General features: G+C 38.4%; 1 protein-coding gene across 2 annotated transcripts; it reads left to right on the forward strand.

Annotated features, from left to right (window-relative positions):
• Nucleotides 1-31,143: 31,143 nt before the first annotated feature.
• On the forward strand, nt 31,144-58,971 carry Dph5 (diphthamide biosynthesis 5). Of its 2 annotated transcripts, XM_055628298.1 has the most exons (8): nt 31,144-31,257; nt 31,452-31,610; nt 35,002-35,126; nt 42,232-42,340; nt 51,699-51,819; nt 54,968-55,007; nt 56,471-56,574; nt 58,339-58,971. In XM_055628298.1, exons 2-8 carry the CDS (start codon nt 31,476-31,478, stop codon nt 58,548-58,550), a joined length of 846 nt encoding a protein of 281 aa, XP_055484273.1. In that variant the 5' UTR covers nt 31,144-31,257; nt 31,452-31,475; the 3' UTR covers nt 58,551-58,971. The 2 variants fall into 2 exon arrangements, with proteins under 2 accessions (XP_055484273.1, XP_055484274.1); XM_055628299.1 differs by having other exon boundaries at nt 31,144-31,610.
• The last annotated feature ends 1,977 nt before the right edge of the window (nt 58,972-60,948 follow it).

Here is a 60,948-nt window from a genome sequence, read left to right on the forward strand (position 1 = left end):
ACTTTCCCACCGTGAGAAGGAGCTCTCATTAACAACCGAATTGTTTTCAGGAGCTGTGGGGTAGGGAGTTTCCTTAGAAACCATTTGGTAAGAACTGTGGCTTTCTTCCTTAGAAATCTCAAGCAGTGAAAAGGCAGATTTGCTGGCATAAATCAAACCCAATTTCTAGGGTTCACTAAACCCTTTCTCCTCAAAATAATGTTTTGTGACTTGATCTTAGCTGTTAATCGTACATGCCGCAGAGCTGGTGTGAACCAGTTTTAAATGAAGTTTTGTCCCATTTCTTTTGTCATTCAGTCGAAATCACTTCCAGAGTTTGTTATACCTGATGAAGGCTGAAGTGTAACAATGAATGAAAAAGATACTCCATTTTGCTGTGTGGCAAAATCTGTAATTTCCTTTTTCCTACCGAGTTTACCCGAGCGAATCCATCTTCGTATTGTGCAGACAATGTGATCTGTGCTGGTTTCAGTTATTCTTGCTGTAAACATACTAGTTAAAGGATCTCGGAAAACAAAGACATGTCTGTGTTTAAAAAAAAAAGTATACATGTGTGTGTGTGTGTGTGTGTGTGTGTGTGTGTGTTTCAGCAAATCTGAGTAGAAATCTTATTGCTACTAAAGAGTCACACAGCTGCACATCATCCTCCAGTGTGGATACACTTTTCCACTTGCCAGTAGTGTGAACATCCATCCAGACAAATCTTATGCCCATTTTATGCTATGTAGCATCTTGTTCATTCATTGAGTAAGATTTTACTGGGCATCAATTATTTGCTGTATTCTGTGCTAGATCCAGGAGAGGAGAAGATAAACAGTCTCTCTTCCTCGTGGAGCTGATGGTCAAACATGAATTCTTGCTTCCATTCTAGTCCTCAGACAGAAACGGCACTGCGTGCTCACTCACCATCACCATTTGCTGTTCATTCAACTTTCAGCCTGCCACACCCCATGCACCTGCCACATCTTCCTGTACCTGTTTCTCAACCTGATTCCCTTGACTGTGACATCAACTTGGAAGTAGTCCCTTGCATATCTCTGTGTTGTCTGTATTTTACATGGTCCCTGGAACATAATAACTACAAAGTAGATATATGATTGGACAGCTAATAGAACAGGCTTTCTGATACTTGAATAATGTCGGTAATATACCACAGGCTTAGAAAAGTACCAGTGTTCTTTTATTAAAAATTTCTGCCAAACGCTTTTGAGAGGTGAAAGACAGAAATCCGAGAAACTGTCAAGCTGTTCTAAGAACTCTGGCAACCATAGCCCCTGTCGTGTCAACAGGCAACACTTCCTTTCCCCAAACTGAATTGTTGGTATCTTACAGAATCATCTCTACTCAAAAAAATAATTCAGGATATAAACTGTTCTCCTTACTTGGTTAAGAGGATATTGTGGCATTTTGGTTTCGGGCTACTTGACTTTTAGGAGTCTTTGCTCCCAAAGCCATTTTGGACACAAATGTGCAAAATCTCTACCGTAGCCTTAGGCCTTGCATGCTCTGTAACCTTACCTTCACCTCTCTTGCCTCCTCCCTTACTACTCCACTTTTCCCTTGCTGCTCCATATCTATTTTTATTACTATTATTTACAATTTATTCACTTTGTACCCTGGTTGTAGCTCCCTCACTCATCTCCTCCCTGTACCACCCTTACACCCTACCCCTCTTCCCTAGTTCACTGATAGGGGAAGTCCTCCTCCCCTACTATCTGACCCTAGCCTATCAGGTCTCATCAGGACTGCCTGGATCCTCTTCCTCTGTGAGTTGGCAAGGTCACCCCACCAGGGGGAAATGAAGAAAGAGCAGGCAACCAAGTTCATGTCAGAGACTGCCCCTGCTCCCCTTACTAGGGTATCCACATAGAGACTGAGCTGCCTATTGGCTACATATGAACAGGAGATCTAGGTCCTCTCCATGCACGGTCCTTGTTGATTCATCACTCTCTGCAGGGCACCATGTTCCCAGACTTGTTTGGCTTTGTTGGTCTCCTTGTGGAGCTACTGTCTCCTCTGGTCCTTCTATCCCCCAACATTTACATAAGACTCCCTTCACTCTTCCCAAAGTTTGACTGTGAGTCTCTGCATCTGCTTCAATCCCATGTTGGGTGGAGTCTTTCAGAGGACATCTGTGGTAGGCTCTTGTCCTGTTCCCTCTCTTCTACCGTTTCTGGTATCTATCCTGTTTGCCCTTGTGACTGAGAATTAAGCATCTTCCCTAGTGTCCTCCTTAGTGTTTACCTTCTCTAGGTCTGTGAATTTTAGAATGCTTATCCTATATTATATGGCTAATATCCACTTATAAATATATACCATGCTTATGGGTTACCTCACTCAGGATGATCTTTCTAGTTCCATCAATTTATCTGCAATTTCATGATTTCCTTGTTTTTAATAGCTGAGTAGTATTCCATTATGTAAATGTACCACAATTTCTTTATCCATTCTTCAGTTGAGGGACATCTAGGTTGATTCCAAATTCTGGCTATTATAAATAAAACTGCTATGAACATACTTGAGCAAATGTCCTTGCTGTATGGTTGCGCATCTTTTGGATATATGCCCAAGAGTGGTATAGCTGGGTTTTGAAATAGTGCTATTCCCAATTTTCTGAGAAAGCACCAGACTGATTTTCAAAGTGGTTATAGAAGTTTACATTCTGGTCTAACTGAATGTCTACATGTAGAAAAATGAAAATAGATCCATATTTATCACCCTTGCACTAAAGTCCAAGTGGATCAAAGACCTCAACATAAAACCAGACACACTAAACTTCTTAGAAGAAAAAGTGGGGAAGAGCCTTGAACTCATTAACACAGGAGACAATTTCCTGAGCAGAACACCAACAGCACAGGCTCTAAGATCAACAACAATCAATAATTGGGACCTCATGAAACTGAAAACCTTCTGAAAAGCAAAATGACAGCCTATGAATTTAGAAAGGATCTTCACCAACCCTATAACTGACAGAGGGCTAATATCTAGAATATATAAAGAACTCAAGAAGTTAAACAGCAACAAATCAAGTAATCCAATGTAAAAATGGGGTACATTGCTAAACAGAGAATTCTCAATAGAGGAATACTGAATGGCAGAGAAATGCCATTAAAGAAATGTTCAACCTCCTCAGTCATCAGGCAAATGCAAATCAAAACGACCCTGAGATTTCACCTGACACCCATCAGAATGGCTAAGATCAAAAACTCAGGTGACAACACATGCTGGAGAGGATGTGGTAAAAGGGGAACCCTCCTCCACTGCTGGTGGGAATGTAAACTTGCTGCTCCGTATATATACTAGCATGCTTGCCTTCCCTCAAAAATGTGTAAGAGTGTAGGAGTTCTGCCTTGGGATCTTGGTTCTTGCTACATTGTCTCCTCCTTGGGTGCTTTTTATGGTTCATTCCTTTGAATCTTTCAGGTATCTGCTCCAATATTGCCTTCTATGCCCATTTTCAGTGGTCCACACCAAGCAGCAGACTCGACATCTCCACACCGGATTGCTTTCTACCTCTGTAGTCTACTTTTTTATAACAGTCTTCTGTAAACATATTCCAACCAAGCACCATGCATGGAGATAACCTAGAACCCCTGCACAGATGTAGCCCATGGCAGCTCAGTGTCCAAGTGGTTTCCATAGTAATGGGAAGAGGGACTGCTTCTGACATGAACTGATTGGCCTGCTCTTTGATCACCTCCCCCTGAGGGGGGAGCAGCCTTATCAGGCCACAGAGAATGACAATGCAGCCACTCCTGATGTGATCTGATAGACTAAGATCAGAAGGAAGGAGAGGGGGACCTCCCCTATCAGTGGACTTGGGAAAGGGCATGTGTGAAGAAGGGGGAGGGAAGGTGGGAATGGGAGGGAAGGAGGGAGGGAGGGTTTATGGGGGGATACAAAGTGAATAAAGTGTAATTAATAAAAGTTAAAAAAACATGAGAAAAAAAGAAGTGAAGCAGACACAACAAGGACATTTACTCAACCATGTTTGTAGCAGTTTTATTCAGAATAGCCAGAACCTGGAAATAACCCAGATGTCAATCAACAGAGGAATGGATGCAGAAATTGTGGTACTTTTACACAATGGAATACTACTCAGCAATTAAAAACAAGGAAATCATGAATTTTGCAGGCAAATGGTGGGATCTAGAAAAAATCATCCTGAGTGAGATATCCCAGAAGCAGAAAGACATATATGAAATATACTCACTTATAAGTGGGTACTAGACCTATAAGATAGGACAAACATACTAAAATATGTACACCTAAAGAAGATAAACAAGAAAGAGGACCAGGGATAAGATGATCAATACTCACCTAGAAAGACAAATGGGATGGAAGTAGGAGAAAACAAGTAACAGGACAGGAGCCTACCACAGAGGGCTTCTGAAAGACTCTACTTAGCAGTGTATGAAAGCAGATGCTGAGACCCATAACTAAGCCTTTGGCAGAGTGCAGAGAATCATATGAAAGGAGAAGTTAGTATGACCTAGAGGGGACAGGAGCCCCACAAAGTCCAAATATATCTGGGCACAGGGTTCTTCTCTGAGACTGTTTTTCCAACCAAGGACCATATGGATATAACCTAGAACCCCTGCTTGGATGTAGCCCATGGTAGCTCAATATCCAAGTGGGTGTCCTAGTAAGGGGAACAAGGACTATTTCTGACATGAACTCAATGACTGGCTCATTGAGATTCTCCTCCCACCCCCTGAGGGAGGAGTAGCCTTACTAGACCACAGATAAGGACATTGCAGCCATCCTGAAGATACCTGATAAGCTAGGGTCAGATGGAAGGAGAGGAGGACCTCCCCTATCAGAGGACTCGAAAGGGGGCAGGGAGGAGATGAAGGAGGGAGGGAAGGATTGGAAGGGAAGAAGGGAGAGGGCTACAGCTGGGATACAAGTGAAGGTATAAAATTATTTAAAAATAAAAAATATTTAAAAAAAAAGAAGTGAAGCAGGCTGTCCAGTTAAAAAATGAGTTATATAAATTAAATTGTAAGATTGTTATTAAACATCCTCTTAATTTGCTTAATTTGAAGTTCAAAGATCTACTTCTAATTTGGCTCTTTGAGGTAGGAAGACACATCTTTAATACAGCTCTTTTGAGTTGAGAAAAGAAGTGCCTTTAACCCCGGATTTTGAGGCTGAAAGACACACCTTTTAATATGGGCCACTCGTTCTTCTGTACATCTATATAAAGACATGTACGAAGGAGGATTTAATTCTTGTTTGCTTGCTGTCATCATGCTAGAAAGTTCATTTCTTCACTGGCCTTATAGCCTACTTCTTTGGAATTCCAGTGTATACTGCAATTTAGCCTCATAGACTGAGCAACTTCTGGGTTCTTGAGCTTTTTATTCCTAGGCAGCCATTGTTGGATTGGCTTGCAGTGGTTGTCATGAAGCAAGCTCCTTCCCACCATAAGGCCTTGTTGCCATGATATTTCTGTCATGCCATGGCATGGGACAAGGAAGTCAGCCAACAATGGTCTGAAACTTCTGAAAATGAAGTCTTTATCTCTTACATAGCTTCTTATAGATATTTTGTCATAGCAATGAAAATCAACTTAAAAATTGATGGATTACTTGCCGGTGCCTAGGTTTTCTTATCTTTGATTTGCAACCTGGCCCTGCTGTTGATTTTTAGACAGTTTGTTGTCATTTTCATGCAATACTTGTGAATACACCTCAGATGTTTTCTGTTTCTGGTCTTCAGGGGGGTTCTGATTTTGTTTTTGATGATAGTTTTACTTTGTAAACCAGGCTAGCTTTGAACTCATGAAAATCTCCCACCTCAGCCTCCTGAGCACAAGGATTACAGGCTTGAGCCACTGTGCTAGCACAGAAAGTCAGTTCTGACATAGATTACATGTTTAACCCTGAAATGTTGAAAGTATCTAAGTAGTGAGGCAGGACACTAACGCTGCTCAACAGAGAGCAAGAACTGGAGCTCAGTAGTTGTCACTGGGTATTTGTGGAGCAGCGAAATACAAAACCTGTGACAAAAAAGGTATTCCAGACTCCATTAATTTCATATTATAATAGTAGCAAAATGTTTTCTGAGATGGTAGGAATGGACATTCTGGTGGAGAACTTCTGGTTCTATCTTTGACACACAGTAGAAGACACAGATGAAAGCATAACTAAACAAGACTCTGATTATACAGTTAGGATGAAGGAGAGTTAAAATTTAAACTTGGATCTTTCTGACTACAGTCAGTTGCTTAGGAAACCTTTAAAGGAAAGGTTGCAATATAAAGTCTATTCACAGAAATCTATTCTGTTGTAGTGGTTGCCTCATTGTCCTTTCTCTTTGGCCGATTAAGTTCCTGATGCACAAAGACCATTCATTATTTATCTTTGTGTCTTTTCACTACAATACACTCAGCAAAGAATACATTGTTGATAAATGTTGTTGACTAAATTAGGTGATTTCCACAAGCCTGCCTTGCCTTACCCATTATATTTTTGTTTTGTTTGTTTTTGTTGGACCTAGGGACACCTTCAACCCACTTAACTTAAAGCTCAGTTTAAATTTTAAAATTCTTAATTGAGGTAACAAAGATATCTTCTATTTCTGAAACCACTCAGTATTCTTTATCTTTTCACTGATATAAGTCTTACAGTTTAGAAAGGTATATTTTCACTTGTGAATCCTTTTCTGAGATGTTTACCAATGTCAGTCAATCCACCCTGATTACCTAAAACCCAGAAGCACACATTTGTATATAGATTCATTCCGTTAAACAATTCAGGATAGGAATGAACACTCAAAACAGGAAGAAGATTTTAAACTTTCTAATAGCAAGCAGACATTATTATAGCCTGTTGAAGTCAGTGTACGATGAGGCATCTGACTATCACCTGTGAAAAAGGGACTGTCATCATGAATATAAAGTTATTCCTAAAAGAACAAAACAGTTGGTGAAAATATTTTCTTTCTAATCATTTTCTATAAGAAAAATATTAATAGTTGATGGTAAAATTTTAGAAATTGAATACCTGCTATAAAATATAATAACAGCATAATTACTTTGGGGGAAACACATTGCCACAAACTGCTGGCTTCTTGGTTTTGGATTATAGAACTAAGAAAATAAGTTTCTATTGCTGATAAGCCACTCATTTGCTGATAGTTGGTTTTAGCAACCAAAACCACCTAAAACATCTGCCATGAGCATTGTTTTACCACCATAAACAAGTAGGAAACCAAAGAAAGTATGCAAAACAATAGTGTTCAGACATTGCATAAAAGGGGAGTCAGATCAGGGCTCTCTGAAAAGTGGGTCATGTGTTAGTAGTGGAATAGAATCAATTCTAAAATAACTAACCTTAAAAACAAGCCTTAAGAAGAATAGAACTTATATACTGTTAGTATTTTTTATCAATTTTATTTGGGTTCTTACACCTGTCTCCCTTTCAACCCTTATTCCTTCCAACCCTTCTACACTTGATAGGCCAGAAAGGTTAGAGGAGAAAGGGGATGTAGACTTTTTGATTCCATTGTGAACCCCAAACTGAGAACTATAAAACCCTGTTTCTTGTTTGTTGTGGTTGAGCCCTATCACACACCTTTAATCCAAGAACAGTCTGTTTATTGTAAAAAGGGGATTATGGTGTGGCTCAGCCCTACTACACACCTTCAATCCAAGAGCTTTCTGTACATAAGGTTTAATAAAGTTAATCCTAGGTCAAGAGGCAGAGCAAGAAACAGATGACAGAGATGAAAGAATAGGAAAGACTTTGAGTTGAGGGGTATTTAAGACAGTGTGTGAAAGTTGAAAGGGCTCTTAGCTTAAGTTTCAGTTCCTCAACTCCCAGGCTTTTTGGGCTTTGAGCAAGCCTTTGGCCTTAGTTTTTTTGGCCTTTTCCTTCTGGGCTGTCAGTTGAACTAGTGAGCCTTTTGGGCTTTTCCCATCCAGACCTGAGCTGAGTAGGAAGATTAGCTGGGTACTTTCTCTGCCTCTCTGAGCTAGCAGGTTTTCACCCCAGCATCTGGCTCCTGAGTCTTTATTGGTAAAATAGAATAGTTGGGATTTTCACTTTTGTTTGTAACAACAGATTTCTTTAGACTACGTCCTGCTGATTAGGATCATAGGTTCCTTGGAAAGCCCGAATTTTCGTAGTCAGTCCAGTCTTCGTAGTCAGGATTTATCTAATTTCTTCTCGTCAAACTGCAACAACAGCAAGTAGGAACAGCAGGGGGAAGTAACAGCTTTCTTCTTCAGAGCCCCAGCCACCCCCAACCAGGTCCCTCTTTGGGCTCTGGTATTTATATCTTCTAAGGGGTTCTCAGAAGTAAACTATCTGCAGATGACACAAATCATGCCCCTAATAGAGCACAAGACACATTATAGTTTGCTGCTGTGGACAGTTTGAAGCAGCCCCATATCCCATACCTGGGATTAAACACAAAAACATATTCAGATAACATAACTGGGTTTTTAAAGAAACCAAAACTCTCATGACAATGTATAAATTATTTAAATGCACAATAGAACAACTCCATCAGTCTTTAAGGAAATACAACAAAATTTAATTACATTAACTACACAGTAGTAAAATTCATAGGTGGAGTGTCCAGTCAAAAGGTATTAGATATGAAAAAAGTGAAAAAGTGCAACACATAGCAAGGAGAACAAAAAATTAGTAATGATAAACAGAACAAAAACTACATTAAGAGTAGATCTTTTATACCTGATAAACTAGGGCCAGACAGAAGGAGAGGAGGACACCCCCTCTCAGTGGACTCGGAAAGGGGCAGGGAGGAAATGAGGGAGGGAGGAGAGGATTGGGAGGGAAAGAGGGAGGGCGTGGGCTACAGCTGGGATACAAGTGAATGTATAAAATTATTTAAAAATAAAAAATATTAATTATAAAAAGTAGAACTTTTAGCAGGCTCAAAAATGTAAAGGAAAACATGAAGATTAGGGAGAGAAATTATGTGACACAAAAAAATTCAAATAGAACTTTTTATAGATATGAAAATGTAATATTAGAAATACAGGTTATATGAGATAATAACAATAAGACACTGTAAAAGAAAAATCACTGAAAATGAAATTGAAATCATCCCAATATCAACTATGCAAAATAAGGTACAAGAGAAAAAATGAACTAAAGAAAAACAGAACTTTTGTGACATTTGAACAATTTAAAAGGAATCTGATAAACATAATTGGAATTCCAGCAGGAGGAAAGACCTAAACTTTTATGAAGGGTACACATACATTTAAAGAAATAACAACTAAAATTATTTCAATATAATCTATAAGCCTATAGATCCAAGAATCAAAATAGCTCGAAGCAGAAGCAACAAACTAATCTCTACAAGGTAGGTCATAGCTAAACTTTTGAAAATCAGTGATAAGAGTTTTAAACACACAAACATATTGTCTTTAGAGGGAAGAATACAAGACAGAGGTGACAGTTGCTTTTTTATCAGGAACTATTTGGGCAAAAATGTAGTGGAAAGACACTTCAAAGTGTTAAAAGGGAAAAAAAAAATAAGTCCAGTCCCATAAATCTATTCTTTAAAAAAAAAAAAAAATTGCAGGCAAAATTCATAGCCTGTCTGATTTACACATGCCTAGGCTTTTGTTTGTTGAATGGTGATTGTGGTGGTTTGATTTAGGGCAGCCCCCCACAGGCTCGTGTGTTTAAAACTTGGTCCCTAGTTGGTGGAAGGATTAGGAGGTGTGATAGAGGAGGTGTGTTTCTAGGTTTTGAGGTTTCCACCTCTTTCTACTTCCTGTTTGTGAATCAGATGTTAAGCTCTCAGCTTCTGGTCTGGCACCATGTCTGTCTGCTTGCTGCCATGCTTCTTGCTATGATGGTGATGGACGCATTCTCTGCAAATACTTCCTCTTATATGTTTCCTTGGTCGTGGTGTCCCTTCACAGCAATGGAACAGTAATTGAGTGAGTCAATATGTAAAAATGCATGTAAGCTGCTTGGAAAAGAGCCTGAAGGACGGAATCCACAACATAGTTATTCTTGGCTCAGGGTAACTCACTGCATTGCTTTGTACAAACACTTTTCAGTTTGAAAATGTCACAAGAAGTGACCTCCATGATTCACCACAAATCTAAATATTAATGCTTATGAACCTCAATCTTATAAAATATTTGCTGTTTATCATCATAAAAACATCTTATTGTTTAAAATGTATTATTTAACAAAGCAAACAGCATTAAAGCAGTCCTTTCTCTCATTGTAAATGTTGTGTTTCTTGAATTCTAATTTTTAAATCACTATTTCAAAATTTTTATTTATTTATTTTACTGAGAGAGTATGCATGTATGCAGTGGTCCATGTGTGGAGGTCAGAGGGTGACTTTTTAAAATCAGTTCTCAAAATCTTTCTACCTTTTTTTTTTGAGGCAACTGCTGTGAATATATCTATATCTATCTACATAATACCATACTGAGTTTTTTTGATGATTCCTTTTTAATTTTTATGTGCATTGTGTTTTTTCTTGCATGGATGTCTGTGTGAGGCTGTCAGATCCCCTGGAATTGGAGTTATAGACAGCTGTGAGCTGCCATGTGGGTGCTGGGAATTGAACTAGGATCCTCTGGGGGAGCAGCCAGTGCTTTTTCCCTCTGAACTATTTTCTCAGCACCAATATCTGTTTTTTTTAAAATATATGTTCTTGGAAGCAAACTTAGGTCATTATGCCTATACAGCTGTTACCCAATGATCCATCTATCCGGCCCTTAAATATTTTTTATGTATTCTCTGTCACTTTCATAATGCTTTTAATATATTTTCACCATAATCACCCTCCTATTTCCCTCTCTTGTTCCTTTCCCAAACTCTCAAAACTTCTTTCTCCCAACATGCTCTTCCTACTTTCATGGATTTTTCTAAATGACCTGATAAATTTGATTATGGTTGCTTTCATGGTCATGGGTGTGATATCATTTATCAGAGGATGGGCATGATATCAGTAAATAAAAGACTGAAGAAAATGACTCTCCCCCACCACCACAGTAGCTATTAATCGTCAATAACTCCTAAGCTAGGGACGGAGCCTCATGAAATTCAAGCTTCATCCGTGATGGAATGGTAGTGGGACCAATCTTACGTAGGTTTTGTACTAGCAATCACAGCTATAGTTAGATCATGAGTGTAATAATGTGTTATATCTAGGAGACAGAGTTTTATAGCATTTTTTTTTCCTTATCTTCTGGCTCTTACATTCTCTCTGCTCTCTTTCAGCATTGTTCCTTGAGCTTAAGAGGAATTGGTACAAGAATCCCATTTAAGGCCAAGTTCTCAACAGTCATTTCTTCTTAGTACCGTGACCAGTTATGAGACTCCGCCTTAACGGCTCCCCAGTGCAAAATATTAAACTTCTTTGACCAAGGCTAAGAGCTATTTATAAACATAAATGTTTAGAAGGCAGTTTGACATCAAATTCTTCGCATTGTAAAAAGTTGATCAAATCTGTAAGATGAAAAGCTTGATGAGTTTCCATATAAATGTATAATGTGAATATATTTAGTTTTCATAAGTGTGTTCATCATTGCTTATGTAAAATCAAATAACTAAAACAGGGCCCACAGAAATGCAGCCATTATATTATCAGAAAACTTACATTTTCTTCCCTCTCATGAAGATTCCTATAAAGGATGACATGACACCCAATCTCACAGTGTTAAGGGTAAACAGGAAGCTGCACATTAACATCTCCAAAACTTTGAAATACACCTTACAGACACACAAATTTTAATTTCAGCTGGAATACAACTAATAAGTACTTGCATTTTCTAATGTATTTAAAAATATGTTTACACGTAAACAATATGAAATCATAGGTTTCAGGACTCTAGCCCAAGTTTCCAGTGTGTCTAAAATGACTATTTTCTTTAAGAAAACTATAAAACACAATTTAGATTCCAACATGTGGGTTACAGTCAGTTCTAATTGTGAGTATTCTTTAAGAATTTGCTTTGTGAGGGGATGAAAAGAGTACTTTTGAGTAATACATGACTGATATCTACAAAGTACAATCAGATAAAACACAGAAGCAGATAGCATTTTGAAAATTGTAGGATTAACCCAGGCATCAGTTTCTTGAACTGCAAAATAGTCTATCTTCTCAGAAGAGCAGTTGCCCGAATCCTTTCCAGCTGGATAAATACCACTGTACCTGGTAACCTTCCCTTCTGTCACTCAATTTTGACTGAAAGTATGCTTAGCTTTTATAACATATAAAGTATTTTTGCTTATGAGCCTATATTTATCTTTATATAACTTATCATTATATCTGTCTTTCTCAATGTAGCTTTTACCTCAAACTACATTCTTTTTTAAAACAATCTTTTTCTAACAAATAATCAGGAAGAAAAAAGCCATTTCTATTTTAGGGAATAACTTCTTAGAATCTAGCAGCATAGTTTTCCCCAGCTTCGTGACTCTGAAGTAACTAGGTTCTATGTTAAAGATTGTCCCCTAAAAACTCCTGCTTACCTAAAAACAATCTTATTTATTTATTTTAGATGGGTATGCCTATTTACTTTTAATTTTTTATAATTTTTTATATTAATCACAGGGTATTTACTTTGTATCCCAGACATAGGCCCCTCCCTCATCTCCTCCCTGCTCCTTTCCAAGTCCACTGATAGGGGAGGTCCCCCCGCCTTCCATCTGACCCTGGTTTATCAGGTATCTTCAGGATGGCTGCAATGTCCTTCTCTGTGGCCTAGCTAGGCTGCTCCTTCCTCGGGGTAGGGGGGTAGGTCAAAGAGCCAGCCATCGAGTTCATGTCAGAAATAGTCCTTGTTCCCCTTACTAGGACACCCACTTGGATATTGAGCTACCATGGGCTACATCCAAGCAGGGGTTCTAGGTTATATCCATACATGGTCCTTGGTTGGAGAAACAGTCTCAGAGAAGACCTCTGTGCTCAGATATATTTGGTCCTTGTGGAGCTCCTGTCCTCTCCAGGTCATACTAACTCCCCCTTTCTTTCATATGATTCCCTGCACTCTGCCGAAGGCTTGGTTTTGAGTCTCAGCATCTGCTTTGATACACTGCTATGTAGAGTCTTTCAGAGGCCCTCTGTGGTAGGCTCCTGTCCTGTTACTTGTTTTCTCCTACTTCCAATGTCCATCCCTTTTGTTTTTCTAAGTGAGGATTGATTATCTGACCCAGGGTCCTCTTTCTTGTTTATCTTCTTTAGGTGTACAGATTTTAGTATGTTTATCTTATCTTATAGGTCTATTATCCATTTATAAGTGAGTATATACCATGTGTGTCTTTCTGTTTCTGGGATACCTCACTCAGGATGATCTTTTCTAGATCCTACCATTTGTCTACAAATTTCATGGTTTCCTTGTTTTTAATTGCTGAGTAGTATTCCATTGTGTAAAAGTACCACAATTTCTGCATCCATTCCTCCATTGATGGACATCTGGGCTATTTCCAGGTTCTGGGTATTTCAAATAAAGCTGCTACAAACATGGTTGAGCAAATGCCCTTGTTGTGTACTTGAGCATCTTTTGGATATATGCCTAGGAATAGTATAGCTGGATTTTGAGGAAGCAGTATTCCTAATTGTCTGAGAAAGCGCCAGATTTATTTCCAATGTGGTTGTATAAGTTTACATTGTCACCAGCAATGGAAAAGGGTTCCCCTTCCTCCACAACTTGAGTTTTTGATCTTAGCCATTCTTATGGGTGTAAGGTGAAATCTCAGGGTCGTTTTGATTTGCATCTTTCTGATGGTTAAGGAATTCGAACATTTCTTTAAGTGTTTCTCTGCCATTCTATATTGTTCTGCAGAGAATTCTCTGTTTAGCTCCATACTCCATTTTTTTTTAATTGGATTACTTGAATTATTGCCTTTTAACTTCTTTAGTTCTTTATATATTCTGGATATCAGCCCTCTGTCAGATATAGGATTGGTGAAGATCCTTTCCCAGTCTGTAGGCTGTCATTTTGTTCTGACAACAGTGTTCTTTGCTTTACAGAAGCTTTTCAGTTTCATGATGTCCCATTTATTGATTGTTGATCTTAGAGCCTGTGCTGTTGGTGTTCTGTTCAGGAAATTGTCTCCTGTGCCATGATTTCCAGGCTCTTCCCCACTTTTTCTTGTAATTTAATGTGTCTGGTTTTATGCTGAGGTCTTTGATCCACTTGGACTTTAGTTTTGTGCAGGTGATGAATATGGATCTATTTTCATTTTTCTGCATGTAGACATCCAGTTGAATCAGCATCATTTGTTGAAGATGCTGTCTTTTTTCCACTGAATGGTTTTGGCTTCTCTGTCAAAAATCAAGTATTCGTAGGTATGTGGGTTTATTTCTGGGTCTTCTATTCGGTTCCATTGATCCACCTTTCTGCTTCTATGCCAATACCATGTGGTTTTTATTACTCTGTAATATGGCTTGAGATCACGAATGGAGATACCGCCAAATGATCTGTTGTTGTACAGGATCGTTTTGGAAATTCTGGGTGTTTTGTTTCTCCATATGAAGTTGAGAATTTTTCCTTCAAAGTCTGTAAAGAATAGTGTTGCTATTTTTATGAGAATTGCATTAAATTTTTATTTAAAACTAGAGTTCTGCATAAAACTGTTTGGATGAAATCATACTCGGCTGAAGTGGGCCCTAATAGAATAAACATCATCCCAAGAAGATGGCAATTTAGACATACAGGCAAAGACTAACAGAAACATGGTCATGTGTGGGAATAGGCAGAAACAAGTGATGGAGCTATAAGCCTTGGGTGATCAGGACTGACTGGGACTTCACAGAACACTGGAAACTAGAAGTGACACGAAAGGGAGCTTGCCAAGGCTTTTGAAGAGAGCCAAGCTGACGTGGCTTCAGGTTTCTGTCCTTGAGAACTGTGAAAAGTTCATCTTACTTAAAGGTCTTTGGTTTGTGTTCATTTGTTATTAGGAAATTAGCACACTCTCCTCATCACATAATTCAGTACTTTCATTTCTTCCTTTTGTTTTACTTAAGGAAGGCTTAGTCTTATATTTCATAAGGTCCCTGCATTGGACCTTTTTAAGTGTGCACTAATTTCATGGCCTAAATTCACTTATAAAGACACATGTGTTCAGTGAGTGCATCAAAAATAAGATCTACTAATTGCTGTCTCCAAGAAACATACTCTCTGATGAAGACACCCATAGAGTGAGAGTCAATGAATGGAAAACTACCAAGTAAACAGATGCTCAAAACAAGCTAGTGTAGCCACTCTAGTGTCTTCATGTACTTGAAAAACTCCTGAAATTTATATTGCTATTGGTTTCTAGTTTTATTGCACTATGAGCTGATATGGCACAAGAGAATTTTTAGAACACTTTATTTGATAAGGCTTAATTTTTGTCTAGAATATGGTCCATTTTAAACAAGGCAAAGGCAGAAGGAGACTGGAAAGAACTGACCCCACAAAACTGTCTTCAGATCTACATATAAGTATACACACTATGGTATGTGTGCACCTCTACGCATACCCCTCTCTCCCGCTTTCTACACACATACACACTAAATAAGCAAACAAACAAATAATAAATGCTTTAAAGAAAAAAGCAAATGACATAAAATGCTAGTAAGGATATAGGAAAAGAGGACCCTTCAACACACTGTTGGTGGAAACATAAACCATGTAGCTAATATGGAAATTGGTGCAGAGGTTTCTTGAAAGGTAAAAATAGAACTACCACTCAGGTATACACCAGAAAGACTAAGTGGATGTATCACAGACATTTATTCATCTATGCTTATTGCTGAACTATTCACAAATGAAGCCAGCCTAAGTGTCCATGAGTAGATAACAGTAGATAAAGAAATATTTCATATACTCAGTGGAATTTTATGCAATCGTGAAGAAAAGTATAATCATTCCATTTTTAAGAATATTAGTAAAACAGCTAGCCATGGTGGTTCATGCCTGTAATCCCAGCACTCAGGGAGGCAGAGGCAGGCAGATCCCTATGAGTTCAAGTCCAGCTGGTCTACAAAGCGAGTCCAGGACAGCCAAGGCTACACAGAGAAACCCTATCTCACCCCCCCCAAAGAAAGGAAATTGGAGAAACTAGAAATCTTTAGCCAAATTCAGAAAGACAAATGCTTCATTTACTTTTGTTTGTGGAACCTAGATTCAAAATTCTATTTGTGTGTGAGCCCATGAGTCATAGAATTAGAAATGTGCTCATGAGAGTATAGGAAGGTGGTTTAAGACAGAGTGAGAGAAGTTAATGAAATAAATATGATATGAATCAGGGGAATGGGGGCATAGGGAAGGTTAATAAGAGGAAAAAGTAGAACCAGGTACCCTCAATGCAATATACAGAAGAAAACCCCATATGAAGTCCATTATATTGCATGGTAAAGAAAAAATAATTTTTAAAAATAGTGAAAAGGATAAGGATATACAACAGCTTGGAGAGTTCTACAGATGTCACTAGCTGAGGTAGAAAATGAGGAGGGAAAGGAGTTAGTGTATAGAGAAGGAAACAGTCCATTAAGTTCAGTTAAGATGGGATTGAGGGTATCTGGAATGTCCTCCAAAGTCTCATATGTTGAAGGCTTCTCCCAGTGGAGGAGTGTTCAGGGGTGACAGGATCAGCTGCATATACTATTAGAAAGTAGGGTCCAGCTAGAGAAAACAAGTTTCTGGCAGTGTGCTTTTCAAGGCTACCTGTGATGATAGGTTCATTGCAGTACTGTGTTCTTCCACCTTGACATTCAGCTTTGTCTAAGTCTCAGATCAGTGAGGGCAAGGGATTACAGACTTGGGCTTCTAAAACTGTGAGCAAAAATCAGTCTTTCTCCTTTATATTAATTTCTTTAAGTATTTTTTCACAGTAATGAAAAGCTAACAAAGAAGGTATCAGGAGGAGACATCTAAAAGGAAAAATGTAATTTAGTTCAGGGAAGAAACTGGGATAAATATCCTGAATTCAAAGACATATATGAATTCTAAAGGCAGTATAAAAAAAAAAGGAATCTGTCATGATAGCTCTCTAGGGAAAGAGATCCAACAGAGTAAATATGTGTATCAGCATATATGTATGTATAGAAAGTATATGTTTTCAAAGACATTTATTCTAAGGACTGACACTAGATTATAGGGGCTGGTGTCCTGAAATACTGTATCCTGTGAGGTGACGTTGTGTGGAGGTGAAGGGGCTAGCCTGAGATTTTTTTTTTTTTTTTGCATTTCTCAGCCCTATTTCTCTTTTTTTTTTTATTATTATTTTTATTTTTAGTTACATTTTGTTAACTCTGTGTCCCAGCTGTATCCCGCTCCCTCATTCCCTCCCCAACCCCACACTCCCTCCCTGGTCTCCTCCCTGCCCCTTTCCACGTCCCCTGATAGGGGAGGACCTCCTCCCCTTTCATCTGACCCTGTTTTATCAGGTATCTTCAGGGCTGACTGCAAAGTCCTCCTCTGTGGCCTAACAGACTGCTCCTCCCCTGGGGGGGGGGGGGTCAAACAGCCTGCCCTTGAGATCCTGTTAGAAATAGTCCGTGTTCCCCTTACTTTGGAAAACTACTTGGTTACTGAGCTACCACAGGCCACATCCGAGCAGAAGTTCTAGGTTATATCCATAGATGGTCCTTGGTTGAGTGTCAGTCTCAGAAAAGACCCTGTACCCAGATATATTTGGTCCTTGTAGAGCTCCTATCCTTTCCATATCATACTAACTTCCCTTCTTTCATATGATTCCCTGCACTCTGCCGAGGGTTTGGTTATGAGTCTTAGTGTCTGCTTTGAAACACTGCTAGGTAGAGTCTTTCAGATGCTAGCCTGAGATTTTTAATGTGAGCTGATAAGCAGGCTGGAAACTCAAAAACTCAGGCAGGAGTTAATATAGTACTATGAGACATAATTTCTTCCCTAGTAAATCTCAGGTTTTGGTTATGCTACCGACCAAGTACCCAACTCAAATGGGACCAGGAAGCAAGTAGACATTTCCTCACCTAATATCTGACAAAAGAGACTTCAAACAGAGACTAGTCAGAGAAGATAAAGAGGGACACTTCATTCCAATCAAGGAAACAGTTAACTAAGAGGACATCAGTATCTTAAGCATACATATTCCAAACTCTGGTGTATGCAATTTCATTATTTTTTTCCACTACCAGATTTAGAGAAACTAACATCAATTCATTAATAGGAGGTGATTTCAAAACTCCCCTTTCTCCAGTAGATGGTTTTTTGGATCAAATACAAATAAATAAACAGACAAATAGAAAAACATAAGAATTAATTGTCATCATACATCAAATGGATTTAACAGATAGCTATAGAATATTTCACCCAAACACCAAAGAACACATATTCTACTAAGCAACACATGTGTTTCTAAAAATAGACCATATACTGGGACAGGAAACAAATGTTTACAAATTCAAAGCGATTGAAATAATTCCTTGGGTCCCATAAAGTCTCACCAACATGACTTCCTAAAAATAAGCTGAACTAGATATGCCAAAGTGAATGGGGCTTCATCTCTACAGGTAACTAAGGAATTCTGAGAGTGAGAGAAATAGTCTTCTCTAAGGAAGAGCACACAAACTGGTTATCTCAGCTCTGAAAATGTACATACAAATAGCATTGTATGGACTGATCTGATTATTCTTAGAAATATATATGGATATAGACATACATATATGCGTGTAACAGCAATTAATAAAAAAGGGCTATGAATTTGAAAGAGAGCTAGGAATATGAAAGGATTTGGAGGGAGGAAAAGGAAAGGGAAAATATTAAAGAAAAAGAACTAAACATTCATTTTAGAAATGAAGGCAAAATCAAACAATGAACTAAAGGACATAAAGGCTGTCAAGGAGTTGGAGAGCAGGTAATGTAGAAGACTCACAGAAGCCAAAGATGCAGACAGCATTCAGCAGATCAACACTGTCGAACAAATTACAAAGTGGCATAAAAGCCTAAATATATTCATGATTGCTGGCATTTTCTTTCTCATCAGCTGTGACCTGGCAAGATTTCTTTCTATGATGCTTAGGGAAAGGGGATTGATTGCAGGGGCATGACAAGTTGAGAGCCAAGGAAGTAAATCACTGCTTACAATACATTTGTAGAACAGTAACTTAAATGTTCCAAAAGCTGCTTTCCCTTCCTTCAGCTGGGACTTCCCCTCCCATCACCAAATTATTTGGGTCTTCCCCAAGGCTCAACCAACCACTCCCCAAAAGGCTAGCCTAGCAACAGGTGCAGTCACGGCTGTTGAGATGCCAAGCATTATGGAAATTAGTTTCATGTCACAGGTGAAGAATTAGGCATTGCACCAGAAATACTTGTAATATCTTTCAGAGAGAGAGAATTCATAGACTTTATTTCTTTTCTTGGGCGAAATGCTAACGTGTTCAATACTAATGACATTGCCCTCAAAATATCTATTGTAGTTTAAGCATTTTTCCACTGCCAGAAAAGAGTCAAAGTATTTGTTACATATCTAGTTTTGTTAAGTGGTCATATTGTATCTTTACCCAAATGAATACAAGCATATTTGATAAACAATACTTTTAGTGGAAGTGGCTACCTAGGATGATTTCATCGTTATAATGAAATAGAAGTTGACTTGGCTTTTAATCAAGACATATATTTGCATGTAATGAAGTTAAGAGAAAGTACTACTGGGAGTTAAATTGCTGTCAAAATACATGAATTTCATAATCACTATAACTTTGTTTGACATAGGAATTTAATGTCTTTTCAATGAAATGATAATTTCATATAAATTTCTTTAGAACTTAAAATAGGCACAGGATTTATACTGGCCTCTGTATAGCTAAAGCCTCTCCCTAAAGGATACTTCCAGGATTCAGGAGGACACTATGGGAACTTACAAATAAAAATGAAATTTATCAAAGTACATTTGTATTTTTTCCTATTAATACTAGAGTAGACTATCTTAACTTACAAGCTAATCATGATACATATAAATGTATTATTGATAGATTATTACACAATGACTACTTCTAAAAACCTCATATGTGTAAACTCTTTGGTGAAGAATAACCATTTTTAAAAATAATTTATTTGTGTGTATGTACCTGCATGCATGTATTTGCACCATTTGTGTGCGGGTGCTGATAGAGCTAGAAGAGGACATTGGATCCCCTGGAACTGGAGTTACAAACATTTGTGGGTCACCAGATGTCGGTGCTGAGAATGGAACCTGGGTCCTCTGTAGGAGCAGCAAGTGCTCTTAACCACTGAGCCATTTCTTCAGCTCTACAGAGCCTTTGATTACTGCTATTTTTTTTTTTCATTTAAAAACAAAAACTGGGGCTGGCTCTGTAGTTGGTTAAAAAGTTTGTTGAACATGTGTGAATCCTGACTTCAATGCCAAAGACTACATAAAATGGACATGGTAGCATACACCTATAACCCTATCACTTAGAGAAAGGAGGCAGCATGATCAGAAGTTTAAGGTCAAATTTAGCTACATAGCAAGTTAGAAAGATATGTGAGACCCCATTTCATAAAGCAAAACAAAATAAAACTACTTGAAAATAGAATTTTTCCAAGGCAAAACATATTAAGACAATCAGAGACAAGTGTCTCTAATAAATAACAACTGACCACTCCAACAAGTAGAAAGCTGGGATGCAGTATGAAAGGGTTTGGAGGGAGGAAAAGGAAAGGGAAAATATTAAAGAAATTGCCTAGGGAAATGTGTTTTCTCTTGTCTAGCCAAGGTACACAGAGGCCACTGTAACTATGGCAGAAGGGGGCTGGTAGCAGAATCTGGCTGTATCAGTCACATGATGCTAACTTTGAAGGCATGCAAAGTCCAAGAGTTATGAGTCTTGGAGACTTGTGCCAAGGTTTCCAGAAAGCCCCTGAAACCAGGTGATAGGAATGAAACAGGGCTGGATTTCCTGCAAAAGAGGCCACTGAGCAAAGATGTAAAGGTAAACTCTAAGTTGCAGTGGAGACTTCAGAGTACTGGAAAATGCCAAGTCGATGGGGTATCTGCTGAGAAAAGCACCAAGTGGAGCTGTTCTAAGAGAAGTTACATTTGATGCAGGCATTAGAGGTGGAGGGGCAGGCCTATTCAAGCCCTGCCTAGATGATGCTTACTAAAGGCCCAATGTTGCACATGAAGCTTCAGAGATTAGCATTTGCCTGATTGAGCTCAAGCCTTGCTTTAGCCCATTTTTTCCTTGGCATGATCCCCTTCTTTTTGAAATAGGAATGTTTGTTCTGTGAGATTGTTTATTGGAATATAGAGGCTCATAGTTAAAAGACTGACTTGAGTCTCAGAAGAGATTTTGAACTTTTCAACAATGTTAGTACTGTCAAAGACTGTGAGGACTTTCAAAGTTGAACTGAATGCATTTTGTATTATGAGATGGCCAAGAGCCCATGGGAGTAGCAATGGTTACAAGTTTAAATAGGAAATAAAACTTGAGAAAAGATTTTTAAAAATGAAGCCAGAGCCACACAGGTATCTGTGAGGGTGTGAAGTAAGAAGAATAGTATGAGTTGAAGTTGAGAAAAAAGAAGTGGTTTTGAGAGAGAAGATGTGTCTACTCTAGGGCTCGGTAGGCCACTTTTAGGAAATGTTAGGCCCAGGATGAGGCAAGATGTCAGGTTTGTTGAAATCAGTGTATCTAGATGTATAATTAAAGGCAGTTTATAGTTATGTTATTGTGCACCGTGTAAAGATTCAAATGCTGATTTCTGTGCCTTTCATATCTGGTTGCAATTCTCATTCTGGGAATCTTCTGTATAAACTTTGCTCCCCAGTTGTCCCCTGATATGTCAATAAAGCAGTTTAATAGCCAGTCACTGATCAGGGGAGAGAATAGGGTTGGACTTCCTGTAAGCCAGGGAAAAAGAAGAGAGAGAGAGAGAGAGTGAGAGAGAGAGAGAGAGAGAGAGAGAGAGAGAGAGAGAAAATAGGGATTCAGCCATGGGCAGAGGTCCAGGAGACGGGAGAGAAAGCAACTAGATCAGAGAAAACCACAAATTGCAAGCATGTCAGGGATTTTGGCAAAGAGGGAGTCAGATTAGCTCAGAGAGTAAAGAATAGAGTAATAACTTCTCAGTATTGAGCCTTAAAGCTTGTTAAATAAATAACATAGTCCATTCTCAATTATTTGGGTGCTAACTAGGTTAAAAAAGAAACTGTTACACACATTTTAAAACTACCACTAACAGCAATTTATAAAATTAAGTAATTAACTAATTAATTTATATTTTGTATATGAGAATTTTGTCTGCATGTATGTCTGTGTACCATGTGTGTTCAATGCCGCCTTAGGCCAGAAAAGAGTTTTACATCCTGTCTTTTTTCTTTTTTATAACTTTTTTATTTTTATATTAATTAGTTTTTTTGTGTCCCAGCTGTAGCCCCCTCCCTTATTCCCTCCCAATCCCACCCTCCCTCCCTCATCTCCTCCTTGCCCCTCTCTAAGTCTTATAGGGGAGGTCCTCTTCCCCTTCCATCTGACCCTAGCTTATCAGGTCTCACCAGGACTGGCTACAATGTCCTCTTCTGTGGCCTAGCTAGGATGCTCCTCCCACAGGGGGCTGGGAGGTCAAGGAGCTAGCCATAGAGTTCATGCCAGAGAGAGCCCCTGTTCCCCTTACTAGGGTAGCCACTTGGATACTGAGCTGCCACAGGCTACATCCAAGCAGGGGTTCTAGGTTATAACCATGCATGGTCCCTGGTTGAAGACTCAGTCTCAGACAAGCTCCTGTGCCCTGATATATTTGGTCCTTGTGGAGCTCCTGTCCTCTCCAGGTCTCACTAACTCTCTCTTCTTTCATATGATTCCCTGCACTCTGCCCAAAGTTTGGTTATGAGTCTCAGCATCTGCTTTGATACACTGCTATGTAGAGTCTTTCAGAGGCCCTCTATGGTAGGCTCCTATCCTGCTTCTCGTTTTCTCCTACTTCCAATGTCCATCCTATTTGTCATTCTAAGTAAGGCTTGATCTTCTTACCCTGGATCCTCCTTCTTGTTTATCTTCTTTAGGTGTACAGATTTTAGTATGTTTATGCTGTCTTATCTTATAGGTCTATTATCCACTTATAAGTGAGTATATAACATCTGTGTCTTTCTGCTTCTGGGATACTTCACTCAGGATGATCTTTTCTAGGTCCCACCATTTGTCTGCAAATTTCATGATTTCCTGGTTTTTAATTGCTGAGTAGTATTCCATTGTGTAAATGTACCACAATTTCTGTATCCATTCCTCCGTTGATGGACATCTGGGTTGTTTCCAGGTTCTGGGTATTCCAAATAAAGCTGCTATGAACATGGTTGAGCAAATGTTCATGTTGTGTACTTGAGCATCTTTTGGATATATGCCTAGGAATAGTATAGCTGGATTTTGAGGAAGCAGTATTCCTAATTGTTTGAGAAAACACCAAATTGATTTCCAAAGTGGTTATACAAGTTTACATTCCCACCAGCAGTGGAGAAGGGTTCCCCTTTCTCCACAACCTCTCCAGCATGTGATGTCACTTGAGTTTTTCATCTTAGCCATTCTGATGGGTGTAAGGTGAAATCTCAGGGTCATAGTAATAAAAACTGCATGGTATTGGCATAGAAGCAGAATAGTGGATCAATGGAACCAAATAGAAGACCCAGAAATAAACCCACACACCTATGGAAACTTGACTTTTGACAAAGAAGCCAAAACCATAGACGGCATCTTCAACAAATGGTACTGGTGCAACTGCATGTCTACATGCAGAAAAATGAAAATAGATCCATATTCATCACCTGCACAAAACCAAAGTCCAAGTGGATCAAAGACCTCAACATAAAACCAGACACATTAAATCGGTTACAAGAAAAAGTGGGGAAGACCCTGGAACTCATTAGCACAGGAGACAACTTCCTAAATAGAACACCAACAGCACAGGTTCTAAGATCAACAATCAATAAATGGGACCTCATGAAACTGAAAATCTTCTGCAAAGCAGAAGACGCTGTTGTCAGAACAAAAGACAGCCTACAGACTGGGAAAGGATCTTCACCAACCCTACATCTGACAGAGGGCTTATATCCAGAATATATAAAGAACTCAAGAAGTTAAAAAGCAACAAATCAAGTAATCCAATTGAAAAATGGGATATGGAGCTAAACAGAGAACTCCCTGTAGAGGATTGTAGAATGGCAGAAAAACATTTAAAGAAATGTTCAACGTCCTTAGCCATCAGGGAGATGCAAATCAAAACGACCCTGAGATTTCACCTTATACCCATCAGAATGGCTAAGATCAATGTACTTTCTATGCTATGATAAAACACCACGAACAAGGCAACATATAGAAGGAAGAGTTTATTGGGGACATATATTTTTCAGGGGATGGGGAACATAGCAGCAGGCAAGCAAGCACAGGCACAGAAGGCTAATTGGAAGTGGCATGAGCTTTTGAAACCGCAAAAACCTAACCCTAGTGACACAACTCCTCCAACAAGGCCACACCTCCCAATCCTTCCAAAAAATTTCCAACAACTGGAGACCAATCACTAAAATATTTGAGCCTATGGGAGATATTCTCATTTAAATCATCACATTCTACTCCCTAGTCCCCACAGGGTTGTGGCCATATCATAAAGCAAAATGCGTTTAGTTCAAATTCGAAAGCCCCAATAATCTTTCACAGTCTCAACACAGTTTAAAAGTCCAAACTCCAACATCTTTTTTTGCAGTGTAAGGCAATATCTTAGCTGTAAACCCCTGTAAAATCAAAACACAAAATACATATTTCCAACACACAATGACACAGAATATGTATTACCATTCCAAAACGGAGGGATAGTGGCACAGTGAAAAATTACTGGAACTAAACAAGACCAAATTCCAGCCTGGCAAACTTCAAATCCTATAAATCTATGTCTATATACATATCTATATACATACCACCAAAAATCTCTTGGGACTGGAGATAGAGATGGTTGTGAGCCTTGTGGGTGCTTGGAATTGAACTTGAATCCTCTTAGCCACTGAGAAATCTCTCCCTCCCTCAGTTTGTTTTTTTTTAAAGCTGTTTTTCATATCACTTAATACTTTTGATATACCATGGCAATAGTGACAGTAACATGGGTGGTATAAAAAAGATTTATCTTGAAACACTTGATTCCAATAAAAAAATAAAGCTCTCTTTTGTGTTTCTCTGTGTATTCTTTTCTTGCAAATGACTATAATTGCAAAGGTTGTTTTGATATCTAGTAGCAGGGAAACAGCATATATGTGACATTCCAAATACAAGTCTATTCTTCAACCAGATTCTGTGCATAATATTAAAGAAACAGATGATTAAGAGCCAAAATACGGACTACAGGAATGAGCTACTGAATGAACTCATTGAGCCCTTAAGGACCCATAATATAGCAAGAAGCTAAGCACTGTTGGTATCCTTGTGGACAGTATCATGTAAGCTGTGAGAGAGCAAATCCTCCAAAAAATCAGATTCTAAGATAATCAAACAAATGCTATCATGGGCCTTGTTTCACATTTGAGACAATGCAAACTAGTTTATTCCTTAGTGTTACAATGATAAAATAGTTACCCTCCCGCCTCAAATAAAACTTCTTTAAAAGAAAGAACAGAGTAAGACAGATGGTTCAATGTTTAGGGGTGATTATGATCCTTTCAGAGAACCCAAGTTCAGTATCCAGTATCGGCATGGTGGCTCCCAATACACATATGGTACTTCCCACCTGTCTGTCAGGGGATCTTGATGCCGTGTTCTTGCCTGATGGGCAGTGTCAACACACAGTGCCCATACATACATACGAAAACACTTATACACGTAAAAACAAAACAAATGTTTAAAATAAAAATGTGACAACAGCAATACAATCATGGATTTTGAGTGAAAGGAAAGCTACTTCCCTACAAAATTATGGCCACTTTATATGTATTTAAACATAAACAGACACTCCTCTGTATGCCTGATTACTATTACTTTTTAAGCACAGATTTTGCAAAGAACTACCAGCTATTAAAATGGCTTAGAGACACACGGGGGCGGGGGGAGAGCTAAGTCTCTGGAAGCCACTTAACAACATAGGGCATTAGGTGCCTCCTTCTACCTGGTTACTCTCGACCTATTGAGCCAAGCTCACTGACAACAAAATTTTCCTTATGTTTCACAGAAAATAATGAAAATAATTCTAGATTTGCTCTTTTGTTTTATCTACATGCATACTCTATATGGCTGTTATAATAAATACATAAGGTCAGTGAATAAACAAAAAGTGATTTTTCCCCTAAGTAAATCAAAGCACAAAAGAGTAACTGCAAGTCTGTTTTTTTTTTTAACTTTTGTAAATGTAGTACCCTCTAGAGCAGTGTTATCTTTAATTACCACTCATTTGTTAGAAAATAGTGACTATAAATCAATTCAAGGTCTCTAGACTCTCCGAATATTAATGCAGATTTCCTCTAACAAAGGCAATCTGTGGGAGCATGTAGGTTAAAAGGCCAGCGTCAGGATAAAATAATATTCTCTATTCACAATAAGGTCAGATGGAGTTTAGTCAGTCCCCTGATGCTTTCTTTTCAACAGACAAACAAGCTCAAATAGGAAAACTGAAGGATGGCTTCTTTCAGATGTGCGGTAATTACATTTTGTCCATGATGTAATGAAGCATCTCAGCTATGTTAGTTCTTTAAAATAACAGTAGCGTGTGATGTTGATGACAGTGGGATGGAAAGGCCATGAGGAATAACTTGCTGTGACAATGCACATCTGAAGCACTCATTTTGTGAGTATTGCCAGAAGACACAAGGAAGGTGTCTTCTCAGTGAGGAGACTAAAACTGAGTTACTGACAAAGGTTATAAAAATTTTCAATAATCTCTCAAAAAATAGACTAACACACCCCTAGGAAGTATGTGCCATTTTTCTACCTGAAGGAAGTAACATGAAATAGAAAACTTCTTAGGCTTCATTTCTCTTTGTCATTCTTTAAGTTAAAAAAGGAACCCCATCTTTCTTTAGTCTTGGAAATATAATTCTGTATAACGATTACACTCTTTCTGCTGTCCAAGACTTGCAATTTGCTCTATTGATGAAATTTGTCTGCATTCTAACTGTTGTTGTTATTGCTAAAATTGTACAACAGATGCTAAAAACAAGTCGCCGATTTAATGGAAAATATTCAAAGCTCAGCTTGTATTAGAAGAAGAAATGACAGCCGCTTGGAAATGTATCAAAAAAACAAGATCGGCTGATGTCCAGCTAGATGCTGAAATGTTTTATGAAGCAAACACAGTGACCTCTTAACAGCTGTGAATCTAGATAAGTGTGGGGCTTACTGTAAAATTGTTTCAATTTTCCTACCTTTATTGGGTTCCCTAATATGTTGTTAGGGACAGGGGAGAAACAACCATATTTGAAAACTGTTTTAAAACAGTGAGGGAGAAGCAGCCAACCCCAAAGGAATGGCTCTGCTAAAACAAAGTAGGCAAGTTTTGCTACTTATATTGTTAAGCTAAAGAGACAAAAGATTGTCACAACTTTTCTTCTTTTTGACCCCCAGGAAAGAAAAAACAATAACCCTCCTATTGAGAGACAGAGCAGGTAGAAAAGTGGGCTTTAATATAAATTTTATGCCAATTTTAAGTTTTTCTGGGAAATTTTTGAGTAGAAACTAAAATTTTTTCTTTATCTAAAAATGTTTAACTTTTGGCTGTACAGGACACTTTCATTTTTCCCCCCTACAGTTTAGAGTACCCAACTATTCTTTTTGGCAATATCCACTTACTACAAATTAACAAGAAGGTAGCCAAATCTAAAAAGTTATGAAAAATGAGCAATACATTGAAAACTTTGCTGACCTCTTCCACAGTGTTTGTATAAAGTATGTATGATACATGTCATAAGCTTTTCAACACAGCTCTCTGAAGATGTATGAACAAGATATGCTCATGTCTGAAGTTCTATCAGTGACTTTCTTGTAGTCACTCAGAACATATCACACATCTGCATTGCATAAGTCAGGAAGTGTACTTCAAAGAAACTGCTTGGCTACTAATGGATCCATAATGATTTATAAACAAGACTTACTGTAAACCTTCTATTGCTATGCACAATGCTAAGCCCATGAAGAGGACATGAGTAAGACAGTCACTGACTTCAAGAAATTACTTTCATGAAGAATAGGGAAAAGCAATTTTATTTATCTTTTCATTGAAAATTCATACAATATATTCTGATTATGGTTTCCTGTCTCTCATCTCCTCTCAGATTTCCCTCACCACACTATCCAACTCCATGCTTTCTCTTTTTGTTTAGAAAGCAAACAGGCAAATAAAATAGACTTTTTTTTTTTTAAAGTGAAAAAGTGTCCAAAACATGAACACTCTCAGATTCAGGGTATCCGTGGTAGCTCATGCCAGTAATTGCAACGGTAAGGGAGGCAGAGGCAGGTAGATCTCTGTGAGATCAAGTTCAGCCTGGCCAGTGTACAAAGAAAGTCCAGGACAGCCAAGGAGGCCTACACAGAGAAACCCTGTCTCAAAAACAAACAAACAAAAGAAAACATGCAGACACACACAGACATAAAAACAAAATCCATAAAACACAAAACTGGAAACTGTAAGATTCTAATCAAAAAGAATAATAAGACAAAAACAAAACAACAACACCCAAGCAAACCAATATGAGACACTTACTTAGAAACACACCATTGACTTTGTTTTGTGCTGGCTATCTACTGCCGGGCATGGGACCTATACAAGCAGACAATTTCGAAGAGATTGAACTTATATGATAATAGCCAAGACTCGTTTGCTTACAGGCTTAGAGACCTCTGGAAGATGACCTGGATGTAAAGCATGAGAAGTGATAATCTAGGCTGATGATGGAAGACAGGATTCTAGCAGAGGGTAAGGTGAACATGTCTTGCATTGATTGGACACAGAACTATGGGGGGGGGTCATACCAATGAAGAAAAGCTTATGGTATATAGCATGTACAGAGGCTAGGGAGGCAGGCACTGAACATACTATAGATGACCTTGGGGGTACCTAAAAGGATGTGTGCTTTCTCTTGGTTTCCCAAAGCTTTTTTAGAAAGGAGATGCCATTTTTTATGTTGTATCTTTACCACGACTCTCTGGTTCCTGTAAGGATAAATTTGAAGAGGAAAAGATGGATGGCTAACAGAGAAATGGAACTAGGACCTGAGCGAACACGGTTTCTGAGAAGTAGAGATGTCACTGCATGCGGAACTGACTAATATCTGGCTTGGATGAATGTCAACCCCTTCCCAAACCAAAGTATATAATACAGAGAAAAATGTCAAAAAGGGAGGGAAGACGAGGAATTCAGCTTTGGATATTCTGAACTAGATATGTTTCTGAATTATCTGGGGTTGATTCCCAGTATTCACATGGTGGCTTATAACCATCTGTAACTCCAGTTCCAGGTATTCTGACTCCCTCTTCTGACCTTCATGGGCACCAGGAACACACATAGTACATAGGCATATATGCAGGATAAACATTCATACACATAACATAATCTAAAAAAAATTCAAAAGCATTTCCCTGGTGTTTAATTACATTTAGAAATATTTTAAAATGCTTATGTGCTATTACCACATCTTATTGGTTGCCATTCAAAAATCTTTTGTACATTTTTTCAAGTAGAGCTGTTTTATTGCATTTAAGAATTCATTACATTTTAATTGCTCTTTAGTTTTTGTTAGTGGTGTGTGTGTGTGTTGGGTGTTGGGTTGGATAGGAGCTTGTGGAGGTTTGTGTAACTTCTGTAGTTGTTTTCCTCCCACCTTTAATTAGGTTCCAGGGATCAAGCTCAGGTTGTCAGACTTGTGTGACAAGTTCCTTTACTAGCTGAGCCATCTTATTGTTACTGTCCCTGCTTTTTGCATTTTTTGAGTGTTTTCTGTTTTTTTTTCTTCACAACTCCTTTATTAGATTTCTGGTTTGCAAACATTTCCTCTCATTGTGTGACTTCAGTTTTTTGAAGAGTTTTTATTAAAGTACAACTTTTTTTAAAAAAGATTTCTTTGCAACATGTCTTTGATATCAGACCTAAGAAATCTTTGCCTAGATAGGTCACAGATCTTGTGTGTGTGTTTTCTTTTGTCATAATTTTAGGACTTTCCACTTACTCCATGATCTATTTTTAGGTGTGTCTGCTTTAATATGGTACGAAGAATAAATCAATGTAGTAGGAACAGAGAGAATGAGCTGTGATATGCAAAGGTCAGACAGAGCCCTTGGAGGAAAATGGCTAGGTTTAAGGAAGCAGGGCTACACAAGAAAGCACATTGCATCGAAGCCACCAGGAAAAGCCTGAATGGCCAGCACAGAGTACCAAGACAATCAATGAAATTGTCTTTCCAACCTGAGGTCACCAGTGAATTTAGGAAGAGCGTCTTCAGTCCAAACCTTCCCCTCAGAAGAACTGCGTGTAATCAATCTCTTTATAAGAATCTCCGCAACAATCGCTGAGAGGTTTGAAGCACTTTCCTTTTTTTCTCTTATGCACCCATCCCCTCCCCACTCCCGCCATAGCATTCATTACCTTTTTTTTTTTTTTTTTTTTTTTAAATCCTTTGGTTAACATACTAAGTAATGGGCTCCGTTATGACATTTTTCATCCGTATATGTCATCACATTTGTACTTAGTCATCCCCTGGGCACTCTTAAAAGGTCATTCTCGACTGAGGGTGGCTTAGGCAGATCCCTGGGGGCATTCCAGCATCAGATCCGGGGACAGACCCCCAGAAGGAGCCCCTGCCCTCCCCCGTGGGAACGCGCAACCACACTCTGCAGCAGGGCTTGCCAACCTGTCCCCACACCGGGGTGACCGCCGGTTAAACTACGGCAGATCGATTCCAATCTGAGCAGACCTCTAATCGGTTAAGGGAGTCCCTCAGCTCGGGCGTCCACAGGGTGTTTGGGAGCTACCGCCCTTAGTCCGGACGCCCGAGGGGATACGTGAGCCCCGGCTGGCCGCGAGCGTGGGCACGCTGGGCCCTTTCCGGGCGCACAGCTGGACGCGTTCCTGACCCTTGACCCCTAGCGTCCACAGGTCAGTCCGGGTCTTGGCGGGAGGCAGCTCCTGGAGCTGCCTGCCACTCCTCTCCGCCGGTCGTAAAATGCTGTAAAGAGCGCTGCGCTTTACGGCGCCGTAGGTGAGGCCCGGAAGATACTTTCCTGCCGGGCACATGGTTTTGGGTCTGCAATTACAGAAAGGCTGCAGTGAGACTTTGAGGGGCGTTAGCGAAGCACCTACGAGTCTCTAAGCGGGTAATTGGATCAGACTTGACTTAAAAGCAGTCGTTCCAGCCGTTTCAAAGCGTAGGCAGGATGTAAGAGTCTCAGGCGTCACGCGCGGTGCCGCGGCTCTGGAGCAAATTTGTGTTTTTTTGTTTTTCATCTCCATCCCTAGACTTTAGTTCCCGGTGTTACCTGACCTTTTTTTCGTTCACTTCGCTCTGCAGTCTCCCCCCTCCCTGGAGTTCGAAATGCTTTACTTGATCGGCTTGGGCCTGGGAGATGCCAAGGACATCACAGTGAAGGGCCTGGAAGTTGTGAGACGCTGCAGTCGAGTGTATTTGGAAGCCTACACGTCAGTCCTCACTGTAGGGAAGGAAGCCCTGGTACGTGACAAAAGTCCCAGGCCTCTGGGGGAATATAAGTAGCATCTGATTCGCGTACAGTAGACTGCACAAATCTAAGCGCCTGCCTTTTTTGATCCTTTAAAACACACTCCCTGTTCATTAAGGTCTCCCTCATACCCAGTGACTTGGGAAATGAAACAGTGGTTTGTCTTACTTTACAAGTCTAATTTTGTGCCTTTCTTTAGTAAATTTTAAAAAATGAAAAGGAAAGTTATTTTACACTCTTGGGAATAGTTATCAAAATCCGTTATTTCATGAGCTAGCCAAGAAATCCTTTCTGACTTGAGTGCTAATGAGGTGCTGACACAGCTTTAATGAGTTGGTTATACATTCAGCAAGCAATCTGAAGGCTTCCTCCTTTGAAGTATTTCCATAGGGAACAGCGATCTCCTTTTTGTCTGCAACATATCCAAAGAGATCTTACTTATAATCTCCCAGGAAGGCTGTCATTCCCACATGTATATATAGAGTGAGCCTGAGACTGAGTATCCAGAGAATTTATTAGTGTATTATATACCTTGAGCAGGCTTTCATTAAGGAAAAATAAGTAAATAATAAATATGAGCAGAAGGGTTAGTTCCTGCAAGTTTCAAGTGGAAGGTATTTGAGATAAAGGACCAATGGGTGTGTTATGGGAAGAGGGGAAGAGTTTTTGAAATTGCTAAGTCTTTTGAATAAATGTGGGCGCCAGAATTTCTGGTCATTTCTTTCGATTCACTATTCAGAGAGTTCTGACAGTTTCAGAGTTACTTTAAAATCTTGAACACTAAGCTAAGGCTTGTTCTTGAATCGGCCATGCATTAGAATGAAAATAGTGTATAATGGCCAGTCTTGACTTGCTGGCCAAACTTGTTAGTTTTTACTCTTATTTCAAGATGATAAAATTTGTCTCTGATCAGTGATCAAAAAGCATAATGAGTTTTAACCATCTGAGAGAATAGATAACAGATTGCCAGGTTAATAGAATGAAGTGTTGCACAGTGGCTTAGAGCAGAATTGGGACATAGCTTGTCTTGCTTTGTGCCATGTTCTTGGATAATTCCTTTGTTCTTAATTTCTTACTGTATAAATTGAGGTCAGAAATGTCTGTTTCTTAAGCTTATAGAACAGTGACAAAAGTTTTTAGACATTTTAGTTGTTAGTAGATACATTTCCAAACTTCTGAATGTCAGTTTCTTCATTTGTCAATTAGAAGGTAGATAGTGTTTATTAAAGTATATGTGAAAATGCTTTGTGAATACTAATTTTCAAGAGCTTTTTCTCCTCCAAGACGTATAGGTAGTTACTATAGCATGAATATTGGGGGTTTGGGCTGACCTTACTTGTGAGTGTATTATGTGTAATTTTTTTAAAGGGACTTAGAATATCTGTTATTTCATAGTAATGAATGTTGATATTTACAGGACATTTATTTTGCTTAGTTTTGTTTATTTTCCTTACAGTGCTGGGAGTTGAACCCAGGGTCTCTCATATAGTCTACAAGCTCTCTACCACAGAGCTACAGTACCCACTATTACTATTCACATTTTGTAGGCACATAGATGTTTCAAAACTTGTTGTTTTCAAACGGTCAAATGGGAGTAGTGTTAATATAATCTCCAAAGGAAATACAGAGACAGCAAATATGGGAAAGATACAAGTTTTGGTATATGCAACTTCATCTTCCTGTAGGCAATTTCTGTTGATATATTAAATCTTGTGTGCTTATTGGTTGAATGCATGTGTGCATTATATAAAGATATATATTAAATAAAGATATATATAAAGATAAAGCATATTCTTTATTACAAGTGGTTCGTGGTCTCTCTGCATTATACATAAGGAAATGTAATGAAAGACTTAAGTAGTAATTTATAAAAGTAGCAGGAGGAAGAAACTATAATATGCCTCTAAATAACTGGAGAGGTTTCATCTAAACCAGCACTCTGGGAACCCATAATCTAAACCAGTCCCTGGAACCCACATGGTAAAAGGAGAGAACCAACTCCCTCCAGCTGCCCTTTGACCTCCACTCGTAGGAGACAGGATTACATTGGTGGCACGTGACTTCTTGGTCATTTTCAGGAAACGTAGTTTAGTAAAGACCAATTTTTTTTGCCTTGGTGTCCAGTTACCATGTGTGTTGTGTTATATATGTGGGTGTAATCGTCCTGTGACGATTCTGGTTTCTACAATTAAATTTAAACATATAAAGATTAATGATTAAGAAAAAGGCACACAGTAAAACTGAAAATAAAGAATACATTTTTAAAAATCTATATTAGTGTTATTAGGAACTTATAAAATATTTGTCTAGGGTGAGGTTGTTGTCCCATTTGATTAATGGATTTTATAAAAGTGTTAAAAATAACTACCACATTTGGAATTGTAGTGTATATACATATATATATCTTTGGATGCTTGTTTGTTCATGTACTTCCTTGTTTGACCAATATTGGGTCCCACTGCTCTTCTACTGTAGCAATCCTATAACTTTTAATAACTCAGACTTCTCTGTATGAAGGAATGTTTATTTATTTATGCATCTTCTTCCATATTTGAATTGGATAGAAATTCAGTTATAAGATTCAGCTATATAAACTTGCATATTATCATTAACCAGTATCATGTGACCACTAGTTCACTGACTCACCCCTAAAAGAAATTAATTGACAGGCTGGGCATGGTAGCGCACACCTTTAATCCCAGTACTCAGGAAGGCCGAGTCAGGGACATCGCTGTGAGTTTGAAGCCAGCCTGGTCTACAAATCAAGTCCAGGACAGCTGGACTACACAGAGTACTTCTCGAAACCTGCCCCCCCCCCCCATAAAAAATTAATTGACAAAGCAGCTTGGATGAAAACTTCCTGTGTATTTAAAATCATTTTTTTAAAATTATATAGGACGATTCACTTTTTTGTGAATAGCTAAATCGTAATTTTCTGTCATTTCTTATTGACGTTACCTTTTATTTTAGCCAGCATACCAAAACTGTGCCCACCGAAATTGGGTGAAACATCTGTAGCACCATGCATCATTTTTGTTAATGTATTCCATATTTTCATGTTTCTGGAATAGGGCTCATGAATACATATTCTCTGTTCATCCTTTGGTGTTCTGCCTGGTCTATTAGACAGAAATTTAAAGGCCTCAGATGTTAAGAGGTCTGCTTTCTCTAGGGATATGATGATAGCCCCAAAGACGGAGTTTAATTGCATCATGATGTTGAGTCTGGGCTCACTGATGAGTTGTAGTGAATGATCTGTGTTTGGATGGTTGCCAAGATTTACACCTAGTTCTAGACAAAGATTGTTCTGTGGTGTTTGTGTGTGTTAAAGACTCAATTGCTGTTTCTTATTTTGATATTTTAATATCCTATTTAAATCTGTAGGAAGAGTTTTATGGGAGAAAATTAATTCTTGCTGACAGAGAAGAAGTGGAACAAGAAGCAGACAATATTTTTAAGGATGCTGATGTCAGTGATGTCGCATTCCTTGTGGTTGGTGACCCATTTGGGTAAGTCAGAAGACACATTGTTTTATTTATTTATCAGTAATGATTGTTCTGTATAACAGTTTCCTTGCCGGGTCCTGATAAGTTTATCAGAGTTCTGCCTAAAACTTTGTATTTAAGTTTTTCTGTTAGAAGATTAATGAAGAGAATCTACATAATAAAGATGTCATTATAAGTATTACTATCTTAACAAGTGTCAAGTCTAACATTTATTTCTCTGATACTTTTGTTTTGTTATATAAGGTGTCAGATAACTTTAGTATATCATTATTAAGTATATTATCAAAAGTCAGATCTGCCATTTACTTGATAATTATAAGCATCTTTGGCTTTCTTTGTTCTAGGCTCCCCCGCCCCTTCTTTTTTAATAATCTAATATTTGGCAATAATGCTGTCACTTACTTGCCTTGAATTTATCATTTATCAAACCTTTGATTTCAATGTCCCAACCCCATTGGGAACACTGCTCTTCCTCATTACCAAGAAGATGGGTTTCTACTTGTCTAGTCAAGCATCATCAATCTCTAGTGTCAAGCCAAACACAAGAGTTCTTTGTCTACAGCTGGTGACCCAAGATTTATGTCACAGATTTGAGGAACATAAGGACAATTAAATCACTCTGGGTCCACCATCAAGGATATTTCTCAAAACAATGGAGTTACATGTATATGCGTCTGTCATAAAGAAAATAATTTATGTCAGTATGCAGGGCTAGAGAGTCTGTATCATTATTTTATTTGATTGCAAATTATATTGGGTAATCATATACTATAAAATATTTAAATTGTTTTAGCCCTAGTCTGACATTGTGTTCTGTAAAATTAAGGCTTTCTCAAATTTCATGGTAGCTTTCTTTTTCTTCTTTACAATAGGATAGTAAAATGAAATAAGGAAAATAAAAAAAAAATCTTATCCAGCAAATGTCTTCTTTTATATAGAATTTTCCCACTAACACACTGACTCCTTCTATCTAAAATCTATATTTTCTATAGAGAAACCTCACCTAACATAGTGTCTTACAGTCACCTGAGGCGCTGCCTCAGTCATTGGCAGTGTCCATTTGACAATAAAATTGCTGCTCAAAGTGAGGCCTCTCATCTGGTATGAGTCCACAGACTTGTTAGTCCATATGAAATAAGGAGAGAAATTGAGAGCAAGTGTTAAAAACTAGTATAGCCAATTAAAACGTAAAATTTGTTGTTTACCGAAAGTAATAAGAAAAATTGGAGTTTAAAGTTTATATTGTCTCATTCCATATTTTATTTTCAAATAGTTAATTTTTTTATATTTTAGAAAACTCATGAGTTTGTAATGGAAAAAAAAGTTTCACTGAGAGCAGTGACACATACCTGTAATCTCAGCACTTAGGGAGGCGGAGGCAGGCGGATCTCAGGACAGCAAAGGCTACACAGAGAAACCCTGTCTCAAAAACAAACAAACAAACAAACATAAAAAAAAAATAACAAAAAGTTTTCACTATACTTTGAGGAACACTACAATTGACTTGTTTATTTATTTGCCAGATTTTTCATATCTTTTCATTTCTTTTTACTTTTAATTAATACCATTGTTTTAATCAGGTTAATATATTTTGTTCTTTTTGCATGGTCTGCATACAGACTCATATAGACTTTTAACTTATTTCCCATGCTGTGGTCAAATTTGTATGTGTAAAACCATAACAATTTGGAAACCTCAACTGAGACCTCTAGAAGCCCCATTACTAGCCAAATTTAAAATTTCCCAACTTGCTCTTCAAGTATGTGGTCCACCATTCTTGCATTGAGACCACACTCAGGCTAGCCAACTCATGCCATCATTCTTTTTCATTCCCTCACCTTAGCTCAAGCTTTTCCCTTCACTTACCTCTGCAGCTTATGGCTCTCCATGCCGCAGTCCTTTGTCACTCCTCCTGAAGCTGTAGCTCCACTTGACAGATTATTGTTGACAGCTCTGTTAGTTATGTACCTGTGACTAAAGTCCACAGCAGGAAAGATTTATTATGGTTCATGGTTTCAGGGGGTTCAAACTGGGGTTGCCTGCCCCTGTGCATTTGCATAGAACATGGCAGAGATAGCAGGTGGTAGAGAAGTTTCTTTGTCCCATGCCAGACAGGAAGCTACAGAAGAGATAGATATAGGAAGGGGCCAGAGACAATACCCCCAAGGAACTGCCCCCTAGCAGTGTGCCTTCAGGTAGGTCCTACTTTCTGAAGAATTTCGAACCTCCCAGAAAGCACCAACTGGGAACAAGCCACAGTCTATTATGTTTTTCAGGGAAAACTTTATACTTACTCACTGCATTACCTTTCACATAGTTTCTTACAATATTTTTAAAAACTGTGTTCCTCTACTATTCCTGTGGATTTGTATAGTGTCCTTCATGTCTCTAGCCCTCTAATTTCATTTATAATACTTGGCATGCAGTTGCTCCTAATTAAATGTTAATTGAAGAACTTTGGGATAGAGCGTGTTTTGAACTGGCAGTTGTCCATTTATCCAGATTCCTTTCATACTCCTCTTGGGCTGTGAACTCATGCTTACTGAGTTGGCAAGATATGGACTTACAGTTAAATGGGAGGGGTAAACAGTAATCACAAAAAAAGAAAAAAATTTAAATTTGGGGTAGTCTATGAAGTGGTGGGGAGAGAAGTAGAGAGACTTACTTAAGCAAAGGCAAATGGAAAAGTGTTTACTTGAAGGTTATACTTGATTGAGTCAAGTGGAATTAGGAGGTAGATTATTCCAGGCAGAGCAGACAGAAAGACGGGTTAAGGCACTGAAGGTCACAGTGACTGGAGCATGATGGGATGGAGGGTATCAGAAGCTGTTACAGAGTTAGGCAGGAGCCATCCATCTTTTCGTCTTTGAAGGAATAAAAAATCTTATTTGAAATATAGTGGCAAAGTTTTGGAGAATTTTTAAGCAAGAGAAATCATAATTCTTACCATTATTAAAAAACCAGTTCTCTTAGTGTGAGTGTGTTTTGAGGAGACTGGGGTGTTTCTAATGGCAGAAAGAAAAGGAAGTATAGAGCATGTTTAGAGGGAAGACACCACATGGATCTGGTAGATATGGAACAAGAAGGAAGGAACTCTGGCATAAGGACTGGTTCTAGAAGCAGGAGAGCAGATCATTCTGATCGGGAAGTATATGGGTGGTATTTAAAGCCAGAGGAAAGGGTAGGATCCCTCCAGAAGAGAAGACAGCCTAGGAATAAAGAACGCCTAAGGAAAGTGAGCATTTCATGCCCTGTGGCCAGAGGAAAGGAGGAACAAGAGAGTGTCATGACAGAATCTGGAAAAGACTGAAGTATGCAAATAGAAGAATGTCTGTGAATAGGTGTTGAGTTGGATCTGGATAAGGTTCTGAAGAGGAGACTTTAGGGTGGGTGGTGAAAAGGAAGAGCGAGAAAGTGGCTTGATAGAGTTGGCTTCCCTGATACGCTTCAGTGACTTTGTGTCTTCATTTGTGATCTCTACTTGCTCTGTCTGCTTTTGTCACTCTTACCAGCACTGAAGTTGTACAGTGGTGTACTTGTCAAGTGTTTTTGTAGGATTGCAGTGTTAGAGTCTTTGCTTAACTACTTGGGTTTTGTTTGTTTGTTATTTTAGTTTGTTTTGAGACAATCTCCTGTAACCCAGGCTACCATTTAGTGTCCAAAATTAGCCTTGAACTCCGCCTGGTCCTCCTGCCTTCACCCTCCAGGTGACAGATTCTTTGGGACCATTTCACTCTATTTTCTTTTTCTTTTGGAACTCTTAGAATAATTATTCTCCATATCTTCGTGACCGATCATCTACAATCTTGTGTTAGATACAAGTTTAAGCAATGTTTATTATATTGCAGCTGCTTTCGGTTTCCTGCTGGGTTCCTGCTGGGATGCCGTTGGAAATGGATGATGAGAAAGATGTTTTAAAGTCTAATTAATTGATTCATTTTGTTTGGTTTTGAGTTTTTATTTTCTATTTTAAAATGAGATCTCATTATGCTGCCCAGGCTAGCCTTGAACTCTTGGGGTCAAGTGATCCTCCTGCCTCAGCTTCCTAAACAACTAACTGAAACTGTAGGCACATACACTAAAATTTTGTCTCATTAGTCAGGCTACAATGAAGAAGTTCAGTGATTTGATGAAGTCAGGAGAAACAGGAAGTGCAACAAGATACATTTTTATTACAATACGTATGATAAAAATTCTTTTGTTTAATTTTAAGCATTTTTCTGTTTATTTTAATAAAATGTGAAAAGATGATTGGCATGATGGCTTAGATGGTAAAATGTTTGCTATGTCAGCCTGGTGCGCAGTTAGAGCTCCAGGACTAACATAGCGTGGAAGGACAGAACTACACAGTTGAGCTTTTATCTCCACGTTTATGTCATGGCGTGTACACACACACACAGTATCATGTGTACAAAATTTAATAATTAAAATTTAAAACTATGAAAAGAAATTAAGATGTGTAGTCTTTTATTCTTTTTTTTAGTAATTTTTCAAACTGTGGTAAAATAATACGTAACATAAAATTCACCTTAACACACCGATGACTGGATTTAAGGACATTCACAGTATTGTACTCCGTCACTATTCATCTCTGTCTCTCACAGTCTTACAGCCTTTAAGGAGATAAGTAAAAGTCACAAATTCCCACTTCCCTTAAATCCAGGTCGTTGAAAGGGAAGTAGAAAATTACCACAGGGAGATTTTGCTGATTCTAAGTAGTACTACATCTGAAATTGGCTCAGCCACGTGGGAGATAAGAGTATCAGACAATGTGTCACTTACTGTCTGTAGGAGTTACCATTAAAGACCCTTTCTAATGAGGGTTCTGTTTCACTATTTATTTTGTATTTTAATATATACTGTAGTTATATAAATATATGTACTGAACTTGTACTTTTTATTTTCATGCAGTATACCTTTTTCTTAATGGAATATGTGCAGATGTACCTTTATTTACCTGTCTTCTCAGTGTGCTAATGTAGGCCATTTGATGATTTTTCATTCCATGTAAGGCATCTGACCTTTGGCACCCAATAACTGTCCAGGACATGGCGTCAGTAGCAGTAATCTGTTCGGTTCTCTAACACAAATGAAGCTGTTCGTTTTTCCAACATGCATAAACCTTGTTATACAGTGTATACTGATGCACAGTTCCTTTTCTACTTTTCTACACTTTGCATTGTCTCTTTGTGGTAAATTTTCTCAAATGGGTTTTAAATAAAAGTAAGGATATGTAGATACAGACTTTCTAGCATATAAGCAACTTTCAAATGAGTTCTCAACTTAGGATGTTTCTGATAGCTCTTGAAGTTATAATTCTCTCCTTGCACTTTGAAACAGTACATTTCTAGATTGCCAGCCCCACCCCCACCCTAGTCATGGCAGTACTGCTCCAGTTGCCTTCATGGACTTGAGTATTTCCATCAATTAAGTCATTTTGTATCCTTTCTTTTGAAATTGCCTTAAAAATTTTTTTCAAATAACAAGTGTGCTGTAAAGGCAAAATTTCTTCACCATTTCTGTTTATGTAACTCAGTTCCTACATTGGAAAATAGTGTGTGTGTATGTGTGTGTTGTTTTGCCTGATTATTTCAAATGAGTTTGTGATGATGATAAAGTTTTTCTTTCATCTATTTAAGTAACTCACACATGAAGCAATTTAAATTAAAAAATAAACACCCTCATCAAATAACTAATTTATTTTTCCTTGTACTTAAATGTTAGGTAGTAAAATTCTGTTCAAGGTAGTATTAAAAACATTCTTTACATCTAGCATTCTTGTTATTTTTTTAACACTTACTCTAAACCAAATTGCTGATATTTTTTATACTGGTTTTATTTTATGTGTGTGATTAAAAACAGGCTTCCCTGGTGGGCATGTTTTAATCTGTAGCTGACTGCCTCATGGGGTGTAAGCCCTTGATCTTCCTACTTGGTATGCATTGACCAGTTGACAGATTCTGCTTATTTCTAAGTAGTTTCTCAAACATGCTAATGTTGCTTTCCCCAGTAGGGCTTAGCATTTTATCAAGATGAAAAAACCTTTAGTAATGCCATTCTAAATTGATGTGAGATTACATGTCACAGTATTCAATTTGTATTTACATATATTCCCTTTAACCATAGCCTACCTAGTTATAATCACATATTTCAAAAAAGAAAGTTAACAGTCAGAACATGCACAGAGATAAACACAGACACATTATATATATAATATATATATTAGACTATATATAAACAGCTATAAATAAAAAGACTGCACACAGACGTAAACTCCAAATGGAATTTATTGGGCAGAGTTTTAATACATTGAAGGACAAAGACCAATAGCCTATGAAAATGTCCTGTGTTTAATCTTCAGTTTTAAGATATGAAAACAAATCCAAATAGGACAGAAGAATTTGGCTTAGTTGTACTAAAGTATAGAACTCTAAGAAGAAAACTCAGTCATTTAAAGTGCCCCACATATGTGTGGAAGTTAAAACATTAATGTATAAAAATAGATATTAGAAAAATTGTTACCAGAGCCTAGCAAGAATCCTAGGAAAGGGGCTAGAGGGAAGATGGTTACTGGGTGTAGGAGAAAACTGAGATAGGAGTAATTCTAATGATGTATAACATAGCAGAAACTATGGTTGATGACAGTTGAGTATTTTGAAATAAATAGTAGAGAAGATTCTGAGTATTCTGAACACAAGGAAATGATAACTATCTGAGGTGATAACTCACTTTGATCATTACTCATATATATAAACACTGAAATGTCAATTGTATTCATTAATAATGGTCAGCTAAAATTTCTTAAAACTAACCTAAAGAAGCCCTGAGACAAGAATCAAACTGCTGAGTTTATATTCTCCAAGTGTCTTTAGCAGATATCAGGACACAGCACGTCCCTTTCTTCAGTCACTGTCACTGTTGTAGTTGGACTGTATCTTGTGAAGGATGTGGGTAGACGTACATTGCATCCCTAAAAAGCCCAAATAAAAGACCTCTGCAGGTGCCTAGTAGAATTTGAGGAAGAACAGTTGAGTCTTTGACTTGAATTCATGAGCCAGTATAGAAGATTCGTGCCATTCACTTAATTCAACCTGTTTTCTCACTACAGGGCTACAACACACAGTGATCTTATTCTGAGAGCAACAAAGTTGGGAATCCCATATCAAGTTATTCATAATGCCTCCATAATGAATGCTGTAGGCTGCTGTGGTTTACAGGTAATGCTACTAAGGAAGTGTTAGATGGTACTTAGCATAGCAAAAATGTTCAGTTTTCCTGTAAAGCTACAAGCTGATTTTGTTGTTCATTAACTGTAAAATGTAACTTTTGAGACTGTACTTTTCAATATATGCTAAGCTTTTTATAATGTTTTCCTATAATTTTTTTTTCTTGCAAACTTCTTTTAACCCTTTCTTTCAGCAGGCCACAAAAATTTAGCTACAGAATTATTTTAACTTTATATTGATCTTGTACATACATGAAAAAGAAAGAATAAACAAATTACATTAAGTATTCCTAAATGTTTTTTATATTCTTCCGGTGACCTCATCAGTATAGCTGAGCCTGAGTTTCCCACACAGCATCCCTTTCTCTTTCACTGAGATCATGTGATACTGCATTTCCTAAATGAATACAGCATAAGCCAGTGATGAAGGCATTAAGGCCACCGTGCTGGTGTGGAAAGTTAGTTACTTTTAACTCCGACAGTTGTGGCTCAGAGAGCTTGAAAGAATCCTTTATTGATGTTTCCAAGATTTACTCTTAAGCTATTGGTACCCACTTTCCAAGTATGAGATTTGTTCTGTTATCCACACATGCATAATTCATGGCAGCTGTGATTCCTGCAAGGGCTACAGTGCTTTCTAAGACAATGCTTATGAATACATATTCCAAATCTCTGTATATGTCTTAATAGGAAAAATATGTGCATCTTAGAATCCATGAGATAAGACCTTCCTTGATAGATCTTGCTGAAATCCATCACCTATGGATAAATATTCTTTTATTATTATTATTATTACTGGCTTTTGGTTTTTTGAGACAAGGTTTCTCTGTGTAGTCTTGGCTGTCCTGGATTTGCTTTATAGACCAGGCTGGCCTCAGAGGGATCCTTCTGCCTCTGCTTTCCTGAGTGCTGAGAATATAGGCATGTGCCATGGCGCACGGCTGGATAGATAAAATTCAAAAGATACATTTGGTACTATGAGATAGTTTAGTGAGTAAAGGAGCTTGCCTCCAAGCTTGACAGCCTGAGTTAGAACTCTGGGACCCATGGGGTGGAAGGGGAGCTGAGTCTTGCAAGTTGTCTTTTGATCCCCATGTGTATGCTGTGGCACACTCCCTCTCAAAGACATTTAAAAAAGAGATGTTAAAACCAGCATTTGTTAAATAGGAAGAATAGCTTACTTTTATTGACTAATATTTAATTTGTTTGTGAAGAAAAAGAAGTGTACACAGATCCTTTTTTGGTACTTAACCCCTTGCTCTTAGTTATTGTATGTGCATTGGCATAGGAGTTTGCATCCCTTTTGCCTAAAATGTGTACTACAACTCTTGCCATTTGTCTTTAGAGTTGAAAACATTTCTGTATTGGAGCAGGGTGAAAGCTGTTTACAGAATTCTAAAATGTTAATGTTACAAAGAGCATGGGACAGAGAAAATGACGCCAAAAATGTTCCTGAGTTGGTAACAGAGAGAGAATTTCAAACAAACAAACACAACCAAAAACCCTCCTTGGATAGTCATACCTTGAAAGATTTAATGGTTATTAAAAGAAAAAAAAGAAAATAGCATGATAAGAAAGATGTAGAAATATTAAACTAATGGAATATACATTTTTTTATGTTGGTTTTAATTGTAGGACTTGTGAAGAAAGTAGCCCCTTTTGTATCATGTTTTCCCAAAAGTATTGTTTTTTCTTTATTTTCTTAAGCATTAAAAAACAAAACCTCCATCAGGCTCAGCATCTGCTTTGACAGTCTATATATGGCAGTTCAGTGTCCAAGTGGGTTACATAGTAATGGGAAGAGGGACTGCCTCTGACATAATCTGATTGGCCTGCTCTTTGATCACTTCCCCCTGGGGGGGAGCAGCCTTACCAGGCCACAGTAGAGGACAATGCAGCCACTTTTGATGAGAACTGATAGACTAAGATCAGAAAGAAGGAGAGGAGGACCTCCCCTATCAGTGGACTTGGGGAGTGGCATGCATGCAGAAAGGGGAGGGAGGGTGGGATTGGCAGGGGAGGAGGGAGGGGCTTATGGGGGGATACAAAATGAATAAAGTGTAATTAATAAAAAATAAATAAAAGATTTAAAAAAAAAAAAAAAAAAACAAAACAAAACCTCCCACATATATCTATTGTGGAGACTAAGAACCAAATTTTCTGGTCCTGTCTTTCTGATCTTCTGAATTGCTTCAAGAGGTACTTGTCCTCTATCTAAAACGGGAGAGGTCTATTTGGGAAGGTCTATTTGCTGTGAGAATTGATAATTTTCATATAAGCCCCCAAGACTGTATTTTGTTTAATATATTGTTGTTTTTTAATTTTAATTTTCATGACTGTGTATGGGCCTTTTCTGGACAGTTGTAACCACATCCCCATCTTCATTTCATATCTAATTTGTATGTGAAATGACCATGTCTGTGCCCAACAGGACATGCCTTGCTCTTCCCTCTAATCCACGATAAGCGTCTATGGAGATAGACCTCTGTGCCATCCAGAATAGTCACATTCCAGGAAAATAAGGAAATTAATTAATTAATTAATTAATTAATTAATTGTTCTCTAATTAAAGGCATGCTAAGAAATGACAATAGTCCTTTTCATGAGCACTAATTCTAAGACCCCTAAAGATGCTAGATCTGCAGATTCTCAAGTTCTGTCTATAAAATATTTTAGTACTTGCATACAACCTGCATGAAGACTCTCATATACTTTAATTCATCTCCAGAATATCTAGTGTAGTACAAGTACTGTGTAAATAGCTATGTTGGATTGTTCAGGGATGGACAAGAAAAGAAGCACGTAGTAATTACAGAAACAATTCTCACTCCTAAATATTTCTGTTCCATGGTTAGTCAAATTTATTGAATTAGAAGTATAGACAATGGAGGGTCAACCATGTACGCATGGCACATTAAGTAAATAAATGCATATATACTATGCGTAATGAAAGATCTTCAGTTGAATTCCTTTCCTTTGTGGACTTTTTCTCTTTAGTATTTAAGCTATTATTTGGACAGGCATTTGTGGAAGACACTGTAACCTGAACAAGTGATTCTCAGAGACAGTGTTCATCAGACCTGCCTAGAGGGCTTGTGACTGTGCAGCCTTACCGTCAGACTTTGTGAGAACAGTAGGGAGTCTGGGAATTTACATTTCCTTATTTATTTTAAAATTAAAATATAATTATGTTATCTCCTCTCTCCAATACCTGTCCTATACCCCCTCATTTTAATTTGTGTGTGTGTGTGTGTGTGTGTGTGTATGTGTGTGCGCACCTGTGCCCGCATGCAGATGCCACATAGGCCAGAAGAGGATATTGGTCACCTGGAGCTCTGGTTACAGGTGCTTGTAAACCACCTGACCTGGTTGCTGGGAACTGAACCCAAGCCCTGTGGAAGACCAGTATACACTCTGAACTGCAGAGCCATCTCTGGAGCTCCAAGAGAATTTGCATTTTTATAAGCACTCAAGTGCTCCTGCAGCTCTAGGTACACGGGCAAGCCGAGAGAACCACCAACACAAAACAGCCAGTAATAGTCTCAGTAAGTGAGTGTCCTTCATTATCTCTCTTTAGCTTGGCAGGACTGACTGAAAGAGCAGATGCTAGTTACCAGAAATGCACTGCCAGATGGAGAGTGTTAGCAGGCTCCTCCTCATGTTCTCTTGCTTAAGTTTGCAAAGGGAAGTAGGCCTCACTCCTGGAAGGTAGCCTGCCATCTCTGGATGCTTTGTCATAATTTAAAAAAACAGGCATCAAGTTGTTAAAACACAAGGGTCTGCCTTGAGTACTATGGAAGACCTGGGTACAAGCTTTTCATCAACTCTACCTCAAAGCATGGCAGCTTCTGTGTCCTAATGCAAGAGTGGAGACAGTTTTTTACACTGTCAGTTTGTTGCCCTGCTGAAGCTGGTCTGTTTTTGTTGTTTTCTGAAGGAGCTTGCAAAGACATTTCTGAATTAGTCGACTGCTGTGACTACTGAGTGTCTCCTTGACTAGGTAGTTTATCGGACAGCTGGAGATTCCTGTTGATCAGTGTTACTGGTGGCCAGTAGCTGCAGAACTTAACACTTTTATATATTTATACAAACACATATCCATACCCACTGATGAACATTCTGTTTATGTGTGTGTGTATGATTTCATGTCTTGGTGAAACTTTCCATTGTAGAGGCTTGCAAGTTAGACATCTTTAGAACAGACATGCTTCAATCACTCAATAAGTACTACACATCTACTTAATGCTTGCTTGCTAAGCGCCTTTGGATGCAGTGATAAACTTGTCTTCGAGGAGTTTGTAGATGGTTGCATAATTTTTCTCATCCTTATGAAATACTTCCACTTTCTCTGCCTGTTGCTTAAGTGGCCCTGACTATTGCCATGTGTTCTTTTGTTTATATAGTACATGTCTGCTCTAGAAAAATGTATATTACTTTTAAAAAAGTAATAACCAGTTTCCTTTTTTCATTCCACAACACTCTGATAGTCAGCCTTACTGATTCAAAGCATTATGTAGATTCATTGTGGTCTAAGACCCAGTGTAGTAATTGATGAAAATACAGCGAAGAGACACAGAACTGGGAATGAGGAGAGCAGACCTCTGCATGGCTATCACCACAGAACCCACCTAAGCTCTGTGTCATTAGTTGACAACTCATTACCATATTTATTAAGCATTTTCCCTTCCTTTCCATTAAATCTGTCTTTAATTTTTATTTAGTTTGATTGTTTCTATTTTTTATTTTTATCTACCTTCAATGTCTTAATTTGCTTTATAATTTTTGTGTGTGGGTGCATGTTTGCCAGAGTAAATGCATATAGGCAGGTCATGGGACAGCTTGTACAAGAGGTTTTCTTCTTCCATGTGCATCTCAGAGGTCAAAGTCAGGTCATTAGTAGGCAGGTGTTTTTATCATCTTGCTGGCTCTTGTTTTGATTTCCTGAGACACAACTTGGTTATGTAGCCCAGGATTTGAACTCACCATCTCTCTCTACTGTAGTCTCCCAAGAGTTGATATTATATGTGTAACACCACTTCTATGCTACCCATTATTTTAGAGCACTGATTTATCATTCTTCCTACTCAGTATTTGTTTTCAAAATTGTGGGTCTCACAGTGCCATTCCTCTACTCAGACAGCTCAGCAAATGCCTCTCCTATACAGAATTCTTGTGTTCATGTTTTTACCATTAGCTCTTTGGTTTACTCATCTTCACACCTTCTATTGCATTTATCATAGCACTGTAACAATCTGTTTGCAACAGGTATTTCCTGAGTTAAATTACTTACTTCCACCTTCCAACTCTGTTATTGTCTTTGTTGTAATATGCTTTAAAATATTTCTTTTTCTTTAGTCCATACATGAATTTCCACTCACATATGAAAACAGGTTTCTGTAGTTCTTTTGTGACATGCCATAGTTGGCATGTGTCCCTCATGTGTAGCCGTATTCATAATCTTAGTATCACCAAAAGTCGATGTAATCTCAATGAAACTTCATTCAGGATAAGAGCAACAACAACAACAATGAAACATCTCCAAGATCAGTGCTCTGAACAGACAAGAAAACTAGTTGCTCTGGATTTTGTGGGTTTGTGGTGAGCATTTGGCTTTTGCTGACTTTGCTCTCTCTTTATGTTCACAGATTTAACCTACATATGGGGTCTAATGGATTTCTTAGCAAGTTAAAATTTCTAGTTCATACATATACACGTTTAACAGATTTCTTAATTTTTTTCAGAATTTTTATAAATAGTAAACCATAGAAAATATTTTAAATACAAGATAACAAGTGTTAAATCCTAATTATAGGATTTACAGAGGACCTGTACTGAGCCAATAGGATGGCTTAGGGGTTAAAAGTGCTTGCTATCAAGCCTGATGACCTGAGTTTGATGCTGAGAACCTATAAGGTAAAAAGAGGGAACCAGCTTCCACAGGTTGTCCTTTGTGTGCTATACCACATGTACATCTGCACGTGAACATACACACTAAGTAAGTGAGCAAATGTTCAAGTGTTGTGTCTGTACTTGTGAAAGGAAAGAAATGGTGGCAGTGAGATGAGTTAGGGGCCTGGCATAGTCACTCAGACAAGTGGTGTCAAGGGCTCAAAGCAAAGCAGCAGGGAAATAATTGAGTAGTATGTTTCTTTATGAGTTAAACAACTAGAGTTGATGGGACTGGGTGCATGGTAACCTATCAGAAATGTGAGGTACACATTAGAGGCAAGTCGGATATTCTTGCTCTTTCTAGATAATTGTTTTTATGCCATCCTGTTATGAAATTTATCCCTCTCATTCTTCCTCATGCTCACTCCTGTACCTTCATTTCTTTAAGTTTCAACTTAGGTCTGTCTTTCAGAAGACACTTTCAGGTGCTTTTTCTCTGAGTATGGAAAATGCTGTACTCTCCGACTAGGTAGGGTACATATCTCATATTGACAGCAACTGTTTACTGTCTAGTATTTATCTTTCTTATGCATCTTCTCCCTCTGTCTTAATAGTTAGTAACTTACACAGTGACTAGATGGATGGTTTTCAGCTGAATATTTCTTTTTTCCTTCTTTTTTCTTTAACAAAACATGATTGAGTACCAAGTTACATGGGCTCCTTTCTCTGTAAGTTATTCCAGATGAAAGCAGAACAGATCTTTATTTCCTCTAATATTTCTGAGAAAATAGCTGATTTTGTAGTTTTCAAACTTAGGTTTGAAACAGTAACATTGTCAGATTTGAAGCAACGATATTGTCAGGAAGAATGGTTGTAGCACACGGGCCGGAGTTGTAAGACAACCAGTGTTGAGGTTTCTGCAACCTCAGATCTTGTTACTGAGATTTGCTCCACTTTTTATCCACTTTACTGGTAATGGTAAGACCTTTGGTTGTGAAACACAGAGTACTGGGCCTTCTGTTCTTTGAGATACGGACATTTCAGTGGTGAAACTGTTTGCATTATGTTCCGGCATTCATTGAAGAGTTTGCACCCTTGCCACAGGAGTGGCTACAGTTATAAATCAGGGTCCTAGAAGGCAGTGCCTATGTGAGCTTTTCTTCAGTCCCCCAATGGGGCAGTTCACAGTGTTTCACACAGAACACTTCTGTTAGGTTAGACGTGACTAGCATCTCAATTCTCTTTGCAGGACTTGATTACTCTTTCTGAATGAAGAACTGACTTCCTTGCTTTCATAATTTTGTTTTCATATTTCTTACAATTTTAGAGCCTCTTAAGTATTTATACATAAATGGAAACAGTTTTCCACAGAATTTTTTTTTTTCTTTATGAAATAACACTGGTGTTTCAAGTTTGATGGGAGGTGAAAAACCCCCTTTAAAATGTGTAGTTGAGCTTGTCCATTTTAAATGTACCTTATTAAGAGTAGTTTTCCATATTTAGTATTTTTTGAGCTTTAGCCAATAAAGAGAGCAGTTGGATTTTGTCAGGACACGGCAGTTCAGAACATCATCATGAACATTGTTACATCATATACTGAGCTCTGACCATGTCTAAAGCACAACTAGGCCCTCAGTATGCACTTGGTTATTCAGTCTTTAAAACTGTGCTCATTATCCTCACCATGTAGGAGGTTCTTTTCCACGGCCGAGAGGTTATTTGACCACACAGCTAACCAGAGCCACTGTCGTGAGTCCAGAGCCTTGTTCAGCTCTGTGAGGTATCACGTTCTGCATGAGGGCCAGGGATCCATCTGCTTGTTGTTTTAGACCTGTGTCTAGAATAGTGCCTGGCACATAGTAGGTGATCTGTATTCATTGTTTGTTGGGAAAACTTGATTCTCACAGGAGGCAGTAACTGTAACAACTCCTTTGCAGAGTTAGGGTTGCTCATAGGAAGTTGGCCCTGGTGAATGTAGTGTAAGAATCCTATCTTAGAACTCAGAATGTATTTTTCACAGAGAAGTCTTGTTATACAGGGCAGAAAAATGCATGGCTGAATACCTGGAGCAGCTTGGCCTTTGCACGCTGTCTTCTGAACACAGCTGCTACAGAGTAGCATGGCTTCTCTCTGAGGATGACTTGTTTGGATAGCTGTCAAATGGATTTTGAGAGGAAAGCTCCTTGATAGGTAGATTGGAGTCTAGCGTACACGGGACTCAGAGGTACTGTGGTGACAGTTAAAGGTTTCAAGACTCCAGTATACAACGCCTGAGAACTGTTAGACGCTCTGGAGGGGTAGGAAGGAATGCCCTGAGTGCCCTGCCTTTTCTTGCTGTTCTTCTGTCTGCTTCCTGGCATCTCTTGCCACAGCTTCTGAAACTGAAGGGAGAAGGAAGTGGCATTGCAGGAAACAGCATCACCAGTGCAGAAGGGCACAAGACTTAGGAAAGTAAAATGACTTTCTAATCTGTGACAAGATACTAGGTGTGGCTTTTCAATACCTGTGCTTTCCTGATTTCTTATAAGATGTATCAAACTGTTTAAACTGAAGAATTAAATCATTCTATACGTTAGCATTGTGCTTTATTGTACATTGTCTTGGGAAACAGATTTCCTGCACAGTGCCTCTTTAAAAACCATTATAATATTAATATGTAACTTCACCATGTGAATAATTTTTATAGGTTAGTGATCCCACAGCTGGGGATGGGATGAACAGTACCAGCAAACAGCTAGCAGGTTATATAGTCAGCCTCCAAAACTTGACTGTTCTTTTCATAAGCTCTAGAATTGGCCTTACAACTAGTTTGGTTTAAAACTCAAGCTTCCTAGTTATAGTGACAGAGAAATGAGGTGAACCACCTGGGTGAGAAGATTTGGGAAAAGGTTTTTATTGTTGGACTCTGACATGAAAGACAAAGATATTGTTAAATTGGGAGAGGGCAAGTTGTGATCAGTAGCAGGAGTGAGTATATGGTTTGCAGATTTTATTGAGCTAATAGGATGGATAGGAATATTCCCTCAGACCTAAGTTTGTGTGTGTATGTATCTTTAGCTGTGTGACCTTAGGTTAGTCAACTGACCTTTCTAAGGCTTGATAGTCTTTATCCGTAAAGCAGAATATTAAACTTCTGACACCTGTTGTCAGTGCTGGAAGCTATTTTTATTTGTGTGTTCCTTTTCCTTAAGATTGAGTTTTTGCTTTAGTGTTTAATTATGTATACGGGGCAGTAAGTGCATGTGAGTGTGGGCGCCCACGTTGGCCAGCAGGGTCAGATCTTCCTGGAGGTGGAGGTGATGAGCTAGCTGCACAGCCTTGGGTCCCCTGCAAGTGTAATACTAGCAACTAACTGCTGAGCTTCCCCTCAGCCTGAGCCTTGTCTGCAGTACTTTCAAGGGTTCTTGAACTATGAAGCAGTAGTGATGGCTGTATCTTTAAGTAATGTTTTATTTTTCTAGTTGTACAAGTTTGGAGAAACAGTTTCTATTGTTTTTTGGACGGACACTTGGAGACCAGAAAGCTTCTTTGACAAGGTGAAGAAGAACAGACAAAATGGCATGCACACATTGTGCTTACTTGGTAAGCATGGGAAGAGCCCTTACTCTCACAGAGGAGCTCTCAGACTTCTTGTGTTCTTATTTTGGGATAGAATTAAAACTGTTCTGTGAATACCTGGGTAGAGGCAAGGAAAAAAAAAAAAAAAAAGGATACAGGCTAGCCACTGTATGCACACAGCTCTCTTTCCCATACTTTCGGCTCCAAATACCACGTAAATCCTGTTTTTGTGGTGAGGACTTGCTGTTCTGTCTTAGAAACTATAGATTCTTTCCATGATTCTGTATTGATAAATTTGTCCATCGTTATTGCAGTTCAGCAGACATATAGTAAGTATTTATTCTTACCACCAACCATTCTGTATCTTCTAGGATATTCTCTTTCAAAAATCACAAAATGTTACTTCTGAAAGACACTCCAAGATCATTTTGTTAAAATCTGTTTTGCAGATGTTGACTATTGAACATTTTTCCAGTACCATTCATTTAATTGTTAATAGGATTGTTAACAAATGTTAGCAAATTGCTAACAAATGACCCATTGTTCCCAGCTCCCTTCATTGTACTGTCCTGCCTAAATCTTATTTTTATTTCCTGTGTAACATAGAAAGTTCTAGGACTGCTTTGTGCAGCATGATAATAGTATTGAGTTTCAAATGGACGTGCGCTTTGCCTTCAAGCAAGTCACATGTCTCAGAGCCTCTTCTAAGCTAATCCTTTGGGGAAAGGAATACGGGAAACAAATTTTCACTTTACCCCTGATGATCAGAACACAGCTGACATCTTAAATTAGCCTTGAAATGATACTTAGAGTTGGAACTAGAAGATAAAATCCCAGTGTTTCTGCTTACCAGCTAGAAAATATTGAGAAGCAGCCCTTGGCCTTTGCCTTCATACTACCAAAATAAGCCATCCTGCCAGTGGGCGGGTAGGTGGGGAGGGGCAGGCAGGCCAGGGTGGGCAGGTAGGTGGGTAGGGCCAGGCCTATCCACCATTGAGCTTCCTCAATGACCATTCTAAATTTGATGGCTAGTGGTAGGGGTGAGGAGCCTGGGCTGGCTTTGATTTCCCTAATAGTGCTTCTCAAACTAGTTGTGGTGAATGTTTTTATTATTTTGTTTATGTATGTGTGTATATGCATGTGCATGCCACAGCACACGTGTGGAAGTCAGAGGATAACTTGTGAGAATTAGTTCTCTCTTTACACTGTGGATCCTGTGGATCAAATTCAAGTCATCCATGTAAGCAGCAAGTATGTGTATTTGCTTAGTTAGCCATCTCACCAGCCCTCAAGTCAAAGGTTGCTACTCTTTTTGGCTGTTTTTGTTGTGGTGGTTGAATAAGAGTGGCCCGCAGAGGCTCATATGTTTGAATGCTTAGTCACCCAGGAGTGGGACTTTGAAAGGATTAGCAGGATTAAGCAGTGTGGCCTTGTTGGTGTAAGTGTGTCCTTACTAGAGTTATGTCAATGGTGTGAGCTTTGAGGTCTCCCCAGTGGCTCCCCAGTGCTGTCTCCAGGTCAGGATGTAGGACTCTCAGCTACTTCTCTAGCACTATACAGGCTGCCACGCTCCCTGCTCTGATGATAGTGGACTAAAGCCTCTGAGACTATGAAGAAGCCCCAATCAAGTGGGTTCTTTTATAAGAATTGGTCATGGTATTTCTGCACAGCAATAGAACAATGACTAAGACAGTTGTTTGTCCTATTTAATAAAATTTCTTTATTTGTGTGTGGAGTGTAGGGTGTCAGGCTTCCAAATGCTCAAACCATAGATCTCACCATTTAAATTATTCTGTAAGTGTTGAATGCCTGGTATGGGTCTGCAAAAAGCAGGGGAGGAAACTGCAGGAAAGTTATAATTTATTTTGAGACAAAAACAGTATGTCATGACGTCAGAAGTTAGTAAAAGAGCATTAGTTACATAGATGTTTTTAAGTACAAAGCATCAGAGTGGGTATAAGAAAGACTGTATGAAATAATTGGAATGTACCTGTAAGCATAGTTGCCAGTAGGCTGGGAGTCGGTTGTAGAAGATCCATGTCCACATTTCAGTAGATATCTGCGCTTTACATGTTTTCAGCAAACATGTTGCATTTTACAAGTTCAAGGTGAATGAATTAATAGAGGTGTCTACTTTAAATATTGAAGATAAAATTTAAAGTAAAATATGACTTCTACTACTGATTGTATTGGAGGCCATTTTTTCAATAATGTTCATTTTTGTATGTGCCAGACAAGTAGAACGATTAAATAATTGTAATTTCACATTTGAGAAATTAAGATTAGTGTCAGAGACGTTGAAAACCAGATATGACATTAATCACTGTTATAATATCTAAGTAAACTTTTTAGTATTCACCAATAAGAAAGTAGTGGAAGTCTGTCTGAGACTCTTCAGTTGTACCATATTTATTTTTATAGAAATAAACTTTGGCTGAACCATTCATTTTGCATGTAAAACAGGAAGCAGCTGTTGACCTGTGTGACGTTCCTGTGAGGACACAGACCAGTCTGGCTTCTCACCGTTTCACAAGAGTTCATCTAGGCAGCAGTGGTAGTGAAATGCAAAGGGAATCTTTGCCACCGGGCCTTGCCAGACCTCATGTGTGCAGACACTGTGTGCAGGTCCCTGGTCCCTGCTATACACAGTATCTGGCATAGAGCTTCGAAGCCCTGTTATTAAAGTATTTGTTCATTATTATGATATGTCTTACCAGTTGTAAGAATGAAGACATTTCTTTTCAAAATATGCTAAGAACCTTTTTTTCTACTTAGGTTTTATCATTGATGCTTTTATAGTCTGATGCCTGAAAAATAGATAAGTGCAGGAGTGCAAGCAGACGTTTTGGGTGAGTCTGCGATTACCAGCTAAAAACTGAAAACAAAGATTCTGATTATCTGTTAGGTAGCCCCATGCTACCTTCTCCTAATGCTTTCCCTTATCTCTTCCAGCAGGAAACTAGATCCCTGCAGTGTGGTGTGAGAGCCAAACTGCCATTTGTTTTCTTGTGTGGGTGCCTTTCCATAGCCCCGGGCTTCCACTCCTTTCTAACCTTAGTGGGAACTAGTCACTCACAAGTGTGAGCAGTAACGCCACAGGCAGAGACCAGCATTTAGGAGGAGGTCTGGAGTAAATAACTAAATTGAAAGAGCTGTCTTTCACTCCCTCCAGATATCAAAGTGAAGGAACAGTCTGTGGAGAATCTCATCAGGTGAGTGTGCTAAGGATGAGTGCACCAGCTTTCATTCTGGGGCAGACTTTATAAGTTCTGCTTCAGTTACTCGGGTCTAAGGATGCCTGAGAAATGAGCTCTCAGAGCAGTTACAAGTAAATAGTTGACTCTTACAAAAGATAGAGCAGGGTGATCCCGTGAAAGTAACAATGGGATTCATAGATCCAGCCCTGAGAGCAGCGATGGGCATTTAATGTGTATGGAATGGATTTATGTGTTGGCTTTAAGTCTGATGTCAGGCTGTGGCTGCTGCTGCTTTTGGGCTCACTTCTCCCTATGAGTGAGGACGGATTCTGTCTTGGTGAGGCAGTGTGCAGTACAGCAGCTTCCACCTAAACATGGCAATGAGCGCTGGAAGTGTGGCTGACAAATTTGAGGAACTGAAGTTTTCATTTAGCTTTGAGGTAATCGTTACAAAGCCTTTAGGTTGTTTGATACAACTTTAATATGTAAATCTGTTATTTAAATATATTTTTCATCCTTGGGAATTTCATACATGTATATAACATATTTAAGTTATGCCCTTCCCTCAACTTATCCTCATAAATCTGTTTGTATGACCAAATATTTTATATACATGTTAAATATTTCTCAACAAATGAAATGTGCTGAAAATGTTTATCAGATTTCAAAGACTCGTTATAAAAACAATGTTTAATACTTATTTGTGAATAAAATATTCAAATATAATATTGTGGTGAATCTGGGTTAAATATATTTACATGTTATTAAAATTAATTTTGCCTCTCTTGACTCATTAGCGTAGTGCCTGCAGTGTTTGCTGTGCCTCTGCTGGATAGCATTGACTTGGAGAATTGTAGAGCAATAAAGAATAAAGTGATCAGTGCAGAGTGCACGTTTCAGAAGCTTATGTTCTTTGTTATTGATCATTTGCTAAAGTTTAAAGGCATGCAGAAAATAAACATAAGTCACTGCCAAGGATTTTCGGATCTTGACAGTTTCTTTTGCTTAGAGGAAGAAGTGAAAAAATGTATTAATAATAAAAAAAAAAAAGTGGCTAGCATGCACTAGGCCCTGGGTTCAGTCCCCAGTACCATGAAAATAAAAACAGAAAGAGCAAACACTGATGCAACTGGGGTTTACACAGTTTACACAGAACTGTATTGACACAGTTCAAATTACTGTAACTAAAGCATCACTTTTAGTCAATATAACTTTGATTTGGACATGTATCATTATGAGAATGTTAATCTTGCCATCATTTCAGTGCCATTGAGGACAGCTAAAGTAGAACAATAGGAAAAAAAAAAACCTAAAGAAACTCAGTCCCTGGATCCATTCTTGGATTGTTCAGAAGTGGGTATCAAGTGAAAACTTCAGAGTGTGGGCTGTGCTGCTTGAGTGTATCTGGGGAGGAACTGCATTGAATGCTGCTGTAATTTCATGGGTAAGAAGAATGACGTTTGGTTTTATGCTTACAGGGGAAAGAAGATCTATGAACCTCCTCGGTATATGAGTGTGAACCAGGCAGCCCAGCAGCTTCTAGAAATTGTTCAGAATCAGAGAGCTCGTGGGGAAGAGCCAGGTACTTAGAACTCCGTGAGAGTCTTATGTCATTTCCCTACAGATACTTGTATCAATATATACCTGATATACTTACACTACACTGAGACAGAGTCAGAGACAGATTACAAATTTCTTGTCTGTTTTTTTTTTTTTTCTAATTATAAATCCCCTAGGACTCAAGTTATACTGAAAGAAATATAATTTGCATTCTTTACAGTAAAATTGTCACTTACATTTTAAAAATTACTTTTTACCAATTACTTATAATCAGGTTTTATGTAAACATGCTAATATATGTTTGATAAAATAGAGAGCTAGCTACCATTCTAGTTCTAATCAATATGATCTGTCCTATGTAAATACATTGATTCTACTTTTTTTTCCTCAACACTGAAACGTAGAAAAGTTTTATTTAGGATAAAGACAAGAGTTTATCTTACATGCTTCATAGGTAGAATGTTGGTATATAGTAAAGTGTGTCTGGACTGTAATGTACACTGAGAATTTCTTGAATGTACGTGCCATAGTCTTTGTTATGGGCACTGTCTTTTGAGCACCATGGTATTTTGTATTTTTAAATCTCCATTACATTTGTCTGTTTGTTTATTATGTGTGTACATGCTTGCTGTAATGCACACACGGAGGTCGGAGGACAACTTTTACAAGTCAGTTCTTTTTTTCATCAGATGGGTCCCAGGACTCAAACTCAGGCCATCAAGGCATGGTGGCAAGTACCTTTCTTTCCTGAGCCATCCTGCTGGCCTAGGCATTATGTATTTTATCTGTACTAGTGGCATCAAGGTTTTTTACTGCCCTCTTTGCTTTGTACAAGGTTTTTTACTGCCCTCTTTGCTTTGTATAAATCCTTGTCTCATTTCTTTTTAAAATAACTTTTCAGTGAGCACAGCTTTCTTAACTAAAGGATAAAAGCAACAAAAAGTCAGTTCTTCAGCTGTAGCATCAAAATGAGTGATTATGAAAAGATAAGGATTTTTATTCTGAATTTAAAAGCCAAAGTATCCAGAAATACCTATTATTTTTTAAAGGCTCTATAGTTTATTAAGTACTCTTGTATTAATTATATTAACTCTCATAACTACCATTTATGATACAAAACATTTAAATAAAAACCAAAAAAACCTAAAGTTAGTCTAATTAGATGGCCAAGTAGAAGCTCACATATGTGAAATTTTCTGAGTCTTCTGAATTTTACTGTGTCTTGGTCAGTATAAATGTATCTCAAGAATTTATTTAAAATAAAAGTATATTGGTGCAGGAGGAATAATTCCCTTATAAGCATTTATTGTTGTTAAAGAAGATTGAAGTTAGGTTCCCAGAACTCAAATTGAATAGTTCACAACCGCATATATTCCAGCTTCAGGAGATCCAGTTCTCTCTTTTTCCTCCATAGGTAAGTGCAAGCGTGTACAGGCACATGTGCACATATACCAACACACATGTAAACAATAAGGTTAGAACTAAATATCTATAATATGTGTGAGTCATAGGATGTTCGTTCAGAACTATTTCAGTATAAATGCTATATCATTATGTGAAGTATAAATATAGCTCATTGTTTTAAGAAGTTAAAACGTAAGCTTGGGTGAACCTTTGAAATTTTCAAAAGATAAAGTAACTGGTCAGTTACCAGTCGGGAGATTTAAGATTTAGGAAGTTTTTCAGTGTATTTGTACTATTATCTTTGAATGTTGAATAAGGCAGTGCATTTGCTGAACTGATCTGCAGTGTCTCTCTGTGTCTCCCCCACCCCTTGTTTAAACAGCAGTCACTGAGGAGACACTCTGTGTTGGCTTAGCCAGAGTCGGAGCTGAAGACCAGAAGATTGCAGCGGGCACTTTACAGCAAATGTGTACAGTGAACTTGGGAGGACCACTGCATTCTTTGGTCATTACAGGGGGAAGCCTGCATCCCCTGGAGATGGAAATGCTGAGTCTCTTCCTTATCCCAGAGGCCCAGAGTATTAATGGACTCTGACCATGGACATTTTCTGTTGTCTCACAATTCGGTTAGATTGGGGTGTGTTGCATTTATATGACAAATGGCATGGGTCTGTCATTTATCTTGAAAATGTAACAGAAATGACCAAGAAGAAGCAAGTTGACCCAACAGTATTTGGTTTCCTGCAGCAGTTTTCCCGTTTTATCATCAGTTGCTGTTGCAGCATCCCTTGTCTACTTATTGGAGTGTGCAACCATGGGGCAGACCAAGCTGGGAAAGTGCGGCTGGGTATCCACACATTCAGAAGCATTTTCATATATGAAATCAATGCAGGGAGGATGGTGTTAAGAATAGCTTTGAGGAAACTGGAATATGAATTACTTGAACCCTGTTTTTAAGGGTTTAAAGAAGCATAAAGTACCAAGAAAAGCAAATAAAAGATTGCTAATTATTCATATATTGTTTTATGATCTCCTTTATAAAAAGGTAGCTGTTGGGGACTGAGGACATGCATTAGTTGGGAAAGTGCTTCTGTGCAAACATTAAGAGCTGGTGTAAAAACTCAAGTGAGGCGGTATATGTATAACCCTAACGCTAGGTGGGGTGAAAGGCAGGCAGATCCCTGGAGCTTTCAGGTTAATCTGTGTGTGCCTTATTCAGTGAGAGAGACACTGTTTCAAAAAAAAAAAAAAAAAAAAAAAAAAAAGGTTGATAGCTGAATATGGTGGCCCATTTCTTAATCCTAGCACTTGGGAGTGAGTCAGGCAGATTTCTGAATTCAAGGCCAGCCTGATCCACATAACAAGTTCCAGATCACCTTGTATTGTGTAATAATTAAAAAAAAAAAAATAGTGGAGCAAGATAAAGAGGATAGCCAGTGCATGTATGACGTTAGCCACCACACAAGCACACATGTACACATAATAACTACACACTTCCCAATTTAAAAGGCTCATGTGGTTAATACCCATAAAATGGTATACTTTTGTTGGTCTGGAATAAAAGTACCTTTGTTTCACACTAGTGTGTTAGTTCAGGTCATGAGTATTTCCGTAGCCTATTCAACTTGACCATTTTGCTCAGTATATTCATGAGTATTTGTTGAAATGTTTTCTTGCTGGGCACAGTAGCACACAACTGTAATTCTAGCACTCAGGGAGGCAGAGGCAGGAAGACCTCTGAATTCAAGGCCAGCCTGGTCTACAGAATGAGTCTGGGACAGCCAAGGCCACATACAGAGACCCTATCTCTGGTATTATATATGTGTTAGCTAGATACTATTTTGACATTTCATTTGGGATGAAGTATTTTGATATGTAAAAACATCCTATTTTTAGACTGCTGTGCACACAAGAGGAAAGAAACAAGTACCTTAAGTCTTCAGAGGTGTTAAACCAAACATTTAAAAGTTTGAAAATAAAGGACTTGTAAGTTTGGTACTTGAATCGCTCACACTCCCTTCTCTTGTAAACTCTGTTACAGTGTGTGATTGTTTTTCAGAAGACACTGGGTAGTCACAGAGCAGGCTGAGAAGTGTGCCTATATGGCGTTTCCTGTTGAGGCATTCCCAGATCTCACTTCACCCAAGGTGATGTCATAGTGGCATGAGGTGGTTGGTGGGTGGAACTGTGGGCTCCAACTCGAGCTCGGAACTGGAAGTTAAGATGCTCTCGAGTGCCAGGTCTTCTGATCTGCGTGTCCTAAACTCTCAGCTAACTCCTTATTTTGTGTACGTGTAGGAAGATGCAAGAATCCAGGTGAAAAGCCAGGCCAGGGGCCTAAAGAAACAGACACAGCTCTCCATTGTGAGAGAAGATGGTGTCAAGTTTGAATTCTGGCAAGTAGAAAGGCTTGAAAAATATCAGAAGCCCAGGATGGCCAGGTACTAGGAAAGACTAGGGTTGAGACTAAAGTATTAAGACAAAGCGTTTCATATAATGTGAAGTTAGGCCTCCACAGGATGAAGGTGATAAGCAAGTAGTCTATTAGGACAAAGTTTAAGATGGTTCAGAGTATGGTGTCAAAAATTAGCATACTATCAACAATGGCTATAGAGCACAATATGAGGTGTGGCTTTCTACCAGAAAGGAAGAACGCTGGGTAATAGACACTGACATGCCTAGACTTTGGGGTTAGTGGATCTAAAAGAGCAGCATGTTAGAACTGTGTGAATAAAAGAGAAAGGTTATTGTAATGAATTAATATAATGAGTAATATCCAGGAGATGGAAATAATAACAAAAACAAATTAGGCAAAGTACAGAGGAAGAAAAATTGTCTAACCAAAGGAAAAAGACTAAAGGGAGAAAATCAATCAGTTTTATAATGCCGTGGGGACAGTATCAAGTTTTTAAGATTTCTATACTTTATGTGAAGAAGAGCGACTGTGTGTGTGCAGGCATGCGTGTGGCCGTGCTTGTTTGGAGGTGAGAGGG

The sequence above is a fragment of the Psammomys obesus genome, unplaced genomic scaffold, assembly GCF_907164565.1.
Source record: "Psammomys obesus unplaced genomic scaffold, mPsaObe1.curated_primary_1811, whole genome shotgun sequence".
Taxonomy (NCBI): domain Eukaryota; kingdom Metazoa; phylum Chordata; class Mammalia; order Rodentia; family Muridae; genus Psammomys; species Psammomys obesus.

Excerpts from the sequence above, each read along its gene's own strand:
- Dph5 (XM_055628299.1), top strand. The coding sequence starts at position 31,476 with ATGCTTTACTTGATCGGCTTGGGCCTGGGAGATGCCAAGGACATCACA. Across the intron at positions 35,127-42,231 it reads GTGGTTGGTGACCCATTTGG|GGCTACAACACACAGTGATC; the intron begins GTAAGTCAGAAG and ends TTCTCACTACAG. Across the intron at positions 56,575-58,338 it reads AGCTCGTGGGGAAGAGCCAG|CAGTCACTGAGGAGACACTC; the intron begins GTACTTAGAACT and ends TTGTTTAAACAG.